Consider the following 54,896-nt stretch of genomic DNA (forward strand, 5'->3'; position numbering starts at 1 on the left):
TCACGGTCTGTAACTCTGGACATTCTGTACTGGTGTTGGACTCGACTCTGTCTTCTTTCCTCATGGCCATGTTCACTATAAGGCATCCTTGTGGGGAGCCGTGCAATTGGGTCGGATGGCATGGGTGTGTGATGAGCACCGCTCCTCAGTTAGCAAGGCTGCGAGGAGTTTCTGGCTGCGTGGCAAGGCCCGGCAGAATGTCTCTGGTCACCTCATTGATGCCTCACCCCATTGTATGGACACTCAATCACCTCTCTGATGTTTCATAGAATTCTTCTGAGGGTGGTGGTGTTGTTTTTCTGCTAATGTGAAGTGATTCCTATAACTGGTATGACACCTCAAATTGATCTATCATGTTATGATAAAAACACCTGTAGTAACGTAAGGTTATGACACACAGTTAAAAGTATACAATAATACAATTGAGCCCACTATGTTTCCAAACATCCTGTTATGTGCCCACTTTTGTCCTAAAGTTTGCCCTAGTATAAGTAATGTTTTCCTTAAGAAATGGCTTGATAATATCTTGCAACAGATGGCAATCATGGAGGTACAAAGAGTTTGTTTACCATGCACCTCGAACTGTTACAACACATGATATGACACATTTTATTTTCTTACCACAGAAAGCAAAAGTATATGGGGCATCTTTTATAAGGAAATAAATGTGAACCCCCTCAAATTGGCTTAAAATCTCAATCTTATATTGGCACTTATATTTAGGGAAAGAAAACAGTTTATAAAAATCTTTATCTTATATCGGCACTTATATTTACGGAAAGAAAACAGTTTATATAGATGAAAGAAAGTTTCTTGTAAAGGCCATCTGTTTGTAGATTAGCTGAATTGCCTTGATCCCTTTCACTGCCCTTTAACAAAAGAACAAAAAACAATTGAATCAGCACTAGGTGAAGGTGACCGTAATTAATGCATGATTTGATTATAAGATTTAGCAAATAATCTATGTTATATGCTTTTATAAAATCCTTTCATTTATGATCTTTTAATTCTGTATTAATATTTTAATCAATATTAGTTTGTGTTTAGTAAACATTGATTTTGAGTATAAGTAAACTACTTGTCACTATGTAACTGCATGAGCTGCCAACCGTGGAGTTCCTGGCTTCAGCCAGGTGATTGCAGGTTTCAATGAGTAATGGTTTGCTAAGAATGTTTTCTTTGAAATAGAAAAATATTTTTTAGGATTGCTTCTTGCATTTTCATAACCATGATGTAAGGAAAAATGAAACAATTGGATGTTGTGCAAAAACTTGTGATGATTTATGTATAAATAAAGAAGGCAACTTTTCTGAGTTGTCCATTATGAGCATCAAGTCATAGTGGTCCGTGTCTTATCTCTTCCTATCATCTCGCCGATCCACGCATCCTTTGCAAGCTCTCAGTCAGCCGGAGCTGGTCCCCGGCACGTCCTCTCCTACAGGTCCCTGCTCAGCACCAGCTGCTATGACCTGCATGGGATTAGGTTGAAGGATTGTTAGTGTGAGCTGGGGTGGTGGTAGGATGAGTGGAAGAGGAGCAGGCATTTCTGAAAAGAGTGACCATCACCTTGATAAGAAAATAATAATTTTGCTGCTTTAGCCACTATGACTGTCTTCCTCCTGTTGGGAGAGATCTGGGTGGTAGACTATTAGAGGCAGGCTCCCATCTCCCCACCTGGAGCCCTGCCTGAGCTCCCTTGTGCTGGTGGTATCCCAGTCCACATAGATACTCATCAGGAAGAGAACAGTTAGAGACCAGAGCCGTGTGAAGAGGAGGAGGGAGAAGGCAAGAGAGAGGGCCTATGGAAAGATAAGAGAGAATAATAAGAACCCAGACCTTTGGTCCTGCCACTCTGCTCAAAAGCCTATAGGAAGTATCCTTTAGCAAGATTACCTGTGTTCCTGCTTTTTCCTCAATCTTAGAGTCTAGTTCAGCAGCCTGGCCATTTCCCTCCAGTCCCTTCCCAAACAGGAGCAGCAGCCTCCCATCCTCACACATAGGGTTATCGTAGCCAGCACGTAGTGTCTCCAGTGCTTCCAGCCACTGCTTCTGCAGGGTCCTGGTGCAGCAGGAGGGAAGAGAGTCTGTTGGGACGTCCATCCTAGCAGTTTGCTCGACCAGCAGAGCTAAGGCAGGGTCTCCAGGGTCCCCCGTGTCAGTATCCAGTGTGTGGCTAAGTAGCAGCCTGTTTCTGGAGCCCCAGTATTCTGAGTCTCCTCTGAGATTGACTTTATTTTTTCTTCTTCCTCTTTTTCTTTAAAATTTTATTTTTATTGCAAAGTCAGATATATAGAGAGGAGGAGAGACAGAGAAGAAGATCTTCCTTCCGATGATTCACTCCCCAAGTGACAGCAATGGCTGGTGCTGTGCCCATTCAAAATCAGGAGCCAGGAACTTCTTCCAGGTCTCCCACATGGGTGCAGGGTCCCAACACTTTGGGCTGTCCTCAATTGTTTTCCCAGGCCACAAGCAGGGTTCTGGATGGAAAGTGGGGCTGCTGGGATATGAACCGGCACCCATATGGGATCGCAGTGTGTTCAAGGCAAGGACTTTAGCACCGGGCCCTAAGACTGACTTTAAATGTCCTGTGTCTGTCAGTCTGTCCTGAGCACAGGGAGAGGCGGGGCAGGGTTGGAGTGCACAGAATTTGATACAAAACCAAAGTAGGCAGGGAAGAAAAGACTTGCCAATGTGCCCATAGGCTGGCTCCCAGGGCATACCAGCTACTGGGATCCTATGCCAACTCTTCTCTATTTAATTGGGAATTAATAGATGCTTGGATACCTCTCAAGGTACTGTAGGGCCTTGGTGTGCCCGTCCCACTGTCCCTACCCTGTTCCCAGACACACAACTCGTTTTTCCTCTAAATGGGAGTCCCTCTGCAGCTGCTCAGTGGTCATTGACATGCCCTGGTCTGTGTCCACCACAGAAGCATCAATGACAGCATTCAGAGCTAGGGCAGTTTACCAAGTCACGCACTGCGGATCTCACCTCATGGGCTGGAATGCACAAGGGAGGTTGCAGGACTGGGTTCAAGCCTTTTGGGATGAGAGGAGAGAAGCCTGAGCTCCTAGTCAGCCTGGATGGTGTGGACGGACAGCAGGCTGCCCAATGACCTGTGACAGTCACAGGGCCTACTGGGTATCCTAGGGGTCAGAACACCTTGGAACCAGTGTGTTCCAGAACAGCTGGAAGACATTAGTCAGGCCTTTGTGGACAGGGGTGTGGCTGACCACCTCAGTGCTCACACCACTGCTCAACTGACAGCCTGAAGAATCTGCTGAATGGTAAACACAGGGCTACAAGTTTAGCCCCAAGCAAGATCCATTGAAATAGTCCATGACCAGAAAGCCATTGGCTGCTGGGGATCTCTAGGTTTGTGGAAGGAACTCCAAAACTTGTTCCCAGAGAATCACCCCAGCAATCACACCAGGAGTGGAGCAGACAGTGCACACTCATGCTGTGCCTGAGACGCTGCTTGGGGGAGAGGGTCCCTCAGCTCTGAAACCTCATGCACACAGCACCAGGCTCCCAGTACCCCCCAGAGGGGATGTAGTCATAGAAACGTCCTCTGTATCCCTGCATTGCACACTCGGTGCCCATGGAGACATATTGGTAAGTGTGTATACCTCGAAGAGGTGGGGCATGGAGGGAGGTGCTGGAGAAAACTAGAGATGCTTAAAGAGTCTGTGAGGCTCGGTCCTGGGATCTCTGAGATCCACTCTGGTACAAACACCACCCACCATCTGCATGAGTTACAACCATCGTCTGAGCTAACACAGGTGCCGGGTCATTTATTTGAAATGTAGAGTTACAGAGTGAGAAGCATGGGCAGAGAGAAATCATCCATCCACTGGTTCATTCCCCTAAGAACCAAACATCTGAAACTGGGCCATTCTTAAGCCAGGATCCAGGAGCTTTTTCCTAGTCCCCCATGGGATTTACATGCCAACAAGCACCTGGTCCATGCCCTCTGCTGCTTTTCCTGGACATATGTGCAGGCAGTTGCAGGATCAAAGGTTGAATGAGAATATGAACTGGATGCCATAAGGAATGTCAGCACAAAAGGAAGTGGCTTAGCTTGCAGTCCTGGCTCATCACCCAGGCATGCCCCTGACCTGTAACACCACGGGCTGAATCACCTCTTTCTCTTCACTAAGTAACCCGTGTCAGGTGATTAGTTCCAGAACAAATCATGAAGACACACTCTGGGACCATGTTTGCCTCACCTCCCATCCCCAGTGACATTGTGTAGTGAGAACCCCAGCGAGGGGTTTGGGACCCTCTCCCTGGCTCGAGTCCTGAGCCCATCTCTACCCTAAGCACCTTCACGCCTGCACTCATGCAATGTCCAGAACAACCTGGGAAGTTGAGCTGAGTGCTGGGCTTCCAGAAGCAAGGAATGCTGGGAAAAGTCAGTGCTGGAGTCATCTAATCCATCAACCCCAGGCCATCCCACATAATGGACAGGTGCAGGATTAAGCATTGTGCTGTGCTCTGTGTGTTCTGAGCCTGAGCTCTTCTGCTTGCTGCCTCTTGCAGGGCCCTGACCATGCTCAACTCCTGCCTCAGGGATCCCCATCACCTCCATTGCTTCTCCTCCATGCTGCTCACCTCTCACATTCTATGCTGACATCAAAGGGCTCTTGGATAAGGAGGACCCTTTGTTAGCACAGAGAGAGCAGAAAACTTGTAAACTGTAAGATGGCCAATTGCTTGTAAACTGAAGATGGCCAACTGGCAGGAAGCCGTGGACAGTTGCCGGAGGCTCTTGAAATGGACCCATCACTTGTGCCAGAGTCCTCCCTCCCTGGTGGGAAAATTTGAGTCCTAAGCCCACAATCCTAGCAAGTAACTGCAGCATGACAGCACAGGACAGGAGGTTGGGTGGGTGCCTTACCTGCCTGACCTCACTTCTGTTGCATTGTTTATTGGATGATAGAGTATGGTAGGAATGAGGGTTTCAGTATGACTGCTCAAGTTTCCATGGTAACTAAGGCTAGACCTAGTGAAAGGTAAGGTGGATGGAGGTTGGGACATCACAGCTTTCCTTGTGCTCCTCGAACAGTCGCTCCAGGGCCTCCATGTAGAGCCTGTGGTAGTGGTCAACCTGCTCCTCAGTGGGTGCGCCTAGCTGGAGCAGCGGAGGGAGACACAGGTGAGCCAGAAGGTACAGCTGTGAATAGTGCAAATGGCTGCTCCCCGCTCCAGGTGGGCACTCGCCAACAGTGGTGATGGGTGTGGAAAGGGGCAGCAGATTCCTAGAGCTGCAGAAAGCAGGCCTGTGATCTTCTTGTAGAGAATCTAATACATGTGTGGATAGGAGCCTTCTACAACAATTAGTGTTGAAGACATCATTCTCCCGAAGGAATACATGGGTGCCAGGAACGCTGTGCAGAGAGAGTCAAGGTCTGAGTTGTCCTTTTAAGGGCACATTGAAGGTTACATATTCACCCTGATTACATATTCACACCTAGGTGTGGCCTAGGCCTTTGGAAGCTCATGATCATGTCTATACAGAACGTTCTTGAAAGAAACCTGATTAGTGTTGAAAAATGCCTATATTGTGAGCTTTCCAATGTATTTTCTCATTTTGCATTTGCACCTGCAGCCTTAGGGCAAGACAGGCCCAGCACAGTGTGCAGGAAAAGATCCAACTAGAACACATGATTAGTCAGAGAACAAATAATTCTGAAACCATTGCTGCTCTTGGTTTGAATGTTCAGCTCAGAAGGGCAGGAGCCTGGGAATGTGGCATAGCCAAAGGCAGAACACAATGCACATCCAGGTGGACAGGGTCCTCTGGGCACACATGGTAGTCATCAGTGTGGACCCACAATGCCACCTGCAGGCACTCAGCAGAGTGGACATGGAGAGCCAGGCCCAGCATCCGTAGCTGCACATCCACTCACCAGTGTCTCAGTGCAGGGGCATGAAGTCTTTGCGATTCAGGAGTGTGGGGCAATGCCACACCCAGGGTTGTAAACAATTGTTTCTGCACGCCCAGTAGGTGCAGGTGAGTACCGTGCAGCGGCTCACTCTGCAGCTCAAGGAGCTCAGGTCCAGGATGGGTTCTTCCGGGACAAACATTTGGTCCTGACCAATACAGATGCTGACATGAACTGAGGTAGTCCTCTAGTTTTCTGTGGGTGGCAGACAGATCATGGAGTTTTAAGGTCTGTAAGCAGGGTAGGGAGCGCACACCAGGGTGCCCCAGGGAGCCTGAGATTAGCAGAGAGTGGCAGAGAAGTTGGCACAAAGTTGGTACCTGGCATGGCCTGGGAACCTGTGGGCAAGCTAGCCAGCTACTTGTCCAGTCCTTGCTAGTTGCTCCACCCAACTACCAGTGGGGCACGCATCACTTTGTCCTGTGCCTCCCATGTATCAGCCCAGACTGACCCAGGACATTCAAAATCAGGCTCAGAGGCACCTGGAGACACTAGAGCTCAAGCTACTCCACAGCCACACACTGGACACTGGCAAAGGACACACTTGAGACCCTGCCTGGTCCTACAGGACAGGAAGCTGCTGGGATGGACATCCCCACAGCACCTCCACTCTCTTGCCACACCAAGACCCTGCAGAAGCAGTGGTTGGAAGCACTGGGTGCCCTTCACTATGCGCTAGCTATCGTGGTTTTAGGTAAGAAAAGGAAACCTGCAGTGCCTCCATGGGAAGGGACTAGAGGAAGATGGCTGGGCTGTGGACCTGCAGTCTCAGACCAAGAGACTAGAGAAAGTAAGGTATGTCCTTGCAAGTTTCCTGTGAATGGACGGGGGATAGATTGAATGAAGTTCTGGGTTCCATGAAAACTCATTTATCATTCTTACCTTTCTCCAGGCCCTCTCTCTTGCCTTCTCCTCTTCCATCTCCTTTTCACACGGCTTTGGTCTCTGACTGTTCTCTACCTGATGTGGCTCTATGCGGACCGGGACACCCCCAGTCGAGGTAAGCTCAGGCTGGGCTCCAGGTGGGGAGAGATGGGGAGTCTGCCTCAGGCATTCTACCACTCGGATCTACCTGCAGGGGGAAGACAGAGAGAACACACACGGAACTGGCTGATCTGGAAACATCAAAGGGATTATTTCCCTATCAAGGTGATGAGTCACCTCCCTAGAAACACGTCCAACCCTCTCCCTTCCAAGGCCTTGCTGTTGTACCTGTTCACCCTTCCCTGTCCTGCAGCCTGAGCCCTGCTGCACAAGGACACAGAGGGGCAGAGGGTGGAGGGGTGGACCACGAGCGCATCCCAGGTCCCTAAGCTCTGAGGTCTGCAGGGGCACAGGGCAGCACCTCCAGCGGTAACCTGTCCTCTATGCCTCCCTCCTCTCCTTCTGCTCAACCGTGTCAAGCTGGTGAAGACGGCAGAGCTGCCCCCCAACCAGAACTACGTGCTGGGAGCCCATCCCCATGGGATCATGACCACAGCACCCTTCTGTAACTTTCTCACTGAATGCAACAACTTCTCCCGGAGCTTCCCCGGGCTGCAGCCCTGGCTAGCCACACTGGCTGGGATGTTTTATATCCCTGTGTTCCGGGACTACATCATGCTTATTGGTGAGCCTCACTGAATGGGGGGGACAGTGAGTGGGAAGTTACCCCTGGGGGGAGTTTTCCTTTGACCTCCCTTGCCGAGAGCCTGCTTCCCAATCCAGAACAAAGGATCTTCGTGAGCATAGGGGCTTGGTCCCTAGTCTATTCAGAGGAGTAGGGGGAAAACGGTTCAGTACCAGAGGTGGGCATCACCCCTCATCATGCTGAAAGGTGGGGTGAAGGAATAGGGAGACACACTGTGTGGTGAGAGCTCCTCTACTGCTCTGACACAGGACTGCTTCCTGTGAGTCGTCACAGCCTGGACTTTGTCCTGTCTCAGCACCAGCTGGGCCAGGCAGTTGTCATCACCATTGGCGGTGCCCATGAAAGCCTGTACACGGCCCCAGGACAACACTGCTTACAACTCCTGAATCGCAAAGGGTTCATTCATCTGGCACTGAGACATGGGTGAGTGCACCTGCAGGTAAAGATGTTGGGTTGTCTTCTCCATGTTCACTCATCCAAGTGCAACAGGTGGATTTGGTTTCCTAGAGATCCTTATCGGACAACCTTGATGCTCCTGTCTATGCCCTTGCTGTGCCGTCTGAGCTGAGGACATTCAGACAGTTGCCAGCAGGGCTGTTAATTCCAGAACAATTTGCTTTCTGTTGGATCCTGTGTCCCAGGCTTGCCCTGGGACTTGTTATTTCCAAGGCTACAGGTGCAAACACTGAATGAGAAGGTGCAAGGGGGCCCAATGTCGTGGCCTAGTGGCTAAAGTCCTTGCCTTAAACGCACCGCGATCCCTTGTGGCCTGGGAAAATAAGCGAGCATGGTCCAATGCCTTGGGACCCTGCACCCACATGTGGGAGACCCGGAGGGGTTCCTGGCCTCTGGCTTCGGACTGGCGCAACTCCGGCTGTTGCCGTTCACTTGGGGAGTGAATCATCAGACGGAAGATCTTCCTCTCTCTCCTCATCTCTGTACATTTGACTTTGCAATAAAAATAAATCTTAAAAAAAGAAAAAGAGAAGGTGCAGAGGGAAAGCCCACTACACAGGCCTTTCTCAACACAGTTGAGGTGTCCTTTTAAAATGTTCTCTGCAGACATAGAGCTTCCAAAGGACAAAGAACTGACATCAGTTCAACTGGGGAGCAAGTGAAACCCTAATGAATTTAAATGGGCATACATTCAGAATCTGACCAGCAATATTCCCTTTGCAGGGCCTCCCTGGTGCCCACATACTCCTTTGGAGAGAATGATATTTTTGAAACTAAGACTTTTCCTGAAGGCTCCTGGCTGAACCTCTGCCAGGTCATCTTCAAGAAGATCACTGGCATTTCTCCCTGCATCTTCTGGGGCCGGAGTTTCTTCTTGCCCAACTCCTGGGGTCTGCTGCCACATCCCAGGCCCATCACCACTGTGGGTGAGTGCCCACCTGCACTGGAGGGAGCAGCTATGGGAGGTTCAGACAGTGGCAATCTTGCACTCACCTGTATCTTCCTCCCTTGCAGTGGGCACCCCCATCCATGTGCCCCAGCTAGGCGCACCCACTGAAGAACAAGTTAACCACTATCACAGGCTCTACATGGAGGCCCTGGAGCGACTGTTTGAGGAGCACAAGGAAAGTTGTGGTGTTCCCACTTCCACCCACCTTACCTTCTGTTAGGCCTGGGCTCACCTACCTTTGGAGTTCTGAGACCCCATCTCCTACCCTCCTCTGCTCTCCAATAAAGGTTGTGGTGGAAGTGAGCATGGTCTGACATGGTGCCCATCCAAACCTGTCAATTGTGCTGTGGAGTAGTCACCAGAAATTGGGGCTCAGGACTGTGATTCTCTGCCACAGGACCTGGGACAAAGGGGAGATGACTCTGCCACAGGACCTGGGACAAGTTTTCCTCTCCCTGGATGAGCAAAGGCACCTGCTTACCTATAAAATCCCACTTCTCTCTCCTGTTCAAAACGTGAGCCAATTACTGCCCTTACCATTTCTGTCCTGTTAGGGCTTGGCACTGTTGGTGCCTGTACTGGCATCTCCTGTCTTGTACTTTCCTAGAATCGGTATGCCGAGCTACGTATCACCATTGATGAAGTTATACAACGTTTACAACAAGGCATTGACGATTTAACCGATTCTCTCTCCTCCCTAGCTGAGGTAGTATTACAAAATCGCCGCGGCTTAGACTTGTTGTTTTTGCAACAGGGAGGCCTATACGCCACCCTTAAAGAGGAGTGTTGTTTTTACGTAGATAAAACAGGTGTCGTAAAGGAGAGCATGAAAAAGATCCGTGAAGGCCTTGAAAAACAAAAAAAAAAAAAAAGGAGAGAGAAAAAGAGGAAAGTTGGTATAAAAATTGGTTCTCCTCATCTCCCTGGCTCACTACTGTGCTACCCACCATATTAGGACCTCTAGTTGGCCTATTGCTCTTAATCTCTTTTGGTCCCTGGGCATTCACTAAACTCATTAATTTAATAAAACAACAAATTGAAAATTTAGCTTCCAAGCCCATCCAAGTGCGTTACCACCGCTTAACTCTAGAAGATAAATTGTGTTCAGAGAGTCCTGACACCTCAAGAAATGAACCCCCATGTTGTAATGTGCGGCTCCAGTTTTCCGATCAGTTTTCCTAAGGTAATGTGGCAGTTTAAGGTTGGGGCGGGTGTTTCCCAACAGGGCTGTCATTTATGGCAGCGTTGCCGGGGAATATGTGTTCCAGCTACGAATTGTTATACGGCCCTTTTCTAGTAAGCGTTTAGCCAATGACAGGCACCTTTCTGATACCCCAACAACCGAAGACAGGGAACCCTGGATGACTGGCAGGGTTACCCAAAGATGGGTAAGTGTTGGGAGCCCTTCAGGATGAACCTAAGACAGGCAGCACTTATCTTGCCTCGACGAACCTTTTTCTTTTCGCCACTTTCTTTGATATATAGAGAAAAGGGGGAGATGTCAGGAGCCGTGCACTATAGCCACACTGAAGCCATTTTAAATATAGAACTATAGGCCAGTAAAAAACCCCCGGTTGGCTAGATGCTTGGGAAGGAGGTTATGAAACTGATCACACGCCTAGTTTCAATAATTTCCAGCAGCTGTTTCAGAATGTGATTTATGCTGTACTTGCTAACATCTTGTTACCGACATTGTTGCTGTGCTTGATGATATGGTGGTTGTTCAAGAACAATCGGTCTTGAGACCATGGCTTGCATCCCAGTTTCGCCTTCCCTCCCCAAGCCTTAGTTACTGAAAATAGGAAAAGCCTCAATTGAAAATAATAAAGTGTCAGCTTGATCAGACATCCTGTCTTGCTGTCCATTCTTCGTGTCTCTTGTCCCTCATTCTCTCCTAGGTTGGCTGCGATCCCCGTTGACTGTTCTGCTGGACGGGGCAACAGAGAGAGGATGTGGAAACCTCTCTCTCTTTCATGTCCTGAGCCCAACTCTGTCCTAAGCACCTTCACGCCTGCACTCATGCAATGTCCAGAACAGCCTGGGAAGTTGAGCTGAGTGCTGGGCTTCCAGAAGCAAGGAATGCTGGGAAAAGTCAGCGCTGGAGTCATCTGATCCATCAACTCCAGAAATTCACACAAGATGGACAGGTGCAGGAGCAAGCATGTGCACAGCTGTGTGTGCCCTGGGCCTGGGTTCTCTCCTCCCTGCCTCCTGCTGGGCCCTTGACTAGGCTCAGCTCCTGCCTCAGGGATCCCCATCACCCTCACTGTTCCTCCTCCATCCTGATTACCTCTCTTTACTTTAAAAATAGTAATCTATTTTTTATTTGAAAGGCAGGTTTACAGAGAGAAAGGGAAAGATAGAATCTTTCATCTGCGGATGAACTCCCCAAATGGTTGTTACAGCCAGGGCTAATCTTTCCAAAGCCAAGAGCTTCTTAAGTCTCCTAAGAGGTTCCATGATCCTAAATCATTGGGCTTTTCCAAAGCACAAATAGGAAGCATGTGGAACAGCAGGGATGTGACCCGAAGTCCACATGGGATTCTGATGCTTATAGGTTGGGGATAACATGTTGAACCATCACACCAGTACCAAAGCTACTCAACTTGCAAAGCCCACCGCTCACAGCTTCCTTGCCCACTTCGTGCTGACTGTGGAGGACACCTGGTTAAGCAGATGACTTTTTTCACACAGGGAGAGAGAGACTTGTCCCAGGTCCTGCGGCACAGTCTTCTCTCCCCAGTGGGAGAATCAGGGTCCTGAGCCCCAATTCTAGATGACAACTCTGCAGCATGACAGGACAGGATTGGACAGGAGGGTTGGGTGTGACTCTGTGCCTGACTGTGCTCACGTCCACCGCAATCTTTATTGGAAAGAGCAGGGCAGGAGATGGGAGGGTGGGGTGAGGCTCAGTCATCAGTTCAGGTGTTACAGAAATTGACCACCAGAGACTCGCTAGCCACTTGTGGAAAGGAAGTAGCTTTTATTAACTCCAGAGGACAGGAGCTTGGCCACTGGCTGGGCATTGATCTTCCCTTAGTCTCCATCTTACAGAGCAATGGTGTAAGAGGCAAACACTCAGCAGTGAAGTTTGACAATATAAATCCCAGGAATGTCCTGAACTGTTAACAACCAGCAGGCTTTGTGCCCTTTCTTCTCAGCATTCTTATGTTTTCCTGACATTGATGTCCCCATGAAAATTAGTTTCATGCAATGGCACCACCATGTCCTGCATGTGAATTTTATTTTTGCCCATATGCCATTGGTTTCCATGTCATAGGCCTAGCGGAAGGTGAGGTGGCTGGAGGCTGAAATGCCACAGCTTTCCTTGTGCTCCTCAAACAGTCGCTCCAGGGCCTCCATGTAGAGTCTGTGGTAGTGGTCAACCTGCTCCTCAGTGGGTGTGCTGAGCTGGGGCACGGGGATGGGGGCGCCCACTGCAAGGGAGAAAGACACAGGTGAGTCAGAGGCTGACATGCTGTTTATATCACCCATGGCTGCTCCCTCCAATGCAGGTGGGCACTCACCCACAGTGGTGATGGGCCTGGGATGTGGCAGCAGACCCCAGGAGTTGGGCAAGAAGAAACTCCGGCCCCAGAAGATGCAGGGAGAAAAACCGATAATCCTCTTGTGGACCACCTGGCAGAGGTTCAGCCAGGAGCCTTCAGGAAAAGTCTTAGTTTCAAAAATATCATTCTCTCCAAAGGAGTATGTGGGCACCAGAGAAGCTCTGCAGAGAGAAGGGTCACAGTCGTGTCTGTCCTCTCAATAGGCATGTCAGGAGTTGCATGAGCTCCCCAGCTCCTCTGACGCCGCTACCCAGGCCTTAGAAAACTCATGACTATGTAAGTATAGAGACTTCAGGAAGGACGCCTGGCCTGTGTTGAGTCATGCCTGTGAGGTAGGCTTTCCACACGCATCTTCTCATTCAGCGTTTGCCCCTACAGCCTTGGGGCAAGGTAGGCCCAATCTTGGGTCATGAAAGATCAAATCTATGACTTTGTCTGTGAAAACAGGGTCAGAGAACCCTGGGCGTCTGCACCAGTAGGCATTATTCTTATTAATGGCCCTGCCATGGTTAAGGGACTCAGAGTCTGGGAAGTCAGCAGCTCATGGACAGGGAATACAGTTGGACTGGCAAGAAGCATCAGGTACTGGGTACAGGAATCAGCTTTGGGAACCGACAATGCCACCTGCAGGCACTTGGTGGAGTGTACATGGAGAGGACAGCCCAACATCCATACCTGCATGTCCACTCACCCGTGTCTCAGTGCCAGGCGTACAAAGCCTTTGCGATTCAGGAGTTTGAGGCAGTGCTGCCCAGGGGAGGTAGACAAAAGTTCCTGGCCTCCCCCGATGACGATGACCACTGCTTGACCCAGCTGAGGTTGCGACAGGACAAAGTCCAGGCTGTGACGGCTCACAGGTCGCAGTCCTGTGCCATGTGAGGGGAGGAGTGATCAACACTACTTCTATCTCTGCTACCTATGAATTAGCACAAATAATGGCAGTCCTACATTTTGTGCTTTTCAAATAATTCCTCCCCCCATATAAGTCCAGTCCTGATTATGCCATGTTCAGGTCTGCTCTGTCCCTGGATGGGAGCAAAAGCTAGTTGTGGGGATGGGGCCAGGGGCTGCTTCCCCCCATTTCTTGTGAGACCCACCAGCAGCTAGGAGGTAGTCACGGAAGACTGGAAGGTAGAAGAATTCAACGAGCGTGGTTATCCAGGGCTGGAGCCCTGGGAAGTGGCGGGAGAAATCATTGCACTCTGATATGAAATTACAGACCATTCCCATGCACATGATCCCGTGGGGGTGGGATCCCAGCACGTAGTTCTGGTTGGGTGGCAGCTCTGCCGTCTTCACCAGCTTGACATGGTTAGGCAGGAGGAGAGAGGCACAGAGGACAGGTTACCGCTGGAGGTGCTGCCCTCTGCCCAGCAGACCTCAGAGGTTGGGGTCCTTGGATGGGCTCAGGATTCACCCCTCCACCCCCTGCCCCTCTGTGACCTCGGGCAGCAGGGTTCAAGCTGCAGGACAGGGAAGGGTGAGTAAGTGCAGGGGAGGGAGGGGGAAGGTGAAATAGCCATCTCTGGATTGGTAACCATCACCTTGATAGGAAAATAATCCCTTTGGTGTTTCCATATCGACCACTTCTTTAGCCACTTCCACCGCCTTCCCCCTACGGGCAGAGTTTAAGGTGGCATAGTCTCCTAAGCAGCCTCCCATCTCTCCCCACCTGCAGGTCTGCCTGAGCTCACCTTGGCTGGGGGTGTCCCGGTCCAGGTAGAGCCACATCAGATAGAGAACAGTGAGAGGCCAGAGCTGTGTGAAGAGGAAGAGGAAGAGAAGAACGCAAGAGAAAGGGCCTGGGGAAAGGTCAGAAGGAAGCATTAATTCCTCCAGGGACCCAGGCCTTCAGCCAAGCCACTCCCCTCCTTCACCTGCAAGAAACCTCTGGAAGTGGCATCTCTTCAGTCCTGTCACCCTCCCTTATCTAATATCTGGCCAGCAGCCCAGCTGTCTTGTTGTAGTCCCTTCCCATGGAGCAACCCTCCTCTCCCCTCCTCTCACCTAGAATTATTACAGCCAACACATAGTGGAGGGTGCCCAGTGCTTCCAGCCATTGCTTCTGCCTGGTCTTGGTGGGACAGGAGGGCAGGGGTGATGTGGGGCCGTCCATCTCACCAGCTCTCTCAACCTGCAGGGTCAGGCAAGGTCGTAGGTGTTCCCTCTGCCAGTTTACAGTGTATGGCTGGAGAGCTGGCTGTGTCTGGAGCCCGAGTCCTCAGGTGCTTCTGCAACAGATCTTGAACTGATCCTGGGTCTGTCACTCTGGGCTGGCTCCTGGGAGGAGCTGTGCCAGGGTTGGTGTGTGCAGGGGAGGGGCAGCCCCTGGGTGCCCAAGCTATTAGCAAGGACTGGAAACCATGGCAGCTGGACAGCCTGCCATGGTTTCCCAGTCTATGTCAGTTACTAAGACACTATCCCAATGTCTCTCTAGGAATTTCATGGCTCCTTGCTGGCTCTGGTGTTCCCACCCTGCACAGACACACAAATCATTGCCCCAGGATGGCAGTCCTTCTGCAGGTGCACAGGAGTCCTTGTTATACCCTGGTCTGTGTCCACCACAAGAGTGGCAGTGAGAGCAATCAGTGTGGGTGCGATTTTCCATGTAGAGGTTGGGAGGTCTCAAGGGGGTGAGATGGACACAACCTGCTCTAAATGGGGGCCCCCAGCCTTTCTTGGATTAAGAGGAATGGCCTGAGCTTCCAGACACTTTCGCTGGGCATAGGTGAGCAGCAAGAGGCCCAGGAGGCTTTGGAACAGTGGCAGCCATACAGGGCTTTCTGTACTCTTCAGCTCACCTTGGGTACCAGCATGTTCCATTACAACTGGAAGGTGCCAGGGAGGCCCTTCCAGGGGGAGCAGGGTTAAATCTGAGCCCTCACTGCTCCTCACAGCCACTCCCCCAGTGAGATTCTAAAGAGTTCCCTTCTGACTGTGAAGTTGCAAAACACGGGGCTCTGGGTTTAAGCTGCCAATAGGTCCAAGGGGACAGTCCATGACCAGGAAGTCATGGACTGCTTGGGATATTGTCAGAGCAGCTTAGGGGCCATTAGGCCTGGGCTGGAGACCACAGCCAAGAGGATACAGGAGGGTGGACCATGGACCAGGGGTTCCTCCAGCTATGGGCCCATGGGAGGACAGGGAGGGTGTCATCCTGAAGCCCAGGGAGATGGATCCAGCAGGACAGTCAGGGCCGACAGTGGGGGGCAAGAATTGCACAGCAAGAGACCAGAGAAGTTCAAGGCCTCTGTGCAGAGTCCCTGGACTCTAAGGCTCCAGGTGGAGGAAACCCAATCGCAGGTCCCTGACTGACTCAACTGGGCCAATCCCTCCCTCGGTGGGGAGCAGAGGGTGCATGCCCCAGCCATCCCTAAGAGAGTCTTGGAAAGGGTGTTTCAACCCTCCTCTAAAGCCTCACACACACAGCACCACATCTGCAATACCCAAAATGGAGACGGTCACAGAAATGTCCCCTGTATTACTGCCTTGGTCACTCAATCCCCAGACAAGCAGTATCAGCTGCTGAGTGCACCTTGAAAAGGTGTGGCTTGGGGAAGAGGTGCTGGCTTCAACTGGGGGTGGGGGCTGCTTAAAGGGACATGCTGCCCATTCCAGGGATTTCTGTGATCCTGGTGGATAGAGTTGCCATCTGTCACTCTGCATGAATTACACCCACAGCTTGAGCTGACAGAGGTGCCAGGCCCTTGACCTGCAGCACCATGAGCTATATCAACCTCCTTCCTTCACTAATTGTTGAGGTCAGGAGTCAGAACCAAAGCACTCTCAGGGGCTGGAGTGGTAGTGCAGGAGACTAATCCTACACTTACAGCATAAGCATTCCCTATGGGTGCTGGTTCAAGCCCTGGCTGCTTCACTTCTGGCACAGTTTCCTGCTAATGCTCTAGAAATGCAGCAGAAGACCTAAGAGTTTGAGCCTTGCACCTAAGACCCAAAAGGTCAGCCTAGCTCTGGCTGCTGCAGCCATTAGGGGAGAAAAGCAGCAGAGTAAAGGTCTCTGTCTTTCTATATATGTATATATGTATATAATGCATATATACATATATATGTATATTTATACACACACACAAAATCTGATACCATGAGTGTCTCCCTCCCATCCTTAGTGCCACCCTATACTGAGGACCACAGTGTCAGATGTGGTAGCCTCTCCCTGGCTTATGCCCTGAGCCCATCCCTGTCATAAGCACCTTTGGACTGCATTCATGGAATGTCCAGAGCAGCCTGGGAGGTTGAGCTGAGTGCTGGGCTGCCCTGCCCCCATCTGGTCTGCCAGCACCAAAAACTCACAGAAGATGGATGGGTGCAGGAGCAAGCACTGTGCTGTGCTCTCTATGCCCTGGGTCTAGGCTCCTCCCCTCCCTACCTCCTACTGGGCACTGACCAGGCTCAGCTCCTGCTGCAGGGGTCCGCAAGACTCACCCTGCTCCTCCTCCATCCTACTCACCTTTTCAAGGCCTGCCACTCATCACCTCCCACCCTGCTACATCCTGACCCCAAAGGGCACCTGGCTAAGCAGCTTCTTTATGCACAGCAGGAGAGGGAGAGATTGTCCCAGGTCTTGCGGCACAGTCCTCTCCTGGAGGGGGAAAATCGGGACCTGAGCACAAATCCCAGGGGACAACTCTGCAGCCAACAGGATAAGACAAAGGGGCTTGGTGGGGTACTGTGCCTGGACATGTCACTTTCATCACAGCCTTTATTGGAGAACAGAGTAGGGAAAGAGCTGGTAGGCTCCTTGGAATGTTGAGGGCAGGCCTAGCAGTAGGTGAGGTGGGTGGAGGCTGAAATGCCACAGCTTTCCTTGTGCTCCTCAAACAGTCGCTCCAGGGCCTCCAGGTAGAGCCTGTGGTAGTGGTCAACCTGCTCCTCAGTGGGTGTGCTGAGCTGGGGCACATGGATGGGGGCGCCCACTGCAAGGGAGGGAGATACAGGTGAGTGCAAGATTGCCACTGTCTGAACCTCCCATGGCTGCTCCCTCCAGTGCAGGTGGGCACTCACCGACGGTGGTGATGGGTCTGGGAAGGGGCAGCAGACCCCAGGAGTTGGGCAAGAAGAGACTCCGGCCCCAGAAGATGCAGGGAGCGATTCTAGTGAGCTTCTTGCAGATGATCTGTATCTGGTACTGCCAGGAGCCCTTAGCGAAAGTCAGGCATTTGAAAATATCATTCTCCCCAAAGGAGTACACAGGCACCAGGGATGCCCTGCAGAGACAAATGCCATAGTCAGGTCCTGGACTGACCCCCATAATGGGCTCTGGAGTTGTGGGCACTGCACATCCCTCCCCAGGTCAACTGATGCCACTTCCCAGCTCAACTGATGCCACTTCTATGTCTGCATAGAATGTTCTGGAAGGAGGTCTTACTTGTGTTGAGAAAGACCTGTGCAGTGGCCTCTCCACAGGTGCCTTCACACTCAGTGTTTGCACTTGCAGCCTTGGGGCAAGGCAGGCCCAGCCTTGTGGAAAGTGAAAGGTCAGGCCCCAGAGCTGCCTCTATGTGGGCTTGAGAAGAGAACCCAGGACTGCTAGGACAGGGGACTTCCTTGCGTCAGTTTGGGCCCCACCTTTCTACAGGGAGGGACTGACAGGTACACCCAGGTGCAGGGATCGTGCTTGTCTACAGAAACCTGGACAGCCAGAGCAGGGGGCGGGGAACGACCCAGCCTGGGGAGCTGTGCCCCACTCACCCATGACTCAGTGCTAGGCGAACGAAGCCTTTGCGATTCTCTAGCTTCAGACAGTTTTGCCCTGGGGCTGCGTACATGGCCTCATGGGCACCCCCAGGCACGATGGCTACTGCCAGGCCCAGTTGGGGCTGAGACAGGATGAAGTCCAGGCTGGGACGGCTCACGGGTCGCAGTCCTGTGTCATGAGCAGTTGTTGGGGAGGGCAGTTACCACTCCCTGGTAGGCTCCCTATATCCTCCCCTCACCCTTTAGCGGGGGGAAGCAAAGTCCAAGTCTGCATTGCACATCTCCTGCCCGTTGTAGAGCCGGTCCAGTGTTCAGGTCAGGTCCCTGTGTTCTCTCAGTAAGGATGGGGAGGTATTACTGTATGAGAACACTGGGCCGGGGACTGCTTCCTTCCATTCAAGCATGAGGTTTACCTTGACTCATGACGTATTCCCGGAACCCAGGAACATAGAAGAATAAAGACATCATGGCTATCCAGAGCTTAATCCCCGGGAAGTGCTGGGAGAAGTTGTTGCTCTCAGAGACAAAATTACATAGGAGCCCATAGCTCATGATTCCATGAGGGTGGGTCACTAGCAGGTACTTCTTGTCAGGGGGCAGCTCTGCCGTCTTCACCAGCTTGACAGGGATGAGCAAGAGGAGAAGAGGAAGCATAGAGGACAAGACACAGCTGGAGGTGCTGCCCTGTGCCCCTACACACCTCAGAGCTCAGAGTCCTGGAATGGGCTCATGGTCCTCCCCTCCACCCCCCGCCCCTCTGTATCCTTGGGCAGCAGGGCTCAGGCTGCAGGACAGGGAAGGATGAGCAGCTGAAGGGAAGGGAGGAGAGGGCCGTAGGGGGAGGAGGTGACTCTGGGAAGGGTAACCCATCACCTTAATAGGGAAATAATCTCTTTGATGTTTCCACATCGACCAGCTCCTTAGACAGTCCAACCGCCTTCCCCCTGTGAACAGAGATCCGGGTGGCAGAATACCCGAGACAACCTCCCTGTCTCTCCACCTGGAGCCCTGCCTGAGCTCACCTTGGCTGGGGGTGTTCCGGTCCAGGTAGAGCCACGTCAGGTAGAGAACTGACAGAAACCAGAGCCGTGTGAAGAAGAGGGAGATGAGAAGGAAGATGGAGCAAGGGGCTGGGGAAAGTGAGAAAGAAAAATGAGTGTCTTGGGGTCCCAGTTCTTGGACCTATTCGCCTCCCTCTCCACCTTCACAGGACCCCTGGCAGCGGCATGTCCTATTCCCAGGAGCACAGCCAGGCTGCCTCTCACCTGAGCACAGCAAGAGCACATGATGGAAGGCACTCAGGTCTTCCAGCCACTGCTTCAGCAGGGTTTTCCTGGGGTGGGAGGCTGGAGGTCCCACAGAATCATCCATCCCAGCAGCTCCCTCTACCATCAGGGCAGCAGGTGGTATCACAGGTGCCCCTTGCTAGTGGTAGGTGGGGAGCTGCCTGGCTGGAACCCCAGAGTCTCCAAGTGACTCTGAGACAGATCTTGAACTGTTCCTGGGTCTGTCAGTGTGGGCTGGTCCCTGGGAGGAGCTGGCCCAGGGGAGGGGAGTGCAGAGGGAGGGGCAGCGCCTGGGTGCCCTGGGACTATGCAGGGAGGTTGACAGAGGCTGCTTAGCCCTCCCATGGGGCCCCAGGCGCTGTTGGGCCATTGCTGTTAGCCCTCAGAGATTGGGCTGTGGAGGAGCCTGTGTGTTGAGCTCTTTGCGGGTGTCTGGGAATGTTGGAGTTCCCTGGGCAGCCAATGCGGGCTATGGATACAGGCAGCCCCTCCCGCTGCGCAGGGCCTCTCGCTGCCACAACCTCTCCCAGCCTGCACCACTACACTCTGTGTGATTCAGTCCCAGAGGGGCCTTGTGAAGGGTGAGAGGGGCCTCTCCCAGCGGAGGACGTGGTGCTGGGCTGCAGAAACCTTGGGAGCTCCTCAGTGCTCCCATGGCTCTGTGGGTACCCAGGGTGCCCTCCTGGCTCTGCTGCCCAGCACCACAGCCTGCACTGGAGTGGAAGAGCCAAGCTCAAATGACCTGGGCTCCTTTGGTTGGCAGCAGTGACCAGGACAGAGTTCAGGGCTGGGATAGTTGCTGGAGGCAGTCACAGGCAACAGCTGGGGGAAGGGGAACTGAGGAAGAGGACCGGGTGGGAGCGGGGGAAAGGCCGTGTCCAGATACACAGCCCAGAGCCCTGAGCCAGCTGTACAGGTGGTGTGTGTGGTTCTGGGCCTGGGGCAGCTGAAGGGCAGCCCTGGCCTTGGCTTAGGAAAGGTGACCTGGGGAATACCAGCTGGGCATGGGAAGGAATGGGTAGAGGGCCCTTGCTGGAGGCATGGGGCCCAGGCATTTCACCTCTCCCCCATGCATCCCAAGGAGGAGGGAGAGGGTTCAGCCCTACACAGAATGTGATCTGAAGACACAGTGGAGTAAAGCCAGCTTGGCAATAGGAGCAGGTACAGCTGCAGACCAGGGTGGAGGCGCCAGGCTCCACTCATCAAGCTCTGAGGTACCAGGAAGGTGCTACTGGGGAGCAGGGGCTGCGTGCACCATTTGTGCTGGGAGAGGGGTCTCAGGTCTCCTTGAAAGCCTCACCCACCTGGCACAGTGTTCTCATCCTCATCAGGCCTGGGAATCAGTCACAGAAATGTTCTCAGGTCCCTCTCTAGGTCTCAGGAAGGGACAGGTAGTGGTGAGGAGCTCTAGGGCTCAGGGAAGAGGGAAGACTGTGCCCACTCATTTCATCTTTACTTCCCTAGAGCTCTTCCCAATTCTCCCATTGATGGGAAGAGCTCTAGGTTCCAAGGACCTCAAGCCCTGGGAAGGTGAGACAGGGCTCAGGGCAGGTCACAGGTGGGACTGGCCCTGTCCACCCATTGCACCCCTCAGGGTAGCCTGGAGCCTAGGGTTGGGCCTAGGAGCTTTAGCAGTAGGAAAAGAAGCAGAGATGAAACCCAGAGGTTGCCACACAGGGCCTCTGGGGTACCTCCTACAGGGCAAAGAAGGAGGAGGTGCCATGGGGCCCCCTAGTTAGGACACCTCATGACTCCAGGCCTGGTGGATGCCAACATAAATCCTGCTGGCAGCATCTCCCAAGGGCACCATAAACGGAAAGCTGTATATGAGGCTGCCAAGTCCTGAAAGGGAAACGCGAAACTCCAAGCTGAAACATTCTCTGTTCCCTAGAAGTTCTTGGGTAGCTTTAGTTTTGTTAGAGGATGTCAGTTCCACCTGCTGAGCTCTGGATGATGCTTCATCTGTTTTTAAGCAGCATCATTGAGCTGACTGCCACAAAACATCTTCTGGTGGCACCTGCAATGTCGCACAACATAGCGCCTGGACTGCAGAGCTGGGTCCAGCTCCGGCTCTAATTCCTGCTAATGACAACCAAGGCAGGCAGTGGTGCGGGTTCAAGTAACCAGGTCCCTGCCTAGCTCTGGCCCCAAGATGGTGGTTACAGACATTTAGTGGGAGAAAAGGAGGTGGAGAACAGCAAATGGGAGAGCTCTCTAACTGTGTCACTCTCTTTGTTAAGGTCTTTTAAAAAAATCTTTTGTTCTACACACATAGAAAGTATACATATTGGAAAAAGAAGTTATACATAATTAAGTCAGGTAGTGTTTATTTGTGTCAAAAAAAAAAAAGATGTGATATTTTTAGAAGTAGGGGGATCTGTGTAGGTGCTGTAGAGTAGCATTGAAGCCACTACCAGTAGCACCAGCATCCCTGATTGGATCCTGATTTGACCCAGCTGCTCTACTTCCCTTCCAGCTTTCTACTTATGAGCTGGGAAAGCAATGGAGGATAACCCAAATCCTTGGACTCCTATACCCATGCAGAAAACCTGGAAGAAGCTCCTGGCTCCTGGCTTCAGGGTGTTCTAACTCTGGCCATTGCAGCCACTTGGGGAGTGAACCATCTAATGGAAGATCTCGCTCTCTCCTTTTTCTCTCTCTCACCCACCCAACCACCCCATCAATCCACCTTGTCTGTAAGCAAGTAAATGAACAAATCTATAAAAACATAAAATAATGCTTATTCACAATGTCATCAGCACACTAAAAATAGTTGATAAATTATTGATATTTTCAATGATCAAAACAAGATAATTGTTAAAAGGTCTTCAAATACATTTTATTTTATCTGATGGGCACTGGGTTGAGGAGAACAAGAGAGAGATAGTTTCTACACATCTGTCACCTTCTCTCTGCTAGCGAACAGGGAGTGGTCACCAGGAGCCTGAGCTACGTATTGAGGCCAGGGTGTCTGATATGGAATGTGGGGGTCTCAGCTATGACGCTGCACACTCATCCCCTAGAAGGAGCTGGGAAGCAACGATTTTCTCACCTGTGTCCAACGAGTGGGAACTCTGTGATGGGTGCTGATGGCAGAAACCAGGTCCCAGCCAAAGCCACCTGTGCTCACACCCGGTTCCCCTGTTCTCTGGAGCAGCAATGGCCCGCATGCCCAGCAGCACACGGTGGGTGTGAGGCTGTGCCATCTCTACATGGAAGGGTGCAGCTGAATGTCCTGACCCTGAGCAAGGCTGTCTCTGTCTCATCCCTCACTGTTTCCAGGGGAAGCCACCCGACTTAACAAAGTTGTGCAGCCTGAACATGAGCAGGCATGAGGACACGTGTTCCCGGAAAGAAGGGCCTGACCTGCCCCTCACACACCGTTCTGTTTCCTGCCAGGGGATCCTGGCAGGATCTCCCAACCTTGTGTTTCTGCATGAAGCACTGCCCCTACACTCCCAGCCCTGCCCACTCCCTCCCTAACTGTGGCCAGTTTCCAGCTGGCTTCAAATCCCAGAATACTTCCCCATGGGAGCTTCTCTTGGCCTCAAGGTCAACTCTATGTACTCCACCACCAGGTCTTTCGGCTTGTCCACCAGGTCCCTAAGCCCACACAGGTGCCAGTCCCTGATCTGACCTCCTCCACCTTCCTACTTCCTGCCGTGGTCTACTCCTCTCACACCTGCCCACGTCCACAGCTTCCACAAAGACTGGCTCCCTCCTAGTCCTGCTCCTCTGTCCACTCACCTCCAAGATGAACTTGTCCAGCTGGGAGCCTGAATGGGCCTCAAGGTCAACTCTGCTCCCTCCTCCACCATGTTCTCCTGGCTTCTCTCTCCCTCCTGGGCTACCTGCCTTCTGAACTCCACCCCAACCTAAGGACAGGCCCAGCCCCACTCCCACACCCCACCCCTGTGGACACGGACCTCACACAGAGGCATGATGGGAAGGGAAGTCCCTTCCACACTTCCCCAATTCTCACCTGACCCCCTCCACTCCCAGGGAGAGAGGAAGACAGGCCTGGAGGGAATCTAACTCATCCCCAGCTGACAGCTTCTTCCTGAACTCTGCGCCTTGGGCAAGAACCCGGAGCTTAGGTACAAAGCAGAGAAGCTTTGGGGATAACTTGGGGAGGCGAGAGCCCTGCCTCCACATGGCAAGGCCACCTGGACAGGATCAGCAGCCATGCTGCAGGTTCAAGAACTCCAGCAGCCCAGCCTTTGGGGCAAGTACCCAGCAAGAATATGCAGTGTCTGCTCTGTGAGCAGCTTTGCTCCCACAGCAGGAACAACATGGGAAGGACTGGGAGCAAATCTAATCCCCAGGAGGCTCCAGGCCACAGACATCTGGGCTGTCCCCACCTTAGAAAGACAAGGAGACTCCCACAGAAGAGCCCAGCAGGTGTACAGGCAGAACCAAGTCTGGGCCTGACGCTGGCTGATGTGTGAGAGTCCTTCTTCCCAGCCCAGAGAACTTGGACTAACAGCTGCTCTGGCCCCACCCAGCTCCCTGTCTGTAGCAAGTCTGGGTAAAGCAGGCAAGACACCCAGGATTGGGTTGCTGTCACCCACCTGGTACCTGGGTTGAGTTCCCAGGTCATGGTGGTGGCAATGAAGCCTTCATGGGCCTTTGGGGGTGACCCAGAGGGTGGGAGCGCCCCGTATCTCTGTCTCAGTCTCAGTGCCTCTCAAACAGACAGCAAGGATATTTCCACAGAGAAAACCAAAGACTGCCATCAGGCCAAGCAGCTCTGAGCTGCCCAGTGACCTCCCAGGGACCAGATCCCAGGCTGGGATCCCAAGGGTAAGGAGTATGAGCTGGTGCAACTCTCCCATCCCGGTCACTTCTGCAGGAATGAACCCTAATGTCTCATTTTTATCCCACACTATCCCCATCGGGTTTGCCAACGGTCAGGGCAAGGACAGGGCAGGAGGAGGTCACCCTTGGTCGCCCTCCCCTAGCATCCCTACCCCAGGCCCAGGGGAAGCCCCTGCAGCCTCCATCACCAGTATGGGGGACTTCACATCCTCAGGCCAAGAAGGGGAAGGGACATGATTCCAAGGGCAACCTCTAGTGACCACAGTGCACTGCACCAGGTGTGACCCAGGAGCTGGCAGGGCCAGAGTCAGCTCCCGGGATGAGGGAGCATCCTGGCCTGGATACTGCACAGGGAGGCTCCAGGAGCACCCTGGGGTGTTCCCACTAGGTCTTCCTCCCCCAGTCCTGGAGCAGTTCTGCGCCAAGGAGCAAGGGGTGCCACCAGAGTCAGACAATGCTGAGCTGAGCTTCCCATATGGTTTGGAGTCCCTTAAACACCATGTGTGGGCATCAGTTCCCAGGGTGGCATCATTGCATGGAGTGAATGTGGAGCGCTGAGAACCAGGCCCTGTGCCAGGAGCTACCTAGGGGATTTAGAAGGGGCTGTGAGACTCAAATTCTTCTCTGTGGTCCTGATGTGGTTTTTCTTTTTAATGGTTTTTGATTCATATTGAAAATCACAGTTACAGAGAAAGTGAGAGCTCTTCCATTCGCTGAATCATTATCCCAGATGACTGCACCAGGCAGGGCCAGCTAAGCCTAGCAGTCACGACCTCCATCCGAGTCTCCCATGTCCATGCAAGGACCCAAACACTTGGGCCATTTGCTGCTGATTTCCCAGGGAGCTGTGTGATCCAGATCCTGATGGGACTCGATCCCCCATTCGCCATGAAGGTGTGAGCAGGACCTGAGCTGACACAAGAGCCATGATCTTGAACCTGCAACGGGATTTCTCCAAGAGCCTGTGCCAGGTGCTGTCAGAGAGAGAGCAGAGCTGATGAGACAGATGTGCAACCATTAGTCTCTCCCATCTGAGCAAGTAACCCTGGAGTGATGACAGCAGCAGGAGTGTAGGAGTGTCCCCTGGCTCTTGTCCTGAGCCTGACTCTGTCCTAAGGCTTCCAGTCTTCATTCACTGAATCTCCACAGCAGCCTAGGAAGTTGGGCCCACAGCTGGGTTAACAGGAGCTCTTCATGTTGGCAAAATATCTGCCCTGCAGTCATTTAGTCTACCAGCCTCAGACTTCACAAAGGAAGGGCAGGTGAAGGAGAAAGCACAGCGCTCAGCTCTGTCTGCTTATGTGCTGTGCTCCTCCCATCCCTAAACCAGCTGGGACTCCGAGCAAGTTCAGCTCCTGCCCAGAATCAATGCCCCTCATCACGACTCCCCATCAATCTTGCTCATTTTTCAATTCCCCAAAGTTAACAGTCTCCCTCCCACTCTGTGCTGACCCATGAGGGCACCTGGCTAAATAGATAGAAGCTGAAGAAACAGATTGTCCCAATTTGTAGCACAGTCCTTTATCCCTGGAAGGAGAATCAGGGTCTTGAATCCCAATCCAGGGTGGCAACTCTGTGCAACAGAACAATGCAGGTCGTTGGGTGGAGTGCTGTGTATGGGTACACTCCTCTCATCAGAGTGTGATGGCAGGGCAGAACATGGGAGTCCAGGGCTCCATGCAAGGGTGAGACCTAACGGAAGGTGAGGTGGGTGGAGGCGGAGACACCACAGCTTTCCTTGTGCTCCTCAAACAGTCGCTCCAGGGCCTCCATGTAGAGTCTGTGGTAGTGGTCAACCTGATCCTCAGTGGGTACACCAAGCTGGGGCACAGGGATGGGGGCTCCCACTGCAAAGGAGGAAAACACAGGTGAGTCAGAGGCTGTGCTATCCATGCTGTCTCCCCATGGTCACTCCCTGCCATGTAGTAGGCACATACCCACAGTGGTGATGGGCGTGGAAAGGGGCAGGAGACCCCAGGAGTTGGGTGAAAAGAGACTCCGGCCCCAGAAGACACAGGGCGGAAAACCAACAATCTTCTTGAAGATGACCTGGAACACATACTGCCAGGAGCCTTTGGCGAAAGTCATACTTTTGAAGGTGTCATTCTCCCCAAAGGAGTACACAGGCACCAGGGATGCCCTGCAGAAAGAAAAGTCATGCCCAACTCATGCCTATACCACACAATGGGCATTTTGGGGACTGCATATCATTCCCCAAGTCTCCTGATGTCACATCCAAGGCCTTTGGAAACTCACTATAAGGTCTACACAGAATGCAATGGAAGAATACCTCACCTGTGTTGAAAATTATTGTACAGTGGACTTTGCACATGCACCTTCTCACTCAGTGTTTGCACCTGCAGCCCTGGGGCAAGGCCGGCACCAGCCTTTTATTCAGGGAAAGGTCAAATGCAAGGGTTTGCTTTTGAGGCAGAGTCAGAAAGAGAACCCAGAATTTCTGGTCCCACAGGCCTTGTTCTAATAAGTTCTAATAAGTGCTGAGAGTGGAGGGAGCCTGGGACTTTGGTACCACACAGGCCAGACACCAGACCCTGAGGTGCTGACAGGTGCCTCCAGGTGTGGAGTGTGATGCTCAGTTCTGGACACTCCAGCATCACCTGCAGGCATTCAGAGGGGTGGACACACAGAGCACAGCCCAGCGTGGGGTCTCACAATCCACTCACCCATGCCTCAGTGCCAGGCGAACAAAGCCTTTGTGTCTCTTGAGTGCAAGGCAGTGTTTCCCTGGAGCCGTGTACAGGGATTCCTGGGCACCCCCGGTGACAATGACCACTGCCTGGCCCAGCTGGGGCTGAGACAGGACAAAGTCCAGGCTGTGACGGCTCACGGGTCGCAGTCCTGTGGCATGAGCAGGTGGGAGCAGTCAGCACTGCCCCTGGGGTTCCTAGTCTTTCTCCCAACCCTTTAGCACCCCATCCATCACCCCTCCCTTGCTCCTGCAGAGTAGACTCAGTGATCAGTACAGGTGCCCTGGTCTCGCTTCCCTCAAGAATTCTCAGGACAGGTGTCCTGGTCTCCTCTCCCTCAGGAGTTTCGAATTCCTGGAGAGGGTCACTCAGACCGGGGGCTCATCCCACCATTCACTGTGCAGCTCACCAGCAGTCATGATGTAGTCCCGGAAGATGGGAAGGTAGAAGAGGCCGGCCAGAGTGGCTAGCCAGGGCTGTATTCCTGGGAAGTGCTGGGAGAAGTTGTTGCTCTCAGAGAAGAAATTACAGAAGACTCCAGTGCACATGATTCCATGGGGGTGAGATCCCAGCACATAGTTCTGGTTGGGGGGCAGCTCTGCCGTCTTCACCAGCTTTGCACAGTTGAGCAGGAGGAGAGAAGGAAGACATAGAGAACAGGACACAGCTGGAGGTGCTGCCCTCTGTCCCTGCAGACCTAAGAGCTCAGTGTTCTGGGATGGGCTCAGGGTCCACTTCTCCACCCCTGCCCCTCTGTTCCTTGGGCAGCAGGGCTCAGGCTGCAGGACAGGAAAGAGTGAGCAGGTGCAGGGGTGGGGATGGGACAAGAGGGAAGCGGTGACTCTGGAGTGGGTAACCATCACCTTGATAGGAAAATAATCCCTCTGCAGTTTCCAGACTTCCCAGTGCCTTGTCCATACAACCCGCCTTCCTCCTGTGGGTGGAGATCCTGGTAGCCAATTGCCTCAGACAGCCTCCTCATCGCTCCCCACCTCGAACCCTGCCTGAGCTCACCTTGGCTGGGGGTATCCCGGTCCACATAGAGCCACATCAAGTAGATAACAGTCAGAGGCCAGAGCCGCGTGAAGAGAAGGAGAAAAAGTAGAATGGAGGCACAAGGGCCTGGGGTAAAGGAGGAAGAAACATAAGTCCCTCGGTACTGAGTATCTCAGCCCATTCCTCCTCATAGCACTTGGCTGGAGCATCTCCTTTGACCTTGTCCCTGTCCCTTGGTCCAGGTGTCCCAGCCACCACACAGCCATCCTCCCTGCAGTCCTCTCCCTGGGCTGTCCCCAGGCACCCCAGCCTCCCCCTCCTCTCACCTAGAAACAGGAAACTGAGCACGTATTGGAGGGCTCCCAGTGCTTCCAGCCATTCCTTGTGCGGGGTCTTAGTGGGGCAGGAGGGCGGAGTTGCTGTGGTGACTTTCATCCCAGCAGCTCCCTCTTCCTGGAGGGTCAAGCCGGGTCTCAGGTCCCTGTGTCAGTGTACAGCGTGTGGCTGAGGAGCTGCCTGGATGGAGCTCGAGTCTCCAGGCTTTTCTGAGTTTGATTTTGAACTGATCCTGGATCTGTCAGTCTGGTCGGGCCCCTGAGGGAAGCAAGCCTGAGGTGGGGGTGTGCAGGGAATTGGGCAGTACCTGGGTTGCAGCAACCATGCAGGGAGGGGACATGCAGCTGGTCAACCCGCCCACGGTCTCCAGGTGCAGGAGAGTGGCAGGGATCAACTGGAGACTGTAATGAGTAGCATGTTCCCTCTGTGGTTTCCTAAGGAGCCACTGCAGGCCCTCAGGCTCCTAGGACACAGAGAGGACTCTCTCCTCTACCTGGTCCCCTCTCTTCTGCAAAGGAGACTACTTGGGGCATGATGTCTGCCATGTGCTTAGGTTAGAACCATGTGCTCATAGGAAGTAACGCTTTATCACACCTTTACTCCTTGAGCTGCTAAAGAAATCGCTCCCCATGGAGTGTTGGCAGTGCATCCACCTGTGCCAGCTGTACCATGCTGCTCTGGGGTGGCCACCTATCTGCCAGTAAAACAGCACAGCCAGAACCCACTCCTACAGCCCAGAGCTGGACATCCGTGCTCCACAGGACCCTCACAGTCAGCAACGGGCAGCATGAAACCCCAGTGGTCAGGGACCATGCTCAGCTGGTACTCAGGGCTCCCACACCCAGCCCAGCCCTGCCTGCTGTGTCCCAGAGCAGCTGGAGGCTCTAGCTCTCCTGGAAGGAAAAGATGGGGATCAAGGATGCCCTGGGGGATCCCAGGGATCTGCCCATTCAGCTCAGGTGCACCCCGACACGGCTTCCCTTCACCCCTGTTCCAACAATGACTCACCGATTCCTTCTGAGAGTGGACCTGCTGGCTCAGGGCTCCGTGTCCAGCCTCACTCAACCAGCACAACCCCCTGACAGCCCCAGGTTTGCACAGCAGACAGGCAGCTGGGTTTTGAAGGCAAGAGCAAGGAGGGCACTGTGCAGGCAGTGCTGGGACCAGAAGTTGTTTCCTGACCCCATCCATGTAGGAGGAGGGTGAGGCTCTTACCCCTGCCCATGAGCAGAGGTGGAGGTGGAGGTGGTAGAGATGGGATCAGCAGGCAGCATGGGCAGGTGGGAGAAGCCCCAGGCCTCTGGCAGGTGCAGCCCCAGGCTGGGCCCAGGTGAGAGAAACTCCAGGCCAGAGGTCCAGCCCACCAAGTTCGTGTGGGGACAGCAGCAGAGGAGGTGGTTCCGGGAGATGCCACTGAGCTGAGGGTGCCCACCCCTGCTGTTCTGAGACTGTGCCTGGGGAATGGGAAAGCAGAGGGGCAGGGGCATTCTTCTATTTATATCCCCTGGATATAGGGTGTCTAGACTACAAGGAGACTGACTCTGACAAGTAACACAGGACAGCTCTACAGAAGGGCTGCAGGAGGCCGCCAGTTTGGAGAGGGGCCTTATACAGCTCTGAGCCCCCTCCCCTCCTGGCCCAAGCCACTGGCCATGGTCCCACCCTCTTGTTTACCCTCCTTGGTGTTCTTGCAGGTAAGGCCCAATGTAACGGGAGCTGACCACCCGAGCTCAGGAAGCTGTGACCCATGGAAGCCCTAGAAATAACCAGGTGCTGAGCAAGATGTGGGATCTGAACTTTTTGAGGGGCAAGACTGGACCTCAGGGCTCAGCATGGACTTGGGCCAGCAGGACTCCAGGCAGCCCCAGGCAGTGCGAGGGTCCACTCAGGCGCAACTGCCCAGAAGTAGCCCTTGTGGCCCAGCACCTGCAGGGGGGATGGTTTCCTGAGGGCAGTCAGACCTCCTGGGGTCTGAGCGGGAGGCTGTGATGGCAGGGCACCCAGGCCAGCCGGAGATGTTGCAGCCCCCAAGGGAGGCCCAAGGTGCTGGGGGACAGGACAGATGTGCATGATGGCCTCCTCAGCCTGTGGGCGCCCTCCCCAGGCCAGGGGGAGGCATTCCTTCAGCAAAGTCTGACACCCTAGCAGGTGCCTCAGTCACCAGCGTGATTCTTTCAGGTCATCTGTGAGCAGGAAACATCAGATGGATGCTGCTGGGTGCGTGGCTGTGACCCCCACATGTGGTACCCAGCACTGTGGGTCTGCAGGAGCCAACGCAAGCCAGCTTCCCCAGCCCAGGCCAGACTGCACAGGGGCACACCCTTTCTTTTCTTTTTTTTTTTAAAGATTTATTTTTTTTTATTATTATTTTTTTTATTGGAAAGGCGGATATACAGAGAGGAGGAGAGACAGAGAGGAAGATCTTCCATCCGATGATTCACTCCCCAAGTGGCTGCAATGGCCGATGCTATGCCAGTCCGAAGCCAGAAGCCTCTTTCGGGTCTCCCACGCGGGTGCAGGGTCCCAAAGCTTTGGGCCATCCTCCACTGCTTTTCCGGGCCACAGGCAGGGAGCTGGAAGGGAAGCGGGGCTGCCGGGATTAGAACCGGCGCCCATATGGGATCCCAGGCATGCAAGGCGAGGACTTAACCACTTGCGCCACCGTGCCGGGCCTGGGCACACCCTTTCTGCCCTGTCCAGAAACCTTGCCAAAAGACACTTTCCCCAGTCCACCTTCCAGACAGGTGGACAAGACTGTTGGAGTCTGAAGAAGCTTCCTATAGGGCACAGATGAGAGCTCATTGCCGGGAGCTCTGTGGCCAGGTTGGGAGAGCGAGCAAAGGGTGCAGGGTCTAAACTCTAGAGCAAGGCAGGGGGACCCCAGGGCTGGAAAGATACCTGCTCCTCCGTTCTCAAGCTACCTAATGCCCCCAACCCCTACCTCACACAAAGAAGAAGCATGTGGCCCAGGGGACTATGGCCTGAGGGCAGTGTCCCACGTCCTGGGCCAGTGGGGAGCTCTCTGACTTCCATAGACCTGCACACCGGCCTGAAGAACCACACAACAGCCACTGGGGGCTGAACAGGAGGAGCCACAAATGCCAGGTGGGCTAAGCTGACTCAGGGCCCCACTCACCTGACTCCCCCAGACCAGCAATCCCTGGGTCCACACTCACAGAGTTGTGGACCTGGGGCTAACCCAAGCACCACACCCCTCATGCCCAGGGGACCATATGTTCCCTCTGCATCCCTAGACAGCCTGAACCAGCTGTTCCTGAGTGCCACTGCTTCTGGGTTCCCTGGAGACACTAACAATGCCCCCTTCGCCTAAGGGGGAGAGGGAGAGTAGCCTGCTAACTGGAAGTCACCTGACCACCACGAAGTGTCAACCCACAGCTTCCCACCCTGGGTCTTAGGAAGGGGCAGATGTATGGGGCAGGGAGCTCTGGGGGGCCCCAGGGAAGAGGAGAGACTGTGCCTACTCACTCCATCTTTGCTTCTCTGGAGCTCCTTCCTAATCTCCCATTCCCTGTAATGGTTATTTCTATGGGAGTGGAGGACACAGACCAGGTTCCAGGATCCTCAAACCCTTGGGGAGGTGAGACAGGGTCCAAGGCAGGTCACGGGTGGGCCTTGTCCCTTCCCTGCCAGTCTAGCAGCCTCCAGCCAGGCCCCTGGGAAGCTCAGATGCACTCTGGGTGGACCCTGTGCAGTGGAGTTCAAGCTCCTCCCTGGACCAACCCCAGCCCCAGGAGCAGGCTCCCTACCCCACCCTGGTCCCCGACTGGAAGGATAGCTCTGGGAAGCAGGGGCATTGGGAGTTTATGTCCCCACCCTACTGGCACTGCCCTTCATGGGGGCCGCCTGGAGCCTAGGGTTGGGGCCAGGAAGCTGGAAAGGGAGAGAGAGGAGCTGAGAGCAGAGGGGTGGAGACAAAGAGGCCATGGCACAAAGCACCCCCAAAGGAGAGAGAGAAGCACCAGGTCTAGAATGGATGGAACAGCCTGGGCTGTCAGGGGTGGGGGAGGTAGAGGGCAGATATGCCATAGAGACCCCCAAATAGGACTCCAGAGGAGAAGCCCTGGACAGAAAGTTTCAACTTCTTGCTATGCAGGGGTGCTGACCCAGAGGGAGCTCCAGGTGGTAGGGAACCCAGCAAGAAGGATGAGGAAACCTGCAGATGCCCAAGGTGGGACTTGCCACACAGACCTGGCACAAGCTGTCACCTTGGAGGAGGGCACATCCTAGCATTGCAGAGGGGGCAGCTGTTGACTTAGTCCTTGTCTCCTCCCCCAGCACCTCTGTGCTTAGTCCAGGAGCCCTCACACCCCAGAAATGTCAAAGGGCGAGCCTGGGACCCAGCTGGGCATTGGGCTGCTGCTGGCCCAGGTACCCAGCATTTGCAGAGACCAACTGACTGGCAGGCACAGGCCTTTACTGAGTGGGGGGGATGTTCTAGAACTTCATTAGGAAATTAGATATCACACTAAGAGAACTGTGCACTTACCTGGGCGGCAGTTCAGTATTCCTCACCACCAAATCCTGACCAGGCCAAACAACACTGTAGGTGGCCCCCACTTTCCCCTAAAGAGATTCTTCTCTACACAGGACCAAGTAGCCTACCCAGACCAATAGCCCTGGGGTGTGGGGGGTGTACAGGCAGAACTTTCACCTGTCTGTACGCCCAGCACACCCTTCTTCCAGGAGAAATCAGTGGAGGACAGAGGAAGGCTAGAGAGGGAGCTGCACCCTTCTCCCTTCTGAGCTCTTCTCAGCTCTTCCCAACATGCATGCCTGCTTTATCATGGGTATTGCTCAGCTTGCTCAGTTCATTCACTTCTTGGCTGAGATGCCATCAGCTGACCTGTCAGGTGTATTCTGTCCATTAAACGATGCCACCTCGCTTCCTCCAGTCTGTATGTCTGAGCACTCCCTCTCAGCTGAGGCGAAGTGCTCATCTGTTCTTACGACGCCCTTCCCCATTGAGCCTGACTGCTCTGCTCACCCCCCTCTCTATCTCACACCCCGATTCTTCCTTTCACAAAGACAAGAACCAACTCCTTCCCCACCAGCAGCCATCTCTGCTGGTAACTTGGATGAGACACATTTGGTGGTAAGGGGCAGAGTTGGGATGTCTGCCCACAAATGCTGACCCCTCTAGCTCTGCTCTGCCATCAATGAACAGTCAGGACAATTCTTGGGAATGAACTTTGCAAGGGGTCAAGCGGTAGGGAGTCTCAATGGTGCAACTGCTGGAGGTGTCCTTCAGCGTTGGATGTTGGATGACGGTCAATGCCACCTGCTGCCTTTCCTCTCTGCTGCCGCTGATTTACTTATCTGGATCTTTTATCTGGGAGAACCCAAGGTTCCTTGGCTCCCTCCTCCCTGGGCCAGGTGGCTTTCCTGTCAGCTGGTGCCGGTGCCGTTGGTCCCTGTCATTTCTCAGCAGTGCCTTTCCACGCACACAGCTCCTCCACAGGTAGCCCTGAGTTTCCATCGCTGACCTACTATGGCCGGCAGCCTCCAGGGTTTCCGGTCACCATGGACAGATACCTTGCCACTTCAGCTTCTCGGCATTCACTCCTCTTTCATCGTGGTCCTCCCTGGGGCTCTCCAGCTGGAAGACCAAGGTAAATCCTCTGCTGAGCCCCTCCTCTCTCCTGAGCCAGTGATCGACCTGTCCATCCAGGCACTTCCCCAATTCTTGACTCTCCAGTGGACAGGGTTGTGGGAACGGGTGTGCCCAGTGCTTGCTCTCTCTCTCTCTCTCTCTCTTTCTCTCTCTCTCTCTCTGACACCTGCATGGGGCTGAGAGCATGAGAGCAGGGATGTGAGAGGCTAGACAGAAAGGAAAGCCTGCAACTGTGGGAGGATTTGCAACCTCCACAGCCAGCTCATCTGCAGGACACCAACCACCAAAGGATTATGCGATTGGCCCCAAGTCACCAAGTCACACAGCCGGCAAGAACCCCAACGCCTCCCCGAGAACAGTTTCCTGGCCGAAGGCAGGTATCACCATGGCCACCCACCCGCTGTCTGCTGAGTCATGGAGTCTGTTTCCTCATCTACACAAGTCCTGCACCTGTGCTCAGGATCAATGGGACACTGTGTGCAGAGTTCCTGGTGGAGAAACCCCACCGCCAGTCAGGACATCCTCTGGCCCACAGGAGTGGCTGTTCCCACCCAAGGCTGTAGCAGGCTTGGTTTGCTGGGACTCAGGCTGCAGCGTTTCCTATGTAGCCAGGACAGGCAAAGCTCCCTCAGGAACCTCGTGAACCTGAGGATAGAAAGCGGAAGTACCACCGAGCTCGACCTTGAACTCTGAGGACAGGACGCCTCAGCTGTCTTTATGGCTATTGTTTTGGCTTGGTTCTTGGCACACGCTAGGAGCTAAATATGATGCATGAAAGGAAAGACTCTGATCTGTGTCTTCACTTTAATATTGTAACAAAAATGCCTGAAAGACCAGGAGAGTTTGAAGATTATAGTTCAGGATCAGATGAGAGGTAGCAGGGGTAGGGGCAGGTGGGAAAGGTGACATAGGCCAAATGACCTGCAGCTGGGCAGAACTTGAACTCCAATATCAATGGGCCCACTCCTGGGACTCCTGGGACTCTCCTAGGCCAAGCCCCAGTGACCTGAAAACTTCCTACAAGCCCTATATCCCAGCCACCCAATTACATCACGTCTTTACTCCTACTCCATCAGCCATGAACACGAAGACATCAGATTTCATTGTTGGCAGGAGTTTCAGGTACGCAAGTCCTGATAGGCCGTAACGGGGACAGTGACTCCAGCTTCGTCATTTATCCAAGGTCACCCAAGGAGATTGAGTAAAACCAAGCTCCTGATTGCCTAAGTCCAAACCAACATGCAGGTCACCCTCACGCATTTCCCAAGGTGAAGTATGACCACTGTAGGGGTGGGGGAGACAGGACGCATCTGAATTTCTACATCTCCTTTCTCCATCCACAGGCTCCTGTCTACAGCTCACAGACTAACACTGGCTGCCAAGCTGTTGTTGCTGTTTCATGCTTATTTTTTAAAACAGCATCTATTTTCTTTCTACTTGAAAGGCAGAATTACGGGAAGAGAGAAGGAAGGAGAGAGATCTTCTGTCCACTGGTTTACTCCCCAAATGGTTGTAGTGGCCAGGATTGGTCCAAGCTTAAGTCAGGAACTCCATCTGGATCTCCCACATGGGTTCAGGAGCCCGAGCACTTGGGCCATCCTCTGCTGCGCTCCCAGGCTCATTAGCAGGGTGTAGGTTGGAAATGAAGCAGCCAGGAATTGAACCAGTACCAGTTTTGGGATGCCAGTGTCACAGGTGGTGGCTTTACCCGCTTCACTATCAACCCCCTCATGACTGTCCCAGGCAGAAACTATTAGTGCCATCTTTGAGAGCACGTTGATTCCAGTTTTGCTGTCTAGTGGCTCAAGAAACGTTTACAGGGACCTTTTCTTTGACTTGCTGGCTAACCCTTTTCTTGAGACACCTGTTGAGTGAGTGCTGTTAGGTGGACAGAGAGAAGTTAGCCTTCGGAGGACATAGCAGCTTCAAAAGCACATCCTGGAATGTTAGGATTCTGTACGCCAAAGCCCTGCCCATGCCCCACTAACTTTCCACTTAGTCCTAGCCTTTTTCCAGAGAAAGTACCTGCTCTCTGTCCCAGACCAAGTGGGAACCTGACAATACTAGACAATAAAACCTGGGGAGGATGTTGACCTATTTCACATGTAGCCAATCCTTTATCCAGAAGAGAGGAAAGGGTGAGGGGAAGGGCTAGGAAGAACTGGACTCTGTTCCCTGCTATGCCAGCCAAACCTGCCTTCTCAGCCCTTCCCTGGGATGCCACCTGTCCTTTCGAGTATATTCTCTCTGCTAAACCAGACAACCTCACTTATCCCATTCTACATGGCCTGGCACTCTCTCATATCCCCTCTGATGAATGCCCCATGCCAGGAGGTCTTGGCACACTGCTGGCTTCTCATGTGGCGTGCTTCAGTTCTCACCTGTGTGAAGACAAGGACCTTGACCCTAGCCTTCTCTGCTCACAGTCCCACAGCAGTTTGTCTGATGCCTAGCTGCAGGTATGGACTCTACCTCCCTGCAATGTGGACCCTGGAACGCAGTGGCACTGGCTCGAGGGTATGAATTCCTGGTGCCATATGGGAAACCAGGTTGGAGTTCAAGGCTCCTGACTTTGTCCAGACTCAACCACAGCTGCTGCAGCTGATTAGGAAGTGAGCTGGAGGAGGAAACAGCTTTCTCTCTCTCTTCCACACTGACATTCAAATAAATAAACATAAACATATAGATATACATATACAAATATAGATAAACATATAAATAGCCACAAAATCCTCATCATACCTAATCTCAAAACTCTTCAGTATAATCAACATGCATGTGCTGCGCGCACCTGTTCAAATACCACATAAGGGACATTCAAAATTTTGGTTGTCTGAGGAACAGAGTGGCAGAGAGAGAGACTGTATCTCATATGTTAATTTCCCAGTTGCCTATTATAAACACCACTGCATTTAAACACGAGTGTGGACATATGAGTCTCCCATCGGGTGGCAGGGCTGGGCTGTCCCTGCTGCTTGTCAGTGTTTGCATTAGCTGGAAGCTATTTTGAGGAGCTGGGCAAGGATTTGGTCCCAGGTACTCTGATTTGGCTGCTGGTCTTACAGATACAGGGCTACACGTCTCCTGTCTACAAGGAATTATAAAACATCCATCTTTCCACGTGGGTCCGGCTGGTGCCTCCTGGGCACCCTACCACTAACTCAGCTCCCCTCCTGCTCTGGCCTAGCATTGGCCTGGATATCCAACAGCACACACAGTGGTGTGAGGTTGTGCCACCTCTAAATGGAAGATCACAGCTAAGTACCCAGACCCTTGCTTTGGTCATCTCTGTCTCTCTCCTCGCTGGCTCTGGGTGAAGCCACCTGCCTTACCTTAAGATATTCACAGGGCCAGCATTGTGGCACAGCCAGTTAAGGCAATTCAACTCCTGACTGCTCCACTTGTCATTCAGCTGCCTGCTAAAGGCCTGGAAAAAGCAATGAAGAATAACCTAAGTACTTAGGTCCCTGCCCTTGGGAGTCCTGGAAGAAGTTCCTGGCTGCTGGTTTTGCCCCAGCTGTATGTCGGCCATTGTGGCCATCAGGGGACCAAACAGGTAGATGGAAGATTTCTCTTTGCTTTTACCAGAGTCCTGAAGTCTGAGTGCCACCATAAAGAACTGAAACTTTGAACCATCAGATGGCGAATCAGGAGGTGACTCCCAAAATTCCAGTCAAGCCTTGAGTTCCTCCAGACCTGGTCCCTAGCCCCTGAAAACTTTGGAACCCAGGATGGGGTCAGCTAAGCCCCTTCTGCCCTTGAGCTTCAGTCACTATATGAGGATAAAAAGGGGGTTACCAGAAGCTGCGGGTTTAGGGGTGGCATGTTCTGAGCTCTCTCTGTGAGACTTATTGATTGAAGAATGATGATGCTTTAGTGCTGTAAATGTGCCCAGCATGAGGATTTTGCTGGTTGCATCCCCACAATGATACTCTCCACATCTCTTTCTGCTTTAGCTCTGTCTGCTGAGAACTGCTGCTGTCTGTCCTGTCTGAGACGGTAGCCATTAGCCATTCATGGCTACCAAATCCCTGGAAGAGAACTGGTCCCACTGGGCAGCTGAATTTCTAAATGTAAATTATGTTATCATGGGTAGTTGTAGCAGGTGGAACTCCGTCTGCAATGGTGGAAATAAGAGAGAGTTCAGAGTCCCTTGTGAGTCGGGTTAGGTTAAGCTGCCGTGTATGACTACCTCCCTTCTCAGAGTGCTGCTTTGAGTCCAAGATGTTGTGCTTTCAGTCCAACTTCCAGTTCCTGCACCTGGAAAGGCAACAGATCATGGCCCAAGTATTCAGTTCCCTGGCACCCCAGATGGGGCTCCTGGCCCCAGGATGGCCCCAGCCCTGACTGTCGTGGGCATCTCAGGAGTAAAGCAATGGGTAGAGGAACTCGCTTTCTATCTCTGGGTCACCCTGCCTTTCAGATGAATGCATGAATGGATAGTTTTATTTCAATAAAATCTCTATTAAAAAAAACAGTTGAAGAAAGAAGAGTCTAGGATGTCAGCTGGGATCCTGCAAGGTGGAAAAAGTCACAGGTGGTTCTGGCACTGAGAAGGGATGGGCAGGCAGCTGGCTAGGCCTGCTGAGGCGGGAAGTCACACAGCCCCTTCCTTGTGATTCTGTCTTTACAGGTGTTCATCAAAATGTTCAGATGCTGGATGTGGCATGCCCTCAGAAAATCATTACAAGTGTCAGCTGTGATATCTTCCTGGGATGGACAGAAACATCCCAAATCCAACAGGAGAGGTCCAAGTGGTATCTACAGCCCTGCCTTGCCCTCTGCCCACCACGTCTCTCCAAAGTGACAAGGGGCCTTATTTTATTTTTTAAAGCTGTATTTATTTTTATTGGAAAGACAGATTTACAGAGAAGAGGAAATACAGAGAAAGATCTTCCATCCACTCGTGTACTACTCCCCAAATAGCCAGATCTGAGCAGATCCAAAGCCAAGAGCCAGAAGCCTCCTCTGGGCCCTCCACATGGGTGCCAAGTTCCAAGGCTTTGGGCCATCCTCTACTGCTTTCACAGGCCATAAGCAAGGAGCTGGATGGGAAGTGGAGCAGCTAGAAAAAGAATCAGATACCTATATGGCATCCTGGCACTTACAAGATGAAGATTTAGTCATTGGTCACTGAGCCCTGAGGGTGGTCTTAAGAAAAATCTAAGCTTCGCCAAGGAACCACAGAAACAGTTTCCAAGGACCACTGTTGCCCAGTGAGCAGCCACGAAAGCCATGTCAACCCAGACTGTTGGAAACACTCTCTGCAGGGCCCTTTCTCACCTCTGGCATGGTTGACTCAGAAACTCCAGATCAGATAAGGCAAATTATCAATCTAGGTCAGGTGTCAAAGGCCCTGATAGAGGATGGTGGCATCATTCTGCTGGGACCTGGTCCCAAAGCCACCTGCAGCCTGCCTCCCCAGGAGACCTGGATTTGTTATTATTATTTTTTAAAGAATTATTTACTTTTATTTGAAAGACAGATTTATAGGGCAGGAAGGTGAGAATGAGAGAGTGAATCTTGCATCTGCTATTCACAAACACCCCAGGCTGGGCCAGTCCAAAGCCAGGAGCTTCACCTGGATCTCCTATGTGGTTTCAGGGACCCAAGTACTTGACCATCCTTCACTGCTTTCCCAGGTGTATGAGCAGGGAGCTGAATGGGAAGTGGAGCATTTGGGACTGGAACCAGGGTCTAGATGGGATGCTGCCACCACAGGTGGAGGATCAGCCCTCTCTGCTTTGGGGGAACGGTTTTCTTAAAGACCAGGAGTGAAGGCTCTGCTCTCTGCCTCATGCCAGGCTAACCAGAAGGGAGCTTAGTAAGTGCTGCTGAGTCTTCTTCCTCTAGTTACCTTATGGGCTTTCCATGCCAGGTGCCTTTGTCAGGGATTAAACTTTTACCTCTTAAGCCCTCACAGGTGCACACAGAAGCTGGGACAGCCCACTCTTGTGAGCCAATCAAAGGCCTCAAACACCTCTGAGCCAAACAGATAAGCAAAGCCTTTGCTTTTGTCAGATTAAGATGGTGGCTCCTCTTCTCTTAGGAAGCTGCTATTGGCAGGAAAACTTGCCTGGTGAGTTCCTGTGAGTTCATAACAGTAGGTGATTCTGCTGGGCCTCATGAAACCATTTTTTAAAAATCTTTCTGTAGCCTCGGGGAATCTAGCCCACACACCAGGCCAGCTTTCTTTTCTTTCTCTTTCTTTTCTTTCTCTTTCTTTCTTTCTTTTTTTTTCTTTCTCTCTCTCTTTCTTTCTTTCTTCCTTCTTTCCTTTCTTCTCTTCTCTTCTCTTCTCTTTCTTTCTTTTCTTTTCTTTTCTTTTTTCTTTTTTTAAGCCAGGAAGGATAGGACAGAGAGTTTGGGTGACGGAGTTGGAGGGCTGGTCTTCCATTCCCTGGTTCACTCCCCAAATGGTTGCAACAGATGGAGCTGAATCCATCTGAATCCAGGAGCCAAGAGCTCCTTCCAGGTCTCCCACATGGAAACCCAAGGACTTGAGTCATCCTTGCTGCTTACCCAGGTCATAAGCAAAGAGTTGGATTGGAACTGGAACAGCAAGGATTAGAACTGGTGCCCAATATGGAATTCCAGCATCACAGATGGAGGCTTACCTTATTATAGCATAGTGCTGTGGGCCAGTTTTCACATCAAGCTCCCATCTGTGGGTGCTCTGTCAAAGATTGCTATGGCCCACCATCTAGCATTAGAACCCACTCTGGCAGTACAAAGGAAGAGCACGTGCTGTGGTGAACAGGATTTCTCGTTTTTACTCCAACAGCAGTCTGTTCAACTTTTTTTTTTTTTTTTTGACGGTGGACCTTCCAAATCTTCCATGCGAGGTGACTTTATAATCTAGATCGGGACAGCCCATCAGTTGCTACCATTCAGAAACTAATAGAATATACTTCTTGTTTTTGTAAACATGTTGATGATGATGATACAGTTCCATAGGCCCTGATATTTCCCTTACACACTCCCCTAGTCGCCCACCCTCCACTGAATTCCCCTATATCATTACTATAATAGCGTTCTTAATATGCAGTCATATGTCCATCATTACAGGCATGGACAATGGCAGAGTTCAGCATCCTATTGTCAAGATATAGTTAACAGTTTCATTGGGAGTCCATCTTTGATATGGAAGTAGAGATGTATACTGCATTGCATCTGCATATGCGGATTTGATAGTCTCCATTACACAGTTACCGTACATCCCCTTAAAGGAAAAGCCACAAAACAAAATCAACAACAGAAAGAAAAGAAGGAATTAAAAATGGCATAAAGTTAAATAATATGCTACTGAATGACTAAAGTGTTGCTCAAGAAGTGAAAAAGAAAATCAAGAATCTTCTTGAAGAAAATGATGGTACTGTATGATCTATGAGTCAGTGAAGAATTTAATGAGAAAAAAATGTGTTTTGAAGAGATAAAACTAACAAAAAAAATTAAAATCCATGACTACTTTGTTGGTAAGATATGTCTCCTGTAGGCAACAAATAGATGGGTTTTGTTTTCCAATCCAGTCTACTTATCTATGGCATTTGATTGATGAGTTTAATTCATTTACATTCAGGATTATACTTGATCTTAGCCAAAAGTTCAAGAAGCGATACATTCAGGGTTAATATGAATGGGTGGTAATTTGGTTCTGTCATTTTAGCAATGGGTTGTTCATTGATTTAGTCTTCTGTTATTTTACTTGGATGTTCCTCACATTTGCCTTTGGTTTGGGTGGGCACTATTCCTCTTCTCTGTTAAGAAAACATCTTTAAGTATCATTTGTAGGGCAGGTTTGGAAGAGGCATATCTTTTACCTTTTCTTAACTGTGGAAGAATTTTATTTCATTTTCAAAGACAAAGGAAAGCTTTGCTAGCTATGTTATTCTGTGCCAATAATTCTTTGCATTTAGAATCTGGAATATGTCACTCCATTCTCTTCTGGCCTATGGAGTTTCCGGTGAGAGGTCTCTTGTGAGTTTAATTGGCATTCCTTTATGTATCAATTGATTTTTTTTTCACGTGCACATTTAAGGATCTTTTCCTTATGTTTGACTGAAGAGAGAGCTTAATTATCCTGTGCCGTGATGAAGACTGCTTTTGGCTAACCCTGTTAGGGGTTCTTTGCCCCTCCTGGATGTTGTTTCCCAATTCTTTCTCTAGATTAGAGAAATTTTCCCTTATTATTTCATTAAATACATTTGTAAACCCAGCTTCTCTTTCTGCACCTTCTGGGACCCCCATACTCTTATTTTTGGCCTTTTAATAGTGTCTTTCAGTTCTTGAATACTTTTTTAACTTGACCCAGCTCTGCTTCCAGTTTTTTGTTTGTTTTCCCCGGTGACAGGAAATATCTTTTAATTCTGAGATTCTTTCTACTGCTTCCTTCATTTTATTTTGGAGACTCTTCACTGTACTTTTAATTTGCTCCACTGTATTCACTTTTAATATATCAGCTTTCATTTGATTCATTTCCAGTGTGACATATTCCTTAACTTTCTTGTATTATGTGCTTCTCATTGTTGATAAGAAATTTTATAACAAGTGTTTTGAATTCTATATCCTGCATTTTCTCTCTCTCTTTTTTAAAGATTTATTTTATTTGTATTGCAAAGTCAGATATACAGGGAGGAGAAGAGACAAAGAGGAAGATCTTCCATTCAATGATTCACTCCCAAAGTGACAGCAATGACTGGTGCTGTGCCAATCCGAAGCCAGAAGCCAGGAGCCAGGAACTTCCTCCAGGTCTTTCATGCAGGTGTAGGGTCTCAAGGCTTTGGGTTGTCTTCAACTGCTTTCCCAGGCTACAAGCAGGGAGCTGGATGGAAAGTGGAGCTGCCGAGACTAGGACTGGCGCCCATATGGGATCCCAGTGTGTTCAAGGCGAGGACTTTAGCCGATAGGCCACCATGCTGCCCTTCCCCCACCCATTTTCTCAATGTCTTCCTCAGTTAACCCTGAGGTTGGCAAAGACTTTTGTTCCTTTGCAGGGGAGTCTTCAGTAATATTCATTGTGCCTTTGTCTCTTCTTTTGCTTTTGGTCATTGTACTTCTGGTTAACAGGTTCTTCTCTTTTCGGCAGTTTGTTAAGCTTGTCAGCCACAGGTATACAATTCTATTTTACTTGTTGTGGTTGGTACACAGTTCTTTGTTTACAGCAACTTGTGCCACTTCCTGCAGTGAGTTTCAGGTCTGGGTTCTTATGTTAGATTTCCACCATGGTCTCTGTAACCCCAGCTCCTGGCTTACCACTCTCCACTCCTTGTGATACTATGATGAGGCTGCACCGTTGTCTGTACAAACTTTCTCCCACTTCCGGTTCTAGCAGGTAACAAGATTTGAGAGACACCAGGAGTCCTATATAGCTAGGTTGCTAGTGGTGCTGACCTTGCTGGGACCTGTTGGCCATTAGTCTGGGAACCGCACAGACCTACTTTGAACTGTAAGATGCCAAAGTTGGTATTATTTTCCCTGTGGGACCACTGCAATGCACTGATCTCAGTGAGTTCTCACCATGCTCAGTGCATGCTCAGCTCAATGCTGTCCCTGCAGCCTTAAAGCTTTTGCCACACTATACATAATGGTGCCTGGTGTGCCACTACTAAAGTTCTTGATCTGCTGGCCGTCAGGTCTGAGGGCTACCCGGACCTGTCTTAGGTGGAACCTGTAGGATGCCAGGTTGTTGCAGTTCGCTGAGCCAGAAATGAGTTCACTCCCAGCTCAGTGCATGCTCAGTCCTGTCCCATAGCCTTTGTCTGTCTAAACAAAATGGAACCTGATTCAGCTCTAGCGGGTGGACTGGGCTGTGAAATCCACCTTGTTCCCACACCACATGTCTAGGACCTGCTTGTCTGGGTCTCTGCTCCTGATCAAATCAAACAGATCAGCAGGTCAAGCAGTTCTTTGTCTGGGTTCATCTCCTGAGCTCTTGGTGAACATCCCTTCCCACCTTGTTGCTGGTGGAGTTCCAGCTACCGGTACAACTCAGATCACAGCTCACTAAATGCCGCTGGGGTTTCAGTCACTGCAACACCACAACGTTGTACCCATTGCTTTCCCATGTCTGTCAGTCTCCAGGTGCCCCTCTGCTGTTGTTGTGTCCTCTCCTATTTCTTGGAATGTGCCCTCTCTGCTTCACACTAATGTTTCTCCATCTCTTTAAATATCTGCTTACCCTATTCTATCATCTTGATTCTCCTATTCTTCTCCTTCTTTAGGAAGGACCCACCTGAAATTTATCTTTTTCCCCTTTCATTCATTCTGACAGATAGACTTGTCAGTTTCAGACTCTGACAGCTTCACAAAGGGGGTCACACAGACTCTGGAGATATCATCAGACACTCCTGTTAGATGAGATGCACTGAGGTTTTCACACCCGGGATGGGCAGGAACCTAGGCCTGCATCAGCAGGAAGTAGACCCAGAAGTTGGAACTTTGTCCCTCAGCCTCCCCTGAGGATGAAGGATGAGAGACCTCTGGGTGGGAATGATAAAAGACCAGCAGGCAGGTCACTGGGTTTGTGGAACTGGAAGCCATGTGCCCCATGCAATTCTGTCCTCTTCCTTGTCCATCAAAATGTCCAATGTCCCAGGATGCGTTTGAATCAGGCAGGTTCAAAGGAAGATGATATGAACATACGGATACTGAGCTGCACATGAGACACATTGAGGTGTCCATATAATTCCCAGATGGATTCATACCAGCCTCTTAAAAGACTCCAGCAAGTGCTCTTTCTGTACCCCACCAACAACCACCCTTTCTTCTTTTGGGCAACCTTTTGATCCCACTGTTCACACATCATGGCTATGTCTCACGCTCATATGTGTGCTTGTGTGTGTGTGTGTGTGTGTATTTTTTTCTCATCTTTTATATAAATTTCACTTTGGGTACCCTACATGTGTCAGCAATTAGCAAGTGTTTGCACATGACAAGAGCCTGGAGTATAAGAATTGTCCCCACGTGCAGGTCTGGTGGGGGTTATTGGGGACTGCTCCAACTAGGCTGCTGTTCCTGCTAGTTGGTGTGTGTGTGTGAGGTTTGAGTGTGTGGTTGGCAGGGCAGGGCAAGGCCACAGCATCTGTTGGTTTGTGTATAGATTGGGCTAGGGATACAACTGATCGGGCGACTACAACCACCAGTATGTATATAGCTTGTGGGTGATGGACTGAGCCGGACCCTGCAATGACTGGCACAGACAGGATTCAAGTCTAGGATCATCTCTGCTGAAGTTTCTTTGGGAATCCACCCAACTGGACCACTTGACTCAAAACTCCAACCATGGAGGAAAATTACAGGCTCTATGCTCTGACCGTGGAGTACATGTGTCAGAACTGGGCCTCCTCAGTTGCTGAAACCTGTGCAGGGGACGGCATTCCCAGAGGGCTGCAGAGGATGTCTAGCATCATGGATGACAGAACAAATTGGACAGCTCTCTTGGCCAAGTTTTGACAACAAGTGTCTGGATGAATGGAGACTCCAAGGTGGACTATTTCAGCCAACGGTCCTTGGAAGGATTTCCTCAACCTTGGGACAATGAAATTAACAGCATCTCAGAACTATCAAAACCACTTGAGCAGTACCCTCAGAACATGCTCTACATTGGGGACCCTAGGATGACATCAAATAGCCTTCCCCCAACCCCAGATACTGATGTGGTTGGGCAGCTGGGAATAGCCTTCTCTTCTTCTCTCTTCCCTTTCCTCCAGATATAGAAAGATAAAGATAGTTAGAAGCAATTATCTCACCCACTTTTCCCCATGCCTCGACCCTCGCCACCCTAATCAGTGGTCCACATAGGTATACATCCTTTTCAACTACACAAACAGCATCAAAAATAAAGCTTTAAAAAAATTGCTCCCATCACCATCTGCACAAGAGGCAGGTTCTTTGTGCAGATGCACACTGGCCAAGGTTGTGAGGGTCTCAGGAAGGGACCACCTACAGCCAAGGAGGAGGCCACATCAAGGGAGGCTGAGCCGAGCCTGACAGATTGTCACTTGACCAGGAATAGCAGGCAGCCTCCGAGGCTAAGCTGAGCCATGGACTAGGATGTCTGCTGCCAAGTGCTTGTGACAGAGCAGCAGGCCAGACAACCAGACTCTGATTATCGCCAGGGCGTGTAGACATGTGACCACAGTGTTTCCTCAGCTGAGTTGAGCTGTCTCTGGCGCAACATGCTTCTTAAGGTTGGTGATTTGATGGGGTGCCCACACCACCTTTAGCTTAGAGACTCCATCAAACACCCCGGGGGTACTCAACACAACGAGCAGGGTTGGAGGGGGTGAGAGATCTCAGGGTATATTGGGGTCGGCACAGGTGATGTGGGGATGAGGGGTGGCACTGGACCCATGAGATTCTCCTCTTAACCTGTGGTGTGTTGGACCCAACCCTCAACTTACAACTGAAGCCTATCCCCCCCCCGCCCCCAGGTCTCTGCAGCACTGACCTCTCTCCTCGCCCTCTGACACGTCTTCTAGAACCTCTCCAGTGCTCCTGGGTGGGTGCACAGAGGAGAAACACAGGGGTGGCACGTGGAAGGCAGTGGGAAATTCTCACAAAGATGCCTGTTCCCTGTCCCATACCACCAGCTCCCTGCATCCCAGGCTCCTGTCACGAGGATCCTGTGAGCATTCCATCTGTGCAGATATGGGCTGTGTGTTTCATGTGTAGGTACTCATCTGGGTTGTACCTTCATGAAAATTAAAAAAAAAAAAAGTTAAAAGCAAATACACAGAGACTGAGCCTGGGAGCAGTGAAGCGAGCTGGTCCAGGCCCTGGTCAGTGGCTAGAGGGGCAGGGGCTTGCAGACAAGCAAGCTTGGAGGTGGCTGTCCTCACTGAGACAGTCCTCAGACTCTCCGGTCTTCAACCTTGGTTTCTGCATCACGCCTCCCTGCGGGCTCTGCACCTGCCCCTTCCAGTTCTGTTACTTGTCTGTTATCACAACCCCAGAACATCATGGCACAAACATCTGGGTAAGAGGCCAGGCCCTTGGGCAGGAACCTGGGGAGCTGGGAGACCTGCACTGACGCCTCCATTTTGTTTTGTTTTTCAAGGCAGAGCAAGAGAGAGAAAGACAGAAATTTCAAAGTCCTCCCATCTGCTGTGCTCCCTTTCCCAAATGCTTCCAACTGATAGGGATAGGCCAGACTGAATCCAGGAGCTCAGAACTGCACCTGGATCTGCCATGGAGCTGACAGATGTGCAGGGGTTGGAAGCAGACAGATGTTGGACCCATTCACAAAATTCAGGTTGCAGAGGGTGGGGCTTCAGGAAAAAGGGGAGTGGTTACAAGGTGATTGTCTCTCCCCTTAGCCAATAGTGGCTTTTCTCGCCCTGGGAATCTAGAACTTAATGAACACTCACCCCCGCACTTGGGTGAAAGGTGGAGTGTGACCACTTCCGGAAGACAGAGAAGGGGAGACATGACACAGGAAGAGGCCAAGGGACTGGTGGGTGGCTTCTGGGCCCGCCTCCTTCAGCTTCCATGCCTGCGACCCAAGCTGTGGCCACGTGGGGGCCTCCAAGACATGACCCCGCAACTCCCTCCCCTTCACAGCTCTCAGCAGGATCAGCCCACCTGCATATGGGACTATGGACCTAGAATCAGATGGCAGAGGGATGCACTGCGGGGGCAGAAGGTCAAGGGCATGTGAGAGCAGGGCGGCCCCTGCAGGGGATCCTGTGTTGACCCCAGGAACCTCCCCCCAGCCCTCATCATCTGCACAGCAATGTACAGTTAATAAAGGGCTATGCTTATCGCTGTCCTGGCTCCTGACAGGTGCAACTACAGCTACCCATTGTCCAGTGCAGGCACAGTGAGGAGCCCTGCACCAGGCATTGGCTGGCTTATTAGCGGCATGAGTGGGGAGCTACATCCCCTGGGTCCCAGGCTACCCTTATCTATTTCCAGGCACTGACAATCCCTGGATGGAGATAGAGGTTCTAGGGGTGAGCAAGAACTAAGCAGACACTAAACACTCCTCTAGTCACCTAGGCCAGAAGCGGCCCCCCCCCCGACCCCCGCAGCTCTGCCTCCATTAGGTCCTGACCCTCCAGGTTGCTTTGGATTCCCTTCACTGGATCAACTGTGTGGGGATCTCTGCCCAAGCATTGCCATTGGCCACAATAACCCCCAAGTCTCGCTCTGCAACACACCCCAGCCTTGCCCCCTGGGATGCTGATGTCCGTTCCAAACACCCGGGTCTCCCTGTGGAACTGAACAGCAAGGCCAGGTTTGGTTTGTTGTCTTTGCTGGACCCTCGGGGCTTCCCATTCTGTCCCCAGCCCCAAAGGAGGAATGCTGGGATGCAGTTGCCTCCAGAGACCCTGCAACTCAGAGGGAGACTTCCTGACATCTGGCTTCCTCCACACCCCTCCAATCCCTCCTGTCCCAGGCTTCCTTCAATATCTTGCTCCCCAAACTCACAGTCTCCATCACCTGCCATGCTACTGAGATGCTCCAGGACCACCCCATGCTTTGTCCTCCCAGTTGCCTATGGTTCCCACTGACACTGCCACTGGCCACTCACCTCAGAACTGGGAGAGCTTGGGACAGAGGCTGGGGTATCAGGCTTTGCTGAAAGAGTGACCTCCACAAGCAGTAGTGGCTGTTGGGAAGGCCATGGTGCAGACAAGAACCCAGGAAGCCCTGTCACTATACCCACTGACTCTGGCCACTCTTTGGCACCTGCCTTGTATCCGGTATTACCCTCAAAGGGGTCTGCGATCCCGGTGCCAGCAGCCCAGCCCCCGTGCAGGTGGAGGATTCTGAACACACTCTGCAAACAGGCTCTCAAGCTGTTCCAGGAACACTAGGCAACTGCATGTCTCCAGAACAGGCACCTGATCCTCACCCACGTGGGCCCTGACACCTGACCCCATTGAGTCCTCTAGCTGACAAGTGAGAGAAATGATGGGTGAGAAGAGACCTGCAGTAAGGTTCTGTGCAGAAGGCAGGGGTCTTCTGGGGCACCCCAGAGGCCCACAGAGAGGTCAGCACTGAGGCCGACATTGTCTGGTCAGAGTTGACCTCCTGGCACCATTCCACGCCCAGAACGAGTGGGAGGCCTGTGCGGCTGTTCATCCACTTCCTCCTTCAGCTGCGCCAGCATCCAGATGCACACCCCTTTCCAAATTCCCAGCCACTCCCAGAGGCAAGCCAAGATCTAATGGTTCTGATTGTTTAAGATCAGTCTCAGAGGAGCCTGAAGACATCTGGCTCAGTCCAAGCATCTCCTCCACTACGCACTGGACACTGGGAGAGGGAGCCCGTGGCATGGATGTCTCCACAGCACCTCGGCCTTCCTGCCCCACCAAGACCCTGCAGAAGCAGCGGCTGGAAGCTCTCAGCGCCTTCTACCATGTGATAATAGTGTGCTTAGGTGACATACTGGGGGAATGGGGGAGGCAGGGGGTGCTGGGAGGCGGCAGGATAGAGGAGCCTGGCAGAGGCCTGGATGTACCAATGGAAACAGCAGGGAAACTGACAGATGTTCTGTGGAGGTGAAGGTGGCTGGGTGGAAGAAATGAGGTCCCAGAGACCTTTCTCATGGCTTGCTTCTTGCCTAGCCCCCTGCTCCACCTATCTTCTCATCTACCTCCTCTTCACGCGGCTCTGGTCCCTAACTGTTCTCTACTTGATGTGGCTCTACCTGGACCGGGACACCCCCAGCCGAGGTGAGCTCAGGCAGTACTCCAGGTGGGAGAGATGGGGAGGCTGCCTCAGGCATTCAGCCACCCGGATCTCTGCCCGCAGGGGGAAGACGGTGGGAGTGGTTAAGGACCTGGCGGATATGGAAACAGCAAAGAGATTATTTTCCTATCAAGGTGATGGTCCCCTTCTCCAGGGATGTCCCCTCTCCCTAAACCCCCCTCTCTTTCCTCCCCTGCTCACCCTACCCTGTCCTGCAACCTGAGCCCTGCTGCCTAAGGACACAGAGGGGCAGGGTGTGGAGGGGTAGACCAAGCTCTGAGGTCTGCTGGGGCACAGGGCAGAACCCCCAGAGGTAACCTGTCCTCTATACCTCCCTCCTCTCCTTCTGCTCAACCGTGTCAAGCTGGTGAAGACGGCAGAGCTGCCCCCCAACCAGAACTACGTGCTAGGGGCCCATCCCCACGGGATCATGAGCACTGGACTTGTCTGTAATTTCCTCACCGAGAGCAACAACTTCTCCCGACGCTTCCCAGGGATTCAGCCCTGGATAGCCATGCTCAACTTTTTCTTCTACCTTCCAGTCTTCCGGGATTACATCATGGCTGGCGGTGAGCCTCAGGCTGAAAGGGGAGGAGGCAGTGCCTGACTGAGTGTTCCCCTTGCCCCATTAAGACCCCCCACAGAGGATACTGAACTTGCCCTGAACACTGCTCAGGCTCTACAATGGACAGATGAGGACGGAAACTTGGCCCCACTCTTCCCCTGCTACAGGGTGCAGTGAGGAAACAGGGCTAAGGCAGTACTGACTGCTCCCCATCTGCTCATGACACAGGACTGCGACCCGTGAGCCGTGCCAGCCTGGACTTCATCCTGTCTCAGGGCCAGCTTGGCCTGGCAGTGGTCATTGTGCCTGGAGGTGCCCATGAGGCCATGTATACGGCTCCAAGGCAAAACTGCCTCAAACTCCTGAATCGCAAAGGCTTTGTTCGACTGGCACTGAGACATGGGTAAGTGGACGTGCAGGCACAGATGCTGGCCTGTTCTCCCCTAATCCAGCCATCCAGGTCTCTGTAGGCGAGCACTGCACCCACACCTGGCTGCACCTGTCAGTTCATTCCTGTAGGGAGGTGGGGCCCAAACTGACGCAAGGAAGTCCCCTGTCCTAGCAGTCCTGGGTTCTCTTCCCAAGCCCACATAGAGGCAGCCCTGGGGCCTGACCTTTCACTCTCCACAAGGCTGGGTCTGCCTTGCCCCAAGGCTGCAGGTGCAAACACTGAGTGTGAAGGCACCTGTGGAAAGCCCACTACATAGGTTTTCTCAACACAGGTGAGACTTCCTTCCAGAACATTCTATGCAGACATAGTAGTGCACTCCCAACAGCCTAGAAAGTAGCATCACTTCAGCTGGGGGAGTGTATTCCCCCAACCCCAGTGCCCATTATGGGGGTCAGTCCAGGACCTGACTATGGCATTTGTCTCTGCAGGGCATCCCTGGTGCCTGTGTACTCCTTTGGGGAGAATGATGTCTTCAAAACTAAGATTTTTGCCAAGGGCTCCTGGCTGCACCTGTCCCAGATCATCTGCAAGAAGTTCACTAGATTTACTTTCTGCATCTTCTGGGGCCGGAGTCTCTTCATGCGCAAATCCTGGGGTCTGTTGCCCCTTGCCAGGCCTATCACCACTGTTGGTGAGTGCCCACCTGCACAGGAGGGAGTGGTTATGGATGGTACAAATAGCATGGCAGCCTCCAGCTCACCTGTGTCTCTCTCTCTTGCAGTGGGCGCCCCCATCCCTGTGCCCCAGCTCAGCACACCCACTGAGGAGCAGGTTGACCACTACCACAGGCTCTACCTGGAGGCCCTGGAGCGACTGTTTGAGGAGCACAAGGAAAGCTGTGGCGTCCCCGCCTCCAGCCACCTCACCTTCCGCTAGGCCTGCCCTCACCTGCCCATTGAATCTGAGCCCGCCATCTCTTGCCCTCTTCTGCCCTCCAGTAAAGGCTGTGCTGGACTTGAACACGGCCAAACACAGCCACCCCTCCACACTACGGCTGTGTCAAGTCTTTATCTCTTAGGGATGTATACATTTTTAACTATGATTGCAAAGCATTAGAGGTATTGGTGGGAAACCACTACCACATAGCCAGAATAACATAAATTAAGACTGAGTTCTATTTGATGCCTGGATTGTTTCATGACATTTCACTCCAGTTGTTAATCTTGTTTTAGTAGGGGAAACTGATATTTAAAGAAAATTTTATTTATTTGAATTGCAAACTTACGAGTCAGATACAGAGTGAGATCTTCCCTCTACCTCTCACTCCCCAAATGTCTGCAACAGCCAGAGTGGGGCCCATACGGGTGCAGGAGCCAGGAGCTTCTACTGGGTCTCCCACGTGGGCATAGAAGCCCAAACACGGGCCCAGGGCAATAGCATAGTGGTTAAAATCATCACCTTGCACACGCCGGGATCCCATATAGTCTCTGGTTCTAATCCTGGCGGCCATGCTTCCCATCCAGCTCCCTGCTTGTGGTCTGGGACAGCAGTTGAGGACGGCCCAAAGCCTTGGGACCCTGCACCCGCGTGGGATACCTGGAAGAGCTCCTGGCACCTGGCTTCGGATTGGCTCGGCTCCAACCGTTGTGCTCACTTGGGGAGTGAGTCATCGGATGGAAGATCTTCCTCTCTGTTGTCCCTCCTCTCTGTATATCTGCCTTTCCAATAAAAATAAATAAATCTTTAAAAAAAAAAAAAAGAATCCAAACGCAAGGAGCTGTGTAATCCAAGTCCTGACAGGAGACTCTGACCCCCCACTCTGCGTGAAGGTGTGAGCAGAACCTGAGCTGACACACGAACCACGACCTTAAACCTGCAACATGATTTCTCCACCATGAACCTGTGCCAGGTGCTGATATAGAGAGAAGAGCGGATAGACAACTCTGAAACCATTAATATCTCTCCGTCTCACGAACACCAAGCACCAGGGCCGTCTTCCCCTGCCTTCCCGGACCACCAGCAGGGAGCTGGATAGAACGCGGAGCAGCCAGAACTCGAACTGGAACCCTCATGGGAATCCAGCGCTTGCAGGCAGTGGCTTCACCTGCTACATACATTTCTGGCTCTATTCAATCCTTTCTGCACAGAGAGGGCAGTCCCTGTGCAGATGAGGAGACTGATGCCCGGGACTCAGCAGCTGTGACACCTGCCTTCTACCTGGTGCTGGATGTTCCATTTCTTGCTGCAATTGGTGGGGGAACGGGGGGAGGGTGGCAGCGCATTGAGGCTCCCATTGGCTCCATGACTTGGTGTAACTTCGGGCCAGTCACTTCACCCTTTGGTCTCTGGTGCCTGCTGGCCTACTGCTGCGGTTGTGAAGCCTCGCACAGGTGCAGGATTCCCTCTTGTTCATCTTCACCTCTTCTTATCTCTCTGCCCTCTCCCACAAGAGCTGCTCAACCCCAACCCCAGTGGGAGTGTCAAAGAGGGGAAGGAGTGGAGGGGAAGAGGCCCAGAACCACACGATGAAAGAGCAAGGCCAGATCCTCTGAGTCCCTGGATGCAGAGACACCCTGTCCACCACCCAGGAGGGCAGGGAGGATGACGTAGGGCTCCCATGAGTTCAGTGAGAGGGAGCCAAGTCTTGCAGGGAGACCCCCAAGGACACCACCTGCCAACAGCAAACCGCATCTGGTTCAGGCAGGGAGCCAACACTGGCCCGAGAGACCAGTCAGTGACTTCTGGTCCGAGCTGGGTCTAGAATTCCTCCTTCCATGCCTGTGCTCACATGCATGGGTCTCCAGAATATAACCCTCCACTTCCAACTTCCACCCCCAACTCAGGACCACACCCAGCAGCATCAGCCCACCAGCCTGTGAGGCTGTCAACCTAAAAGCAGATGGCACAGGGACACACTACTGGGGAACGGAGCTGAGGACATGTGAGAGCTGGGCAACCCCCACAGGAGGACCTAGGCAGACACCAGGAGCTTCCTGCATCCCAGTACTGCAGTTAGGCTGTGTCTTGCCTGTCAATGTCTTAGCCCCTGATCAGGCGGATTGTAGGCGTGCTTCGCCCAGTGCAGGAAGAATGTGGAGCCCTGCCCACAGTGCCCACTCCTAAGAGCCACAAGCAGCTACTCCCAGGCCTTCCCGACAGCCTTTGCAGGCAGTGGGGACCCCCGCACAGTAAGACTAGGAGTGCTGGGAAGGAGGACATTAAGGAGGCCAACATCGTCTTTCCAACTCCGCAGGGCGCTCCTGGTATGTTTCACAGCCAAAGCTTTCCCTTCTCACTAGACCCTGCTATCCAAGATCCTTGCTGGACTCCAAGACCTGCCCCACACACAGTTCAGATCCCTCACCCAACCTAGCCCCTGGTCATTTCCGGAGCTCCTATGAGTAGAGCTACCTAAGCTAAGGTGGTGACCCCTGCTTCCTAGCTATATCTGCCATGCTGGGGAGCAAAGGGGGTGGACACGAGGATGGGACCAGGGCCAGTGGGTTAGGCCGGGAGGGGCGGGAGCTGAGAATTGCGGGTGCCTCTGTGGAAAGCCCCTCCCTCCTGTCTCTCAGTGGATCTCCTTCTTGGGGTAAGGTGATCTCCATGTGCTAGGAATGCGAGTAGACCCGAGCACCAACCAAGCTGATTCCTGCTTCCCCTGACAGAGACAACCAAGGGATGCTGGGGACCCTGCAGTGTTTTTGGAAAGAAGGAGGGATGAAAGGGATGAGGACTCAGGGAGGAGACAGAGGAACTGCTGCACCAGCCCAGGTTTCTGCATGTCTACCAATTGCCAATCACCCTAGTCACTGCAGTCTCAGCTGACCTGCCTCCATGAGGACAGGAACACACGGAGGGTAGCAGGGTCCAGCCAGGAGCAGGTTCATGTGGAGCAACCCATACAGCAGCTCAAAAGCAAGGTGTGCTAAATTCCCTGCATGTGACCACATGGTACTCACCTAGGGGCCTGGCAGCCATCTGTCCCCAGAGAGTCTGCTCTACAGAGAGAGGGGAGACCATCAGGAGGGAAGCTCCTATGGCATTTGTAGATTTGTGTGCTAAGTGGGGGGTCGAGGGAGGTCCAGGAGGACTCAAAGGGGCTGGTGGCTCCTGAAGAGACCCGAGAGATCATCACTCAACATCCTACTGGCCGAGTCTCCAGTTGGCTCCTGCTGCCTGCCTGCACCTGGAGACCGTG

The 54,896-nt window shown here is 52.3% G+C and overlaps 5 protein-coding genes across 6 annotated transcripts; 2 read left to right on the top strand and 3 right to left on the bottom strand.

Annotated features, from left to right (window-relative positions):
• Nucleotides 1-6,426: 6,426 nt before the first annotated feature.
• Nucleotides 6,427-9,373, top strand: LOC121151467 (2-acylglycerol O-acyltransferase 3-like). Of its 2 annotated transcripts, none has more exons than XM_040972868.1 (7): nucleotides 6,427-6,642; nucleotides 6,841-6,948; nucleotides 7,027-7,097; nucleotides 7,353-7,557; nucleotides 7,827-8,001; nucleotides 8,758-8,960; nucleotides 9,049-9,373. In XM_040972868.1, the coding sequence occupies exons 1-7, from the start codon at nucleotides 6,534-6,536 to the stop codon at nucleotides 9,201-9,203; spliced, it is 1,026 nt and encodes a 341-aa protein (XP_040828802.1). In that variant the 5' UTR covers nucleotides 6,427-6,533; the 3' UTR covers nucleotides 9,204-9,373. The 2 variants fall into 2 exon arrangements, with proteins under 2 accessions (XP_040828802.1, XP_040828803.1); XM_040972869.1 differs by lacking the exon at nucleotides 6,427-6,642 and adding an exon at nucleotides 6,662-6,743.
• Nucleotides 9,374-11,904: 2,531 nt separating this feature from the next.
• LOC121151843 (2-acylglycerol O-acyltransferase 3-like) lies at nucleotides 11,905-15,368 on the bottom strand. Its single transcript, XM_040973696.1, has 8 exons — nucleotides 15,354-15,368; nucleotides 14,560-14,686; nucleotides 14,247-14,354; nucleotides 14,097-14,167; nucleotides 13,650-13,854; nucleotides 13,244-13,418; nucleotides 12,511-12,713; nucleotides 11,905-12,420 (listed from the first exon to the last, which is right to left on the bottom strand). The coding sequence occupies exons 1-8, from the start codon at nucleotides 15,366-15,368 to the stop codon at nucleotides 12,266-12,268; spliced, it is 1,059 nt and encodes a 352-aa protein (XP_040829630.1). The 3' UTR covers nucleotides 11,905-12,265.
• A 1,890-nt stretch (nucleotides 15,369-17,258) lies between these two features.
• On the bottom strand, nucleotides 17,259-19,744 carry LOC121151465 (2-acylglycerol O-acyltransferase 3-like). The gene is made up of 7 exons (XM_040972866.1): nucleotides 19,533-19,744; nucleotides 19,290-19,397; nucleotides 19,141-19,211; nucleotides 18,681-18,885; nucleotides 18,262-18,436; nucleotides 17,575-17,777; nucleotides 17,259-17,486 (listed from the first exon to the last, which is right to left on the bottom strand). Exons 1-7 carry the CDS (start codon nucleotides 19,657-19,659, stop codon nucleotides 17,332-17,334), a joined length of 1,044 nt encoding a protein of 347 aa, XP_040828800.1. The 5' UTR covers nucleotides 19,660-19,744; the 3' UTR covers nucleotides 17,259-17,331.
• A 6,317-nt stretch (nucleotides 19,745-26,061) lies between these two features.
• Nucleotides 26,062-28,510, bottom strand: LOC121151844 (2-acylglycerol O-acyltransferase 3-like). Its single transcript, XM_040973697.1, has 7 exons — nucleotides 28,402-28,510; nucleotides 28,094-28,201; nucleotides 27,943-28,013; nucleotides 27,489-27,693; nucleotides 27,056-27,230; nucleotides 26,309-26,511; nucleotides 26,062-26,218 (listed from the first exon to the last, which is right to left on the bottom strand). The coding sequence occupies exons 1-7, from the start codon at nucleotides 28,508-28,510 to the stop codon at nucleotides 26,064-26,066; spliced, it is 1,026 nt and encodes a 341-aa protein (XP_040829631.1). The 3' UTR covers nucleotides 26,062-26,063.
• Nucleotides 28,511-49,322: 20,812 nt separating this feature from the next.
• LOC121151469 (2-acylglycerol O-acyltransferase 3-like) lies at nucleotides 49,323-51,637 on the top strand. The gene is made up of 7 exons (XM_040972871.1): nucleotides 49,323-49,428; nucleotides 49,616-49,723; nucleotides 49,803-49,873; nucleotides 50,104-50,308; nucleotides 50,533-50,707; nucleotides 51,184-51,386; nucleotides 51,477-51,637. The coding sequence occupies exons 1-7, from the start codon at nucleotides 49,323-49,325 to the stop codon at nucleotides 51,629-51,631; spliced, it is 1,023 nt and encodes a 340-aa protein (XP_040828805.1). The 3' UTR covers nucleotides 51,632-51,637.
• The last annotated feature ends 3,259 nt before the right edge of the window (nucleotides 51,638-54,896 follow it).

The sequence above is a fragment of the Ochotona curzoniae genome, unplaced genomic scaffold, assembly GCF_017591425.1.
Source record: "Ochotona curzoniae isolate NIBS_2020 unplaced genomic scaffold, NIBS_Ocur_1.0 contig_2321, whole genome shotgun sequence".
NCBI classification, from domain to species: Eukaryota; Metazoa; Chordata; class Mammalia; order Lagomorpha; family Ochotonidae; genus Ochotona; species Ochotona curzoniae.

Excerpts from the sequence above, each read along its gene's own strand:
- LOC121151467 (XM_040972868.1), top strand. The coding sequence starts at position 6,534 with ATGGACATCCCCACAGCACCTCCACTCTCTTGCCACACCAAGACCCTG. Across the intron at positions 7,098-7,352 it reads GGGATTATTTCCCTATCAAG|CTGGTGAAGACGGCAGAGCT; the intron begins GTGATGAGTCAC and ends AACCGTGTCAAG. Across the intron at positions 7,558-7,826 it reads GGACTACATCATGCTTATTG|GACTGCTTCCTGTGAGTCGT; the intron begins GTGAGCCTCACT and ends GCTCTGACACAG.
- LOC121151843 (XM_040973696.1), bottom strand. Across the intron at positions 13,855-14,096 it reads GGGATTATTTTCCTATCAAG|CTGGTGAAGACGGCAGAGCT; the intron begins GTGATGGTTACC and ends AACCATGTCAAG. Across the intron at positions 12,714-13,243 it reads CGCCTGGCACTGAGACACGG|AGCTTCTCTGGTGCCCACAT; the intron begins GTGAGTGGACAT and ends TTCTCTCTGCAG.
- LOC121151465 (XM_040972866.1), bottom strand. The coding sequence starts at position 19,659 with ATGGTAGAGGGAGCTGCTGGGATGGATGATTCTGTGGGACCTCCAGCC. Across the intron at positions 19,398-19,532 it reads TGTGCTCTTGCTGTGCTCAG|CCCCTTGCTCCATCTTCCTT; the intron begins GTGAGAGGCAGC and ends CACTTTCCCCAG. Across the intron at positions 19,212-19,289 it reads CCGGAACACCCCCAGCCAAG|GGGGAAGGCGGTTGGACTGT; the intron begins GTGAGCTCAGGC and ends CTCTGTTCACAG.
- LOC121151844 (XM_040973697.1), bottom strand. The coding sequence starts at position 28,510 with ATGAAAGTCACCACAGCAACTCCGCCCTCCTGCCCCACTAAGACCCCG. Across the intron at positions 28,014-28,093 it reads CCGGGATACCCCCAGCCAAG|GAGGAAGGCGGGTTGTATGG; the intron begins GTGAGCTCAGGC and ends CTCCACCCACAG. Across the intron at positions 26,219-26,308 it reads CACGCCCATCACCACTGTGG|TGGGAGCCCCCATCCCTGTG; the intron begins GTATGTGCCTAC and ends CCTCCTTTGCAG.
- LOC121151469 (XM_040972871.1), top strand. The coding sequence starts at position 49,323 with ATGGATGTCTCCACAGCACCTCGGCCTTCCTGCCCCACCAAGACCCTG. Across the intron at positions 49,429-49,615 it reads TGTGATAATAGTGTGCTTAG|CCCCCTGCTCCACCTATCTT; the intron begins GTGACATACTGG and ends CTTCTTGCCTAG. Across the intron at positions 49,874-50,103 it reads GAGATTATTTTCCTATCAAG|CTGGTGAAGACGGCAGAGCT; the intron begins GTGATGGTCCCC and ends AACCGTGTCAAG.